Source organism: Mytilus galloprovincialis, chromosome 4, assembly GCF_965363235.1.
Source record: "Mytilus galloprovincialis chromosome 4, xbMytGall1.hap1.1, whole genome shotgun sequence".
Classification (NCBI taxonomy): Eukaryota; Metazoa; Mollusca; class Bivalvia; order Mytilida; family Mytilidae; genus Mytilus; species Mytilus galloprovincialis.
In genome coordinates, this window is record NC_134841.1 from 86,339,106 (window position 1) to 86,402,111 (window position 63,006).

At 31.8% G+C, this 63,006-nt stretch overlaps 1 protein-coding gene across 1 annotated transcript; it reads right to left on the reverse strand.

Moving 5' to 3' along the window:
- Positions 1-1,771: 1,771 nt before the first annotated feature.
- Positions 1,772-55,713, reverse strand: LOC143073252 (neuronal acetylcholine receptor subunit alpha-9-like). Its single transcript, XM_076248661.1, has 8 exons — positions 55,360-55,713; positions 32,850-33,004; positions 29,455-29,499; positions 19,363-19,472; positions 14,921-15,135; positions 13,861-14,187; positions 7,929-8,167; positions 1,772-5,256 (listed from the first exon to the last, which is right to left on the reverse strand). The coding sequence occupies exons 1-8, from the start codon at positions 55,412-55,414 to the stop codon at positions 4,951-4,953; spliced, it is 1,452 nt and encodes a 483-aa protein (XP_076104776.1). The 5' UTR covers positions 55,415-55,713; the 3' UTR covers positions 1,772-4,950.
- Between the last annotated feature and the right edge of the window lie 7,293 nt (positions 55,714-63,006).

Below are 63,006 nucleotides of genomic sequence, written 5' to 3' on the forward strand. Positions count from 1 at the left end.
AAATGCAAATTGCATCGCATAAAAATGTATAACTACCAATAACTCATTTCCATACTAAAAATATCCCCCAGGAATAATCGTGAAGAAAAAAGAAAATTTACAACAACGACAGAGAGCATCTTTTCTCTGTGGTGTTACTATAGAGGAAGTTATATTATTCCAAAACTTTTGTTTTACGAACGGTTCTAACGTGCATGAAGATGTGGGAAACGAGATACTAGTATCTATATCACGAATGCGTGATGGTCTTATTCGTTGAGAAACATTCCCGATTGAGTCATTCTCCCGCCAGACTATGATCTTACCAGGATAGTTTCCGTTTTGCAACAAGACATTCTTAATAACATGACGACATTACGAAACAGTAGACCTACAGTTTTTTTCGTTCAAATTGACAGCAATCACAAGAGATGATTTTCAAAATGACAATACCAAACTCGAAGAAATGATAACAGCCGAATTAAACTCTTCAAATGAAAACAAGTATCGTCACAAGGGAAATGTTTCTTCCAACGAATTAAATGAGCAGCTAAAGCTAAACGTGAAGCTCCAGAATTGAGTATCGAAAAAGAACAAACGAAAATAGTCGAATATATTGTCATAGCTCTTTCTACTGAAGGAATCCTCACCCTATATATATGTTTAAAGGTAGTTCATGTAATTGAGTATGTCGTTTATATTGTCGCTGAAGATTTGGATGATCACAAGAAAACGATGAATACATAATCTAGAGATGAAAGAAAGAACAAAGCAGACAAATAAAGAAAATTGAAGTAAAGGCAACAGTATTATTCCGCTGTTCAAAAGTCATAAATTGATAAAGAGAAAACAAAGCCGGATAACAAACCAAAACTGACGAAAACACAGCAACTATAAGAGGAAAACAACAGAAGAACAGAAATAGGGAAGTGCAACAAATACAAACGCTTATGCAACATACATAGAAACGAACTATTTTTGGTAACAACTGCCATATTCCTGACTTGAATTGGTACAGGACATTTTAAGAAAAATGGTGGGTTGAATTTGGTTTTATGCCTAGCAAAATTGAACCTCTTGTTTATATGAAAATGTTAAAATAATGTTAAAATGACAACAAACGTGACAGGAATACAGTAAAAATAAATACAATAACACTCGAGACAGAAAAATATATAAATATATAATATAATAGTCGAAAACCTGGTTATAACATGTAACAGGCACTCTGCGATAAAAAGTAATTTCAACGGCTTTGTCAAATTGTGATCTACTTATGAATTTGAATATCACTTTGGTTTCTTTTGTCTCGCTTTTACAGTTTTAATCTTGAGGGATAATGAAAAGAGCTCCTCACTTTTTACTGAACGGGATTGGAAAGCGAATATTATGTACATAAATTTGAAAACGCACCAGCCGAAAGTTCGACAGTAGGAATCATTTAACACAAGAGAACTACAGCACGACAAAAGTGAAAATCGTCAGTATCATATCGAACGTCGCTCTCCATTGCGCCATCCATTACAACATAATTTAAGATTACGCGTAATTAATTGGAACCGCATGTCGGTCCGCATGTTTATTCACTGGCAGCTCATCCAAAATAGATAACAAGATTTCCGTTTGGTTAATACCGTAAACCCGGTTACCTTATGGTCTTGTTGTCGATTGGCCATTCTAAATTGTGTTTGACACTATTCCTTTTGGTAAAGTGTCCATCCGTTTAAGCTATTGTTTGATTTGAACCTTGAACATTGTATGATATTTGTCAACAAAATATATCAATACAGACTGTCACAAAAAGATAACTTTAATATGAATAAGGCAATGCACAATTAAACTATGTAGAAATTAGAAAAATTGAAGTCAATTACATTTATATACAAGAACTTTAATTGCTGTAGTTTCACCTTTACTTGTGGTGAATGTTTAATGTATGTTTACACAATTTTGTCTGCAGGATGCCATGTATTGTCCCGTTAACCTATTTTGTCTGTTGAAGTTGCCAATCAACCCTATTTTGGCAATATAACAGAACTTTTAACAAAGGTCATACAAGTGGGAAAATAGCTAATTTTAGAACCAGGTTTAAGCCATCATTTTCTACGGAAACTGCCTGTACCAAGTCAAGAATATTGCAGTTGTTTTTAAGAAGTGTTCCGTTGATTACTGGAGTATGATTTTGTCAGTTTAAATGTAATTCTCGCTTTTTGACTTGGAGTTCCGTAATTTTTTTTACAAATCATTTGACATTTTGTTGCTACTTATACGCATAAAATTGATTTTCAACCTCAATCGGTATTAAAATTAATATGTATTAATAATATATATCAATTAAACACAAGAAACTAAAATTAAAAATCATACAAGACTAACAAAGGCCAGAGGCTCCTGACTTGGGATAGGCGCAAAATTGCGGCGGGGTTAAACATGTTTATGAGACCTCAACCCTCCCCCTATACCTCTAGCCAATGTAGAAAAGTAAACGCATATCAATACGCACATTAAAATTCAGTTCAAGAGAAGTCCTAGTCCGATGTCAGAAGATGTATTAAAAGAAAATAAACAAAATGACAATAATATATAAAAAAAACTGACTACTAGCAGTTAACTGAAATGCCAGCTCCAGACCTCAATTAAACTGATTGAAAGATTATGTCTTCATCATATGAATATAAGGCACAATTCCTCCCGTTAGGGGTTTAGTATCATACTATAATAAAATGTATGAGAAGAACATAACCCGTGTCATGCCTACAACTGTTTTTTTCAAAACAAATGTGTTTAGTTCCGATGCAAAGACCCTATAGGTGAATCAATATTAAAACCAACATATGCAATCTTTATAATGACATGACAACAGTATCGTAACTATTATTAATTCCTAATAAGTATGTTTAAAGGTTTTGTAAGCTTTTGAGGTGAATACTGACAAATTTTGTACTTTGTAAAGAATATTACCATAAAAGATTGGATGTGAAATATCTGAACGTATTTTATATTCATGGATTTCAAAAGTTTGCTTAAATTATGAAAAGCAAAATTTTAAAAATAAAACCAACAAATTGTAAGAAAATACCTAAACAATAACAGACAAATGTTACAAAAACTTAGTGGTGAAGAATATTTAAAACATATAAAACATATACTGCCTCGGTTAATGTGCATAAAACATCTTACACAAAGTACAATGTATGGTTATATTATCTTTTAAATGTATATACCGTGAAAGTAATTTTGTTCGTGGGTACTAATTTCCGTGGTTTGAGCAAAAGGAATATGTTCGTCGGTTCTTAAATTCATGGAATTTAGTTATCTTAAGAAAAAAAATCGGACAAAGAATTTAAAGGCATCAGAAATGATGTTCTTTAAAATATTTAACTATTGTTTTTTTATACTGATTTATGGGACATTGCAAAATAAGGTGTTTCTTTTCACTTACTTGTTCGTCTTTTATAAAGTTTACAATCAATATTAATTATGACAGCATTCAATAAATATTTAATAAAATCATTGTTTTCGGATATAAGCTATGCTTACAAATTGTCTCGGTTGAAGGATATTACAAAGTAAAATTTAGATGTTGCATACTTGAAGTCAGAAGTGATGACATTATTTAACCTTGATATCAACTGATCAACAATTATCAAAGGTGTTTATTGGAGCATAAACATGTCACTTAAAGAAAACGAGTTTTGAAAATAATAAACTATTGTTTTATATTGATTTGAGAGATATTGCAAAAACAGGACTTCCCTTTCACTTACATTTTCGTCTTTCATTAATGACCAAATTTCCTAACTATTTAATAAAATAATTGCTTTCGGATAAATCTATGCGTACAAATTGTCTCGAATGCATGGGACATTGCAAAGTAAACATTTTTATTGTTGCATACCTGAAAACAGAAGTGGTGACAATAACTAGCCTGAGATCAACAGAGGTTTTAATTGGGCCAAACTAAATGCCATAACACTTAAAGAAAACGGTTACATAAAAGAGTTCTACAAATATACTTTGAATTGTGGAATGTAATGCTTTAAATTTGAAATTGACAAAAGCCAACCCAACATGTTTTTTTTTCGTACGAGAATTTTAAGCATTTCAATATATTAGCCGGCATATCAACACCGGAAAACCGAATCTCATTGATTAAAACTTTAGTTTTGGACGGACTTTAATGGTACATAGTCGGACAATTCAGGTTTTAATCGGTAAATTCTGCGCTGAAGGTATAAATAAGATAGTGTTTTTGCTTGTATCCGATGTATTTTCTAGATTTAATTGAACAATGCCCGTATCGATGTAGTCAAACCTTCATTGGTATCTTTCAATCTATGTCTTGATTTATACAACAGTTGTACTATTTCAATTGACACTTAAATTCGTGGATAAAGCAATCCACGAAAAGCACGAAAATTTGTAACCCACGAAAAAAACGTACTATCACAGTAACATCAAATGTCGAAACTTAACTATGAAATTCCCATATATTTCACTTTTGCAATGAAAATTACTTAAAAACGATAACGTAATGTATCTGAATAACCATAATTATTTTAAGCTATAATAATACATTAATACATAATAAATAAAATTAAAGCATACACGTTTGATGTCCTTATACTTATCATGACACATATACATATGATTTTCAACAAAATTAAAAACTTTTGAAGTTTTTTGTCATCTGAAATGTATATTTAAACTGTATTGAATCCCCGTACAGCTCTAGAGTAACTCTCTTGAAAGTGATCGTTGATCATGAATACCCTTCATATAGCACTAACACACTTGAAGGAATAACTTTAAGCGTAAACATCAATTCCTTTATACTTTTGAGTTGTCATCACAACGCAATGAGATAAAAAGAACACATTATCCGCCTTAATGTTCGTTCGATAGCATTAGTTTAACGCCAACTTTAGTAAAACGCAGTATTTGGCAAATATTAAATTCCTCTCTACAGAATCACGCATCTTCTGTCATTTTCGCCAGAAAAATTATTGATGTCAACACTGTTGTAAAAATGTAGAAAATAAGAAAAAATCTATCCATAATGAAAGCGACTTCGTGCCATTCATCAATATTGTCCAGAAGATCTTGGTCTTTTTCTGCATGCTTTTCAAGTTTGGTCAAAACCGTTGACTGTTCTCGAAGGTAACCAGAAATTGGGTCTCTATTGTGCAATAATAAGTCTTTATTGGTCCTGTTTGAAACGAAGGTGATTTCATTATTATCACCATTTGGTATGTGACCATTTCCAGTTTTCCTCTCCTAGAAAAATAAACAAGACATAATAATTGAGAATGTTTTCCTTAAAAAAAGCGCGTCTAGTGTATTAAATTATAATCCTGGTTCCTTTCATAGATATTATGTTGTTAGTGTTGTGATATTAGGCGGTCTCTAACTAAATGTCTACGTACATTAATTTCTGTCAATATGTTGAGATCGGTAAAAAAAATATAAATTTATGGAAAATTATTCATTGGACTGAAAAGTGTAAACATATGCCGTAACTTCAGGATAACACCAACTAGAGGAACTAAATAGCCTGTGTCGCTCACCTTGGTCTATGTGAATATTAAACAATGGACACAGATGGATTCATGACAAAATTGTGTTTTGGTGATGGTGATGTGTTTGTAGATCTTACTTTACTAAACATTCTTGCTGCTTACAATTATCTCTATCTATAACAGTACTTTCTGTGGAAAATGTTATTGAAAATCTTCAAATTTTAAGAAAATTGTTAAAAATTGACTATGAAGGGCAATAACTCCTTAGGGGGTCAATTGACTATTTTGGTCATGCTGACTTATTTTTAGTTCTTACTTTGCTGTACATTATTGCTGTTTACAGTTTATCTCTATCTATAATAATATTCAAGATAATAACCAAAAACAGTAAAATTTCCTTAAAATTACCATTTCAGGGGCAGCAACCCAACAACAAAATGTCCGATTCATCTGAAAATTTCAGGGCAGATAGATCTTGACCTGATGAACAATATTACCCTGTCAGATTTGCTCTAAATGCTTTGGTTTTTTGAGTTATAAGCCAAAAACTGCATTTTACCCCTATGTTCTATTTTTAGCCATGGCGGCCATCTTGGTTGGTTGGCTGGGTCACCGGACACATTTTTTAAACTAGATACCCCAATGATGATTGTGGCCAAGTTTGGTTAAATTTGACCCAGTAGTTTCAGAGGAGAAGATTTTTGTAAAAGTTAACGCAGGACGACGACGACGACGACGGACGACGACGGACGCCGGACGCCGGACGCCAAGTGATGAGAAAAGCTCACTTGGTCTTTCGGCCAGGTGAGCTAAAAACGCATTTACATTTTTGTTTATTATAAACCACATTTATACAATAAATACTCTAAAACACATACTAAGTAATATACGAGGACTTGAATTTCTAGTCATTTAAAATTTGTATGGTTTGAATGATATGCACCAGAATTCTAATGGACACCGATTGACACGTTAAATACACATTATTAAAAGGCTTTTGAAGAAAGAAATCAAACTCTGCCACATGGATGATTTCTTATAAGAGTATATACATTTTTCCTGGGTTGATATTGATGAGTAAACTAAATACAATTCACTCATAAACTGTCATATATGTTAGCATCTAATTTTACCAAAGAGTTAGCTTGACCATTTTATCCACAAACGAATAAAAGTCCTTTATGCAATGTTTGTGAGTAAATGTAAAAAACATTCCGTTTTACACACCATTCAAATCCAGATAAATTGAGTTTAATTCATATGATTATTTTAATTACGTTTATTCAAGTACCGATGATTATAGTCGTAACATAAACCCCAGGTTTCATGCTGCTAATTTTATAGTAAAATTACAAAAAATATTGAATCCCGAGGCAAATTCAATATGGAAAGTCCCAACCCAAATGGTAAAATTAAAAGCTTAAACACATCAAACGAATAGATAACAACTGTTACATTTCTGATTTGGTACAGGCATTTTTTAAGTAGAAAATTGCGGATTAAACTTGGTTTTATAGCTAGCTAAACCATTTACTTGTATGATAGTGCTAATTGTAACAAATCAAATTAGGATTTATAACATAAGTCTTCTAAGAATTACTACTCTCAACTGCAATCTGTTTGATGAAACTATGCATGTAATATTGTATCTTATCTGACGCTCTGATCTTGGAATTATAATATCACTGCAACATCCGAATGTGCTTCGAAACATACTTGAACACAAAAAGACGTTTCATGACGACAAATGTGATCACCTCAATTTACTGTTGTGAATAGTACTCATATTTACTCCGGTGACAGATATTACAGTCTTATTTATGTACCAAGCTCAGGATTATGACAGTTGTTATCCATTTATTTAATGTGTTTGAGCATTTGATTTTTTCACTTAAGGGCTTTCCGTTTTGAATTTTCCTTGGAGTTCGGTATTTTTGTTTATTTTTTTTCATGATCTTCCGAACGACGTTCTTATACAAGGTCAGGATGACCTTCATATATTTTATCACTGATAAAATGATATGGTTTCGATCAATAATTGTAAACCATAATAAAGTGTATGGTATATTTATTTCTGATAACTAATTTGTGTAACTAGTATAATAGGTAATAGGTAATGAAAAAAAAAAAAAAACAATTGACAAAGGTCATACCGACGGCTGGTGCATGTAAAACAGATTATGCATTTACATCATTCATACTCTTTTTGGTGATGTTTTTTTTGTTAGTTTGAATATGCATGCGTCGTCTTATTTGCTATGTTATCTGTTTTCCTTTCCAAGCTTGTTCTATTTATTATTTCATAGTATAGATTACATTTCTTATATGTTTCCGTCGATTTTCTACTTTTCTAGCTAAAATCTCTTCAACCCATTTCTTTATGACAAATAAATTTTGATGACGTATGTTATATTATTGTTACAAATATACCTCTTTAATGTTTTCTGGTGACACCTGTGCTGAATTGTTGCTGGTATGTCTGTGTGATTTATAAAATCTATGAGTATTTTTCTTACTACACATAAGAACACCTAGTCTATTTATAATAAGTTTCCGAACCCAAGATGGAACCTTTCGGCCATTTTCACCTCGGTAATGTAGATTTAATACCATAACTGTCATAAAACATGACAATGCTACTAGAGTCATTGATGAGGCAAAATACATCCCTGAAAAACACAAGATTACTATCAAACATATGCTATTAGTGGACGAAAAAAATGTTTTTGGTTTCAACAAAAAATTAGCATGTATGTAATATTAAACAATAATTGTTCAAACATATATAAGAAAGTATAAAACAAAACCATATGCATGTTTTGTTAAAAGTTTTGAAATGTTAAATCCGGTTCATATATGAGAGTGAGTAAACACAATAGTTGTTATTATAGAATTGTCTATTTAAGGCAGTGAAGACGGGTTTTATTTGATTAACTAAGACAAGAGGGATTAAATGATGCCATGTTAGTATTGTTTGAAAGAGGCAAACTTATAGAATGGATTTCATTTTGAATTTTCCTTTAAGTTCAATATTTTTGTAATTTCACTTTTTTCATAATCATTCATAATCTTATTTTATCAACCAGTATCGTTTAAAATACTAGACACAGCAAACAAACATGTTCCATGTTGATACAGGAGCTAATGGGAGGATTCTACGTTGAAAATAGTAATGGAATTTTCATATAATATAACAGGCATTCAAGTGAGAACAGAATATACTTCATCTTAATGGCTATCCATAAACACTTTTTGGTAATATGTAAAGGTGAAAGACGGACTTTCAAAAGAAATCTTGAAGGTAGAAACAAAATAGAAATTCAACATTAATATAAAGTAATGAACATTTATATATCAAAATTCCATGTTTGTTAATAAAAGGGATCTACAGGAACACTGTACAGTTTTGTTGAAAGTGGGAAATTTACCAAACTTGTGTCTTAATGATGACGAGAAAGATGATGATAATGATAATTATCTTTTAAATCAAGATATCCGAATGACTCCCATGCTTTTAAACGGAGGTGTTCAGCTCGTCCTATCCACTATCGTGTCCTCTTTGCCTAGATATTGACATCTTGAAAATAATACGGCCTTTCACCGATTGTGTACCATGGGAACACCGACGGGTGTCATTAAGGGAGAGTGAATGCTTATTATTCTGAACTACAGGAGTTTAATGGTAGTTATGGTAGGGTTCATGTTTTGAGTCTTTATTCGATTTTTCTTTCTTTTTTTTTAATTTCCACTCGTTATCTTCCCCCTTTCCAAAAATTGTTTAATTGTTTTGTTGATGCTTAAAGATTTGTGGAAATACATTAAATAATATTTCATTGTGCCCCCTATTTAACAATAACATGATCCGTATGTAGGTACGCATTCGGGATCATGGCCTCGTTTAAGTAGCCAGTACTTCGGTACTGGCATGCAAATACGGATTTTAGGTACGCATTCGGGATCATGGCCTCGTTTAAGTAGCCAGTACTTCGGTACTGGCATGAAAATACGGATTTTTTGTGTTATTAAAATTTGCTGTTACAAAATGATAGAAATTATTATAAATTAAGGAATGTATCTTCCTCATGCAAAGCTCTGATTCCTTTCACGGATTTGGCTATACTTTTTGGACCTTTTGGATTATAGCTCTTCGTCTTTTATATAAGCTTTGGATTTCAAATATTTTGGCCACGAGCATCACTGAAGAGACATGTATTGTCGAAATGCGCATCTGGTGCAAGAAAATTGGTACCGTTAATTTTATTAATGTATATTCTATTCAAATGCCCTTCGAAACAGTTATGGATTTTTTATTATGTTATAATGTTATCATCAGAACTTAATCAAAATATTTTGCTCCTAGTATATTTCTTTTGTTTCGTCTTAGTTTCTACGCAAAAGAAACAATATGGTTCGAATACCCGAAGCAGTATGCCTGCATTGTATTTGCAGGGAGTTCCCGCAGGCAAGATGGACTGTCCTTAAACATACAAAAGTTTGAAATCCTTGAGTATATATATCTAGATGGAAACCATTTACTTAGTACTACGAAGGATATGTCTATACCAAGTCATGAATATGACAGTTTTTTTTCCATTCGTTTGATGAGCTTGAGCTTTTGATTCAACCATTTCGTAAGGGACGTTTTGAATTTTCCGTGGATATCAGTACTTTTGTTATTCTAATTTTTACTGCGTTAAACTGTGTATCATATTTACGGATCGAATAGCGCCTGCTGACTTGCAACTATCTGGCAGAAAAGTATTCGCTGATAAAGACAATTGTTGCTAAGTGTGTAGTGAATGCAACTACTGTGAAGGTTTTCTACAAAACCAGGATCGAAAAAAAAAATTGTGCAGGGTAACTATTTAAAATCTAATATTATAGCGCTAGTTATAAGGTAAAATGAAAGTTTTTTCCCTAAAATGAGATGTTAGTTTTAACGTCAGGGGGGTCTAAGCCCTGGTAACTACGAACACACGACACATCTATACAGCTCCACGACATGAAATTTGGTCAAATCGCGGGTCATCTGTGATCGTCGTACGAGCATCGTGGCGCTGTCGTATGTCGTGGGACGAAAATTGGACATGCACCTTTTTGCTCTATGATTTTTTGTCGTATCACTGTCTTGTGGCTGTCGTGAGAGTGTCCTACCACAGTCGTGAGGCTGTTGTGCGATAAACACATTGTCGTATAACATAAACCATTTAAATAAGACAATAGTCGCAGGACTGTGTACGACAATCTCACGACTATCGCAAGACGCTCGTGGTACAGTTGCACGATTGTCTCACGAATACCAAATTTCGTACGATGCTCGCACAGCATTGATTGTCTGTCGTACGACATCGGTACGTTCGTCGTGCAGCATATTTACGTTTTATTTAGAAGAATACAATTCGGCGGGGATGAATGTTTGAAAAACATACCGTTTAAAGAGGATGGCTTTCTCACAAGAACGATTTTGTTTGGCCCTGTTGAATAGGCGCCTTGCCGGACTCCAACAAGAGCAAAATAAAGTCCGTTGATTTGAGCCCGTGAACAGTATAGGAACGCCCGACGTTGGTTGGGTACTTTTAGGCATTTGGGATCTCAATGCTCTTCAACTTCGTATTTTATTTTTTTTTTAAAACTTTTTTGGATTTGAGCGTCACTAATGAGTCTTTTGTAGACGAAACGCGCGTCTGGCGTATATATAAAATTTTGTCCTGGTATCTATGATGAGTTTATTTACAACCACTGGGTGGATGCCACTGCTGGAGGAGATTTATTTCCCCGAGGGTATCACAAGCCCAGTAGTCAGCACTTTTTGTGCTGACATGCATTATCATTTATATTGTTATATTCATAAATTAACTGTTTACAAAATTTTGAATTGTTTGAAATACTAAGGCTTTTCTACCTCAGGCATAGATTACCTTAGCTGTATTTGGCAACACATTTAGGAAATTGGGATCTCAATGCTCTTCAACTTCGTACTTTCGTGGCTTTTTTTTTTTTTTTTTTTTTTTTTTTTTTTATAACTTTTTTTTTTTTTAACTTTTTTGGATTCGAGCGTCACTGATGAGTCTTTTGTAGATGAAACGCGCGTCTGGCGTATATATAAAATTTAGTCCTGGTATCTATGATGAGTTTATTTAAGCCATTGATCGAACGGCGCCTGATGTTTGGGCAGTAAAGTACACTGATGAAAGAGTTGGAACGGGAATCTGCCGTTGATTTCGTTGGATTCATGCGGATGGAGCTTTGCATATTTCAAGAGCTTTTGCTGAGAGTCGCCACTCGTATCACAGTTGCACAACAGTGGTACGACAATGTTTCGACGGTAATACGACAGTCACACGCGCATCCCAAGACATGAAAACCTGAAAAAAAATAGCCACAAACAACTCACGATTGTCGTACGATTGTCGCACGACCGACTTGCGACAAGCACACGACAGTACAATTACATATTTTTTTCTATCTTGTACCCATCGTGGAACTATCGTGAGCATGTCGTAGCTGATGTAACCACTCGAAATATTATTTTGACATTTTGCACGACAGTGCCACGACAACTATTCTATAGATCTTCCACGACAAAAAATCGTACGATCTGCTGTGACCGGGGCTTTATCCTACATCACCACTTACATATATATTTGCTTAATTATTATTTGTGAAAGTTAAAAAGCAAGCTAGTTATAAAACATGCATTTCCACATTAACAGCATCCTTTACAGTAATTCATGTATTAGAAACAACCCGTTAAAGAAGGAAATACAATTTTGAAGGATTTCTCTGTCGTTTTTCACGCATCAACCTGCTAGTTAATAAAATATTCGTTATAGTTTTACTGTTTTACTGCCATTGTTACATTATAGTTCGTTTCTGTGTGTGTTACATTTCGGTGTCTCTGTTGTGTCGTAGTTCTCTTATATTTGATACGTTTCCCTCAGTTTTAGTTTGTAACCCGGATTTGTCTTTTCTCTATCGATTTGTGAATTTTGAACAGCGGTATACTACTGTTGTCTTTATTTACTGGAGGTTCCATTATCATATATGCACGAACAATATAGTGTACAATAACAGCAAATTATTGAAAATGATAATCAGCCAATTAAAAAACGGTTTCTTAAAAAAAAAATATTGTGTAATGCAGTAATGGATATTTGCATGCTGACTAATGTTTTTTTAATATTTGATGATATTGTCTGTGCTATATTCAAATATGCTTAAATGAATTAGTGGTTCGACCACTGAAATCAATAAAACCTTAATAAATTATGTGTAAAGACTGCTGATATTCATAATTAATCATATTGAATATTTCTAACAACAGATAAAGTGAGATGAGAGTATAGATGATTATTAGATGAATAATTAGAACTCACCGCATACTAAATGGAAATAATGTTTGCGTTAATAAAATTCATAATCAGATTACAATTCATAATCCATTGCGATATATTAAAATGTTTAATTTAACTTTAAGTGCCAATGTATATAGCATATCTAATTGACAAAATAAACTAATTCAGATTGAATTGTTAAAATTATTTTCAAGACATGTGTAAACGATAAGCGGAAAATACCAGAAGGATAATCAAACTCACAAGTCGATTACAGACTTACATGACATAAAATGATTAACAGACAAATAGTAGTATATACTAAACATCATAACATTGAAAATTAAATTGGCAATACGAATCCCACCCATAACCAGCGATGATCTAGGGTAAGCAGATCCTGCTCAACATGTTGCTCCTGTGTAATCTGATAATAAGTCTTATCAATTTACCCGAATCATACCCAATTCTTAAAAAAAAACAACATATAAGTATTAATAAAGAATTTCATTACGTTAAAGGTATGGAAATAAAATTAGTGCTTTTTTAGCTAATTCAAAACAGATGTATTAGTGGTAACAATTTTCTGTTGTAACGATAGTATACCGATATTCAAAGCTCGTCAATCATGTAAAAAGTAAAATCACAAAAACACTGAACTCCGAGGAAAGTCCCTAATCACATGGCAAAATCAAATTACAAAACACATTAAACGAATGGGCATCAAGTGTTGTAATATATAGATTAAGACAAAAATAAAGGAATCGTATGAACATCAATTGACCAAGACCGGGTGCGTCGAAGGCTTAGTATGCGTGCAATACACGTCACGTGAAGTGAATTACTTTAGAGTCAAACAGTTTCAAGAAGGAATGATTTAGACGATTTTTCTAATATGTAATAATCTAAAGATCTAGGAAACAAGTCGTTTGTGAGTGAGACATATACAGACAAATCCTATCAGTCAACCAATTCGTGATGATAACTGTAAGTAAGACGAAACTATAAAACAAACTACAAATTCTTACCTATATATGGGTAGGTATCTGAAGATGCCGGTAACTGTTCGGAAACCATCAACAGGAATACAGCTAGAGATAATAGTACAGTCACACCAAGTGACACTTTTTCTCCTGATTCGGGAGGTAAGATAAATGTTAACGCTGCAACTGAAGCAGTTAGAATACAAGGAAACAGAACTGTCAAAACATAAAATTGCGATTTTCTCTTGAGCGTAAGATAAAAAGTAACATCTGGATATGGTTCAGGACAACAGTTGTAGTGAAGAACATGGCGGATAACAGGGAAAGCTGCAATATCCCATTCATTATGTTCAATGTACGTAGCGAGATCACCTGCAATTAAAATTATAGATACACATAGTAATTTTATATCAACATATTAAAGTAATTCTTACTCACTGTAAACTGTTTATGTAATGGTTATTGTGCATTTAGAATTTCAATGTTAAATTTTGTAAACTTATATTATTTTTTGTGCAACTTTGTATATTTTTTCGCCTTTAACTATGACCGACAATATTGACATTTAATTTATATCATTTCCTCGGTGGGATTTCAATTAAAATCGTTGATTAATAGTAACAGTGCACGTACTGTGTCGATAACGTAGACAACTCATTTAACTGCTTTCCTGGTGACACCTTTCTTCATGTATGCTTTATGTGTTATTGTAACATAGCACACACATGCTGTATAGTGACTTGAATATGGTTCACATGAATTTACAGCAACACATCCTAATGAATGATATAGCTTCTTGTATAACAATGCAAAACAAGACGGAGAAAAGACAACCAACATTCTACAAAGCACAATAGGAACATGAACATAAAACCTAGTGGTAAACCCTCGCTAAGGGCATTAAATTTCAAAACGAAATTCAACATGTATTTTTTTAAAATAAAAATTCTTTTGTTTGTACAGGAAACGGATGTCATTAGAAAATGTCAATAAATGTCAATAAAAACTGATAATGTTTGTTCATTGCCAAGATTACGTAGCTATGCGCATTTTACCGACCAAAGCATTGCTTTTAAATGCACTAATATGAAATGTAAAAATATACCTTCAGTTGCCGAGTTCACGACATCCATTTCATAACCATTATGGGACCACGACCCGAACGTCAGCCTACAGACTTGTGTGTCAAAGGGGAAGTAAGTTACATCGATCCGACAAACACTTTTTAAAACTGTGGGAAAATTATATGAAACAGATCCATCAGAATTAATTGTAGCTCTGTAATTTTCTCTCCCTGGCATCATTACTTCGTCGGCCGCACTATAAAATTAGACATGAATATGAGTAGAATATGTTTTTATATGAGATTTAACAATAAATGTAAAACAACGTACTTTCATAATTATGCTACTATTTTTAAACGACATGACAAGTAGAAGAAAGATAAAACAGATTTTAAATGAAATATTTCAGCTTGTATTCTTCAAAGTCCATAAAATATATTAGAATTTTATCAACAAATAAAAAAGGAGCAATGTTGTTTAATATTAGATAATAAACTTATCATAGGTATTAGGCTTAATATAAAATATATTACACCAGACGCTACAAAACCCTGGCCATTGACACTCTGATAAAAAAAATCAAAGGCCCAAATAAAGAACCAAATGGAAGAGCATTTGGCCTAGATTCGGAAAAGTTTTGTAAAATACAGTAAGGTAATATATTTCTGTGGTGAAGAATCCTTAGTACTATTTTGACGGATTCAAAGTTTTGTAAATAGTTTATTCATGGTAGTGACCATATCAATGATTATTCGTGTCAACACAGATGTGCTGACTATTGGACTGGGGATAAAAGTGTGTAGCATTTATTCGACAAATTTCATGTGAAAATTTGTAATTCAAATAATTTTCTCGATGAATAGTGGGAAAACTAGTAATCAAAGAATTAAGAAATAATTGATGCAAGCTAAACTTTATTGTAGTTTTACCATGGGTAGGCATTACATATGTGATTATTTTTCCCGAGCGATAGTGAGGGCTAAAATAACACGAATATAATGCCTACACATGTTAAAACTACAATAAAGTATAGCTGGCATAAATTGTTCAAATTCAGATGAGGATAATTAAGGTAATTTCTATTTCCGATGTGTATAAGTGTAGAGTGTTTGTATAGGCTTTTCCACGAATCTCCCTTTTTTGTTTGTAAACAAGCAAACGACAGGCAATGTGATTTTTTAGATTTGATTTTGTTCAACGTAATCAGTACAATGTTTTACTTACGTTTGAAGTTAGATTCAAAACAAACCGGACATTGCTATATAATACAGTTAATTGCTACCTTAGTTTGCTATTAATAAGTATTGAAATGTGCATTGTTATTAAATGCAATATCAGTATTTAGTTCAAATATAATCTTAAATCAATCCTAACTCTATCTTATTCATTCAAATGTGACGTCATTTTTCATTTTTTGATGATCTGTTTTACTAATTCAAATGTGACGTCATATTTTTGTCATTTTTTACAATTTCTAATATGACGTCACTTGGCGTTGAGGCTTAAACTTATTAGGATGTGTTGCATTTTGTCGGGTTATGTAATGTATTTCGGTTGTTTCATGTAATTAGCTAATACTTCAGTTTTATCATTTACATCTTTTGTATAGGCATTTTATAAAATTTACTGTTTGCAAAAGTATAAATTGTTCTAAATAATGGGGATGTTCTGGTACCTAACAGAAAACCCTGGCCGTTTTTGGCACGGCTTTTTTTTTAACTTTTGGTCCTCGATGCTGTTCAACTTTGTACTTGTTTCGGCTTTCAAACTTTTGTATCTGGGCGTCACTGGTGAGTTTTGTGTGGACAAAATGCACTTCTGGCGTATTAAATTTTTTTAAACTTGTTGCCTTTTGTTAGCTATTATTCGTGTGTTTCTTTGTCAATTGTGTTCTATTTATTTATATTGTATTCCTGTAATGTTGTGTTGTCATTTTAATGTTATATTTCACATGGCCATAAAAGAGGGAGGTTTGGCATGCCACAAAACCAGGTTCAACCCACCATTTTTTCCTTTAAAAATGTCCTGTACCAAGTCAGGAATATGGCCATTGTTATATTATAGTTCGTTTCTGTGTGTGTTACATTTTAACGTTGTGTTTCCGTTGTGTCGTTTGTTTTCTCTTATTTTTTAGTGTGAATTCACATTACTATAACTATAAGACGTGTCACGGTACTTTCCATCCCAAATTCATGTATTTGGTTTTGATGTTATATTTGTTATTAAAGGATTTTGTCTAATGCTTAGTCTGTTTCTGTGTGTGTGTGTTACATTTAAATGTTGTGTCGTTTCTCTCTTATATTTAATGCGTTTCCCTCAGTTTTAGTTTGTTACCCCTATTTTGTTATTTGTCCATGGATTTATGAGTTTTGAACAGCAGGATACTACTGTTGCCTTTATTTGAACAGCCAATACGGTTGTCGTATCTAGGTCAAATATGTCAATTTCTAATTGCAACATATTACAATCACGATAAATGAATTAGTAACAATATGTGCATAGTTTAAGGCTTTGGAAGTGTTTTAAGTTAATGAAATATATTAAATGCATGCCAATTTGCTAAAATTTATTATTCTGCAGTAGTCTATACGCATGTGCAAACGAATTTTATTGGATTTAGAGCATGGGTTTATTCACAAAGCGAAGGAAGCACGTCATATTAGAATCAAAATTAATCAAAGAGACAGTGAAATGTTATGGGAAATAATTTCAATTTGCTTATTCCATTGAAATATTTCGATGTATTTAGTTTATACTGATACTTTGTCTATAATTAATTTTGTAAAACATGAAAAATACGTCCAAATTTGTGTGTAATATATCAGCATTGTCGACCTAAAGAAATTTCTGTACCAAATTATCAATATGACAGTTGTTTTCAATTCGTCTAATGTGTTTGAGCTTTTGATTTTGCGATTTGAATTTTCCTTGAAGTTCAGTATTTTCGTTATTTTACTTTTTAGAATGAAATTCAAAACAGTGTAGCTGTGGCCATTGATTGACACATTAAAATCATCCATTGACTGGGACAATTTAGGTGAACGTTTGTATGTAACGACCAATGCTCACTATGTACTTTTTAAAGACACTTAAACTATGGGGTCACCAAAGGTTCTCAACACCTAAATAAAGTAATTCGAAAAATTAATCAGAAAAAACACGATATTTTGATTTATATCAATTATATAAATCAAAACACAAAGGTTATTCCTGATTAATTTTTCGAATTATTTTATAATTAAAGGCGTTAAGAAACCTTTGGTGACCCAACAGTTTAAATGTCTATCGTAGGTACGTCGTGAACAGTGGTCGTTACAGACAAACGTTCACGTAAATTGTCCCAGTCAATGGATGATTTTAATGTGTCAATCAATGGCCACAGCTACACTGTTTTGAATTTCATTCTATTAGATATTTTCGATTGGAGGTTGTGTGTAATCACAATGTTTCAACAGCTTTTTGTCAAATTCTATTTGGTTTGTCTTTGTCTACAGTTTAAATATGCAAAACCACATTAGAAAGTATACATATGAACATATTGTACACTATTGACCTACGACTGCAAAAAATTTCTTTTATAGTGGGAAGATGTACAATAACAAGAACCTGTATTGTTACCTTATTGACAAAAAACTTACATCCAGCAAAATTACAACATTCAAGATCAGATCTTAATAACGTTATTAAAAACCTTAGAGAGAAAAAAACTTTTGAAATTTTTTGGTCGTAATGGATTATTTCATAAAAATTGATGAATATTGTTTGGAGCTAAATAATACATGGACTTCCAATTGTAATGGCTTTTCTACAAGAGACAATATTCACTTGTACTCGTGCATTAGCACAACTGTTGTTATGTTCAGACATTTTTCATTGCGTGCAAAACAGGGAGTGTTGCATGCTTATGCTTTTAATTACTTTCAAGGGAATTTTACATTGATTTACAATAAATACATATTTTTCAGTTTTATGTACATAGAAACGTGTATAACTTTCGTCACTATCAAAGAAATGCATTCAACAGTAACTGTATTTCTCTCTTCTTTAAATCCTTAATGAAAAAAATATTTGGGTGTATACATGTAAATGAGACAATGATCCGGAAAAAAAGTGAAAAGAAATCTAGAGGTAAACTGTCTTAAATATTACAGGAATTGTCCATGCGTCTAGCTGTAACTCACACAGTCTAGATAAATTTTGAATAAGTTTAACAGTAACTATCAAAAGTCTACCATAAATTCCCTAAATGACGGTAACAAAAACCAACGTCTGACGATGTTCCTGGCCTTGGACACACAAATGAACATGTGTTAAAATTATACTACTTTATTCGCCTATTCACGCAACCATTAAGATTGGCACCTTGTGACAATCATACCACAGGACCTTATTTTGATATACAATATATGACAAGCATATGTTCTATTTTTCATGCATGCTACACTTTATCTTTATCAAGGTATTGTATATGGTTATATTGTACCTGTCGTATAATGTTATATCTGGCACCCAAACTGAGGCATACGGAACATTAAAACTCGTCATTCCATTGAAGTCTGATGCATTCCATTGAAATCGACAGTCATTCCATTTCTAAAACAATATGAAAAAATAGAGTTTATAGTGGTGAGTGAATCACGTATGTGCATATATAGAATGTTAACATAAATATGAATAAATAAATGAAAGAAAGGTATAAATGGTAACACATTGAAAATTAAATTCCTATACATTTTTAATATGATTGGTTAAAAACGTCAGCGTGGAGACTGTGTATATTTCATATTAGGTTAGTTGGGAGGCGGGGCTTATTTCATCGTTAGTAGTGGTGTTCCGTCCCTTTATAAAAAAAAAAACAAAACGGTACTGAGAAAAAATCTTAATGGTTTCAACAGACGAAGAATTTGATGATTAAGATTGAAATAAATTCATAAACACATTTAAACCTAACAAATTGATATTGTTGGCATCTGTTTTTGTAGGATCAATGGAAGTGGTTTATTAATGCTACCAGCATTGAAGACTTGCTCTTTTTGATAGGTCACGAGTCTAAATATCACACGTTAAGATAGTCGGTACGATAAATTCGTTACAAAGTGTGCTAGTGACGTAATACGGTATATATGGGGTTAGTAAATTCCATATGGGGATTCGAGCTCGCTCCCACCACATATTGAATTTACTAACCCCATATATACCGTATTAGGCCACTAGCACACTATGTAACTAATAGTATATGTAATTCGTGTAAGTGATCGTCATATAGGCCATTATGTTGCATTAACACGACACATAAGTAGGCTTTATTCCTCTGTATATGTTTCAATAGCAGAGTAATAATCAGAATACTGGCATACTAACTACACTGTAAATATTACGGAGACTACCTGATATCATACTTAAATAATTTCTAACCTGATCATTTCTATTTTATACCATAATCATATATCTTTGAATTCTTATTGGAATGTCTAGTGGTGTCTTATTTAGTGTGTGCGTGAACCTCTTTAGTTTAAATGAATGTGACCAACCGAATTAGACTATTTACCGCATTTGTTATCACATAAGCAACACGACGTGTGCCACATGTGGAGCAGGATCAGCTTACCCTTCTGGAGCACCTGAGATCATCCCTAGCTTTTGGTGGGGTTCGTGTTGCTTATTCTTTAGTTTTCTATGTTGTGTCATGTGTACTATTGTTTGTCTGTTTATCTTTTTCTTTTTTAGCCAAGGCGTTGTCAGTTTATTTTCGATTTATGAGTTTGACTGTCCCTCTGGTATCTTTCGTCCCTCTTTTAGCTTCCGGTTCATATATAGTGCGGACAACTATGAATGGGGTGTTTAAACTAACGTCACTAGAACACACCCGCGAAATCACGGGCATTCAGAGTGTGGTTGAAAGTATGTAAAGTGTTGTAGGATTAATTTTTGTAAAAGATTTAATGACTGGATAATTTCAGGAAAGTCATAGGTACTTGGGGACATGACAATTGTTTTTCTACCCTCCTCCTTTTTCCCCCAAAAATTCCTTTTCGTTCTTTCAATTTCAATATGAACATACATTTAGTATATTATGAACACTTGAGAATACTATGTATATAGTGTGTTTTCTTTTTACTATCAATTTTTAGTTTACTAATCAATCCACGGCGGTCATTGATATATTATATAGACCCTCTCCATCTAATATACTTAGTGACCCGATGAATTTTTGTAAAAAAATTCGGACTGGAGAATTTCAGAAAATGTCTGAAAAGTCATAGGTACTTTGGAACAGGACAATTGTTTTTTCTTTCCCGAATACTCCCTTTTTTTCCAAAATATCCATTTTTTTGTTTTCTATTAATTTCAATAATATTAGCGTTTAACACTATATAATATATAGCGTTTATCTGTATATTATGAACATTCATTACTATAAATAAAGTGTATTAGCTTTTTGCTGTCAATTATCAGTTTAGTAATCGATCCACGGCGGTCATTCAATTTGACATATTATATAGACCCTCTCTATAAAGTTAATAAACTATGTGACCGCCGTGGATAGTAAACTTGAAAATAATAGCAGATAGCAATACACTTAATTCATAGTATATGTATGTTCATAGACTTCAAAGTATACAGAAAACAAAAACCGGAAGTCTAGTCTGACTTAAAATTTTGTCCAATGACAGAAATAATGTCCAGACACCTTTTTTTTTCGTTTTCCTCCCAAAATAACCCATACGGAATAATCATAAGAATGGATGACAAACAGGACTATGCAGGGTACATATAGGACACAAATGCATGACGATTAATTTATTGTGGAAGGACGAGAAGCGACACACAAAATGAAATCTTCTCGTTTAATAGTCTAGATTTGTTTATAAATTTATTTTAACCTATTTTTAACTTTTCGTTGAAAAAATAATAACTAACGTTATCATTTTTGGGTGACAATTCTTAACAGTTTAAGGGTCCAATACTACTGTTCTACCTTATATACCCTTAACACTTTCAAAACGTGTGAATTAATTTTACCGAACAAAAGGACGAAAGAAAACTTTGGGTTTATATTTCGATAGATTTAAAAGAATCTAAATTGAAAATGAAATAAGTTTTTAGTAGATTAAAACGTTATAAGTTCATATTTAATTTATCCAATTTTTTTCAAATTTGTTCAAACTGAAGGTAAAAACATTAACGGTACCAATTTTCCTGCACCAGATGCGCATTTCGACAATACATGTCTCTTCAGGGATGCTCGTGGCCTAAATATTTGAAATCCAAAGCTTATATAAATGTTTTTCATTATATAATGCACTGTTTTTGGTTCATTAAAAAAGGAGGTTCAATAAACAATGTATGGCACTACAAACTGTGAAGCCTTTGATAAAAGAGGGGCGAAAGATATCAGAGGGGCATTCATATCATAGATCCAAAACAAACTGACAACGCCATGGATAAAAATGAAAAAAGACAAACAGACAAAAATTCTTAACAAGACACAACATAGACAGATAAAGACTAAGCAACACGAACTCAACCAAAAACTGGGGTGATCTCAGATGCTTCGTAAGGGTAAACAGACTAGTTGCACCCGTCGTGTTGCTCATGTTATTACAAACGCGGTAAGTAGTCTCATTCGGTAGGTCATATTCGTGAAACGGGAAAGGATTGTTGTTACGACAAAAGGAACATATCCGATATCATCTGTGAAACGGTTATTCCATAACGGTCAACCGGATATTCCGTAACGGTAACGATAAGAAGTTAATTCGTCATCAGCGGTTTGAAATGTATAAAAACTGGTGTTTTATGGACACTGGTACACTTTATTTATCAATCACATGGCATTATACGCACTTAGGTGTTGCTTTCAGTACTTTTATACATTTTAATTATCAATGGTTCTTGGGTATACTTGATGAAATGGCATCGAATCACAAAACAGGAAGGAACCTGATGTTCAGTGGTTGTCGTTTGTTTGCCATTTTTGGGCCCTGTATAGCTTGCTGTTCAGTGTGAGCCAATGCTCTGTGTTAAAGACCTTACTTTGACCTATGATGGTTTGCTTTTACAAATTGTGACTTGGGTAAAGAGTTGTCTCATTGGCATATATCTTTATATTATTAATCCAAAATTATTTAGAATATATTTTTACCTTTGAATATGCGGAAATTCGGGAGATCAATTTGGTAAGGTTAACCTTAGATTTTACAACATTCTTTAATTTGAGGAATTGCAACAAATTTGTGTATATATCCCGACAAGCCAGAAACAATGTTATTGGTCGTCTTATATTAGAATGAAATTCAAAACAGTGTGGCTGTGGCCATTGATTGACATATTAAATTCATCCATTGACTGGTACAATTTAGGTGAACGTTTGTATGTAACGACCACTGCTCACTATGTACTTTTTAAAGAAACTTAAACTATGAGGACACTAAAGGTTCTCAACAGCTTAATAAAGTAATTCGAAAAATTAATCAGAAATAACACGATGTTTTGATTTATATCAATTATATAAATCAAAACATAAAGGTTATTCCTGATTAATTTTTCGAATTATTTTATAATTAAAGGCGTTGAGAAACCTTTGGTGACCCCACAGTTTAAATGTCTATAGTTGGTACGTCGTGAACAGTGGTCGTTACAGACAAACGTTCACGTAAATTGTCCCAGTCAATGGATGAATTTAATGTGTCAATCAATGACCACAGCCACACTGTTTTGAATTTCATTCTATATCTGATTGTCGCTTTTTTGTTTTGTTTATGACAATAAGTACTGACGGAAGATCTTTGATAGTCTTTGTTACATGTATCCACAACTTTTCTGGACTAGAAGGAAGACATTAGTTGAAACCCGTATTTTGACTCCAAATTGTATAGAATCGGGTGTGTCTTTGGATTGCTGTAAAATTTTCGTAAACCAAACAAGACTGTTCTTTTATTCATTTAATATAAGGCATGTTATTCAACCCTACGATCAAGTGTGATTTTAATATTCCTATCTGAAACCATAAATAAATAAGATCAGTTAAAATTTCATATCAGTGCAATTTACCCTACAGCACAAAATAAGTGACGGAACATTTGTGATTGGAAAGGATAAATCCTTTCAGTTTCTTTTATAACATACCTAATTAAATTCAAATAAAATTTTATAGAACGAACATTTTAATTCGGTTGAACCCATTAAATCAAGCAAACGTTTAAAAATAAATACAAAATTTCAATACACATCTAAAGGATATCTAGAGGCACATAATTCTATTTAAATAAATGTGCCAAATCCAATAACATCCATATTTATAGTTATGCATCTTCTTGTTAAAGTTAATGGTGATTATTTTTTCAACTTTTGTACAAACATTAACAAAAATTGTCAATGATAATGTTAAAATAAGTTTCAAAATTGCAAAACTCGAAGCACAATTAGTGCAAACCAGAGTAGCGATCTTAAAGGATATTTAAAATTGGGGATTTCTTTCTGTGACGGATACTGGTGAATTTGGTCTTGCTGTTGTATACTTTAACGGGTGCTGACAATACAGTTAGTTATGGTTTAAAAGAGGGACGAAAGATACCAAAGGGACAGTCAAACTCATAAATCGAAATAAACTGACAACGCCATGGCTAAAAATGAAAAAGACAAACAGACAAACAATAGTACACATGACACAACATAGAAAACTAAAGAATAAACAACACGAACCCCACCAAAAACTAGGGGTTCTCGTGTGCTCCGGAAGGGTGAGCAGATCCTGCTTCACATGTGGCACCCGTCGTGTTGCTTATGTGATAACAAATCCGGTAATTAGTCTAATTCGGTAGGTCGCATTCATGAAAGGGAAGAGGATTGTAGTTACAACGTAAGGAACAAATCCGATATCATTCGTGAAACGGTTATTCCATAACGGTCAACCAACTCGTGATGGCGTCCGTAAAATTTACTAAGGGATGATTTCAACTTCACCATTTGGAACTCTTGGTTTAATAGCTTCCTTGTAAGCAGCAACCCTCTATCAAGAAAATCATGATAGGAAATGCAAGCACGGGAATATCGTATCAATTGGGAGATATATACCCCGTATGCAGGTGCTGCTGGAATGTTGCTACTTAGAAATGGAAAGTTTAACTTAGTTCTGACATTAATGTTGGGATTTAAGACCAATGATCGTTTCAATCAAGTTAAGGTTAATGGATTATAAAAGATATCGCCTGAAAATGAAACTGCTCTTATACTTCAATGTGATCTAAATCTTTGACTTAACACATAAAACATTGTTCAAATGTTCTTAGCAAGTCATCATTCATAAAAGAGGAGCGAAAGATACCAGAGGAATAGTCAAACTCAAAGATATATATACTGGACTTGGTCTATTCAAGGAGGTTGTATGATTATGAGAAACTTCTCATATAACCTCCTTAGTTTATTGCATGTATTGGTTCAAGGAGGGGCGAAATATATAAAAGGGACAGTCAAACTCGTAGCTCGAAAATAAACCGGCAACGCCATGGCTAACAAAACAAATAGACAAACAGACAAATAATAGTACACAAGAGACAACTAAAGACTAAGCAACACGAACCCCACCAAAAACTGGGGTTGATCTCATAAATTAAACACTTTTAGTTCAAACGTAAAACCCGGCATATATAGAATTTGGTTGCTGTAAAGGATGTCGGTTTCCCTGTAAGGATTATAAACACGTAGTCTCGTTCGGTAGTAATTGGGTCGGTAAATCATTAAAACTACATCTAGTGAAATGATCCTCGCGATTATTTTGTAAGGGGTCCTTACAATGCCTGTTGCAAGGCAAAATTGATGTCCCTATCTAATATGCTCTCATTTTGCAATGAAAAACATTTGTTATATTCCTGACTTGTAGCCATACCAACTTTAAATAAAAGTCATACTATTAGTAGCCATTCTATCTTTAAATAAAAGGTAAATATTTGTGTCACAAACAGTTGAAGATTATTAAGAAATATATATACATTTTATGTGATTTATTGTTCTAGTATCCAAACGCAATCGCATCAAATAACATATCGTCTCGGGGGGAAGTCAATATATGTACTATATGTATGTAGATATAGCCTTATGCACAAATTGCTTTTGTATTTATAATTTGTCTCTTGGGCAGCTGTTTTTAAAAGTGACCTTCCTATAATGTTTTATTTTACCTTTATTTTACTTTACGCCAGTTTGATTTTATATAATTTGTTCAACTGAAACGATACCATCACAATATGTTTACATTGCTGTTTACTTGTGACAAAGTCAGATTAGTAATTGAAATTAAGAGTTTTAAGTATTTGAAGAAGTATGTCCACATGGCAACGGATAAATTATTCAACATTTCATAACAGTTAAAACAGAGACATATATATTGTATCATATGTCTCTGGTTAAAATAGACCATTCCAATTTTATAAATCGTAACCGATAAATTATTTAGCGTTTCAGTATTTCTGATTGAAAGGAGCATGTAACATTTTTATGAAACGTAATATTTTTATGTGCCTACGGTATAAATTGCTGAATAAATCGAAATAGGAATAACACGGCTGCACTGATATTTCATTTGTGTGATCTTTGTTATTGTTATTTAATATAATTTGTACTTTAATAACTATCACTTATGTTTACTTTTTTTAAATTGTTATTTGGATGGAGAGTTGTCTCATTGGCACTCACACCACATCTTCCTATATCTAATTATGATATTGTACTGTGTATGTTTATTTTCAAAATACTGTTTGTACATGAATAACTGTCACTTATGCTATTGTGTTTAAATATGATTTTTTTGTGTATTGCTAATGCATACATTCCTTAGTGTCACCCTTACAAGTGTTACTATGACCCAACTGTCTGTAGATTAAAAACAATTACATGTTTAGTGGATTATAACGCAAGAAAGTCTGAATACATAGAATCATATTCAAAACAGTGTAGCTGTGGCCATTGATTGACAACCTTAAAGTATCCCATTGACTGGGGCAGATTAGGTGAACGTGTGTCTGCAACGACAACTGCTCACTACTTACTTATTATAGAATTTAAACTGTGGGGTCACCAAAGGTTCTTAACGCCTTTAATATTAAAATAGTTCGAAAAATTAATCAGAAATAACTTTATGTTTTGATTTATATTATTGATATAAATCAAAACATCGTGTTATTCCTGATTAGTTTTTCTAATTTCTTTATTTAGGTGTTGAGAACCTTTTGTGACCCCACAGTTTAAGTGCCTTTAACAAGTACATAGTGAGCAGCGGTTGTTACAGACAAACGTTCACATAATCTGCCCCAGTCAATGGGATAATTTAAGGTTGTCAATCAATGGCCACAGCTACACTGTTTTGAATATGATTCTATTTTAAGAAATTATTTTATTCTTTAGACATTAATCATAATTACACCTATATTAGAATAAAGCTAAGATATAAGGAAAATAATAAAGATAGTTCATATGAACTAGATATTGTCTTAAGGCAACTATTGTGTATTTTATTTACAATGTTATATACATATTTGAATCCTAAAATAAAATATTTTCTCTAAATATGTAACAAATAGCTAAACTTCATTATTTAAATGCCCATTTAAAAAAAAATATAAAACATCTCAGACAGACTAAAACACGTTTTTCATATGAAGGGAACTTATTTTAATCGTTGATTTGCGTTCTTACGTACTAGATATTATAGACAATATCTAAACGTTATAATGTTTTGGTATGTAGACAAAGCATGAAAAGATAAACAAATTTAAAATAGAATTAGATCTATTTCAATCAAAAATTGAGTTAAGACCTTAGTTGCCAATGTTGTTTTATTTTTTCACTCTAAGATATAGAAGAGCTTCCCAAATGCGTTGTATATAAGAACGCTTCCTAGTTACTTAAAAAGTAGACCGCTACATGTGAGATCTAGAGTGAAAACAACGACCATCATATCAACTCAAAACGAAGTTAACTCATTTCAAGACGTTTCATGATTAAGTGTCATATTATATTTTTTTCAAAGGTAAACAGACAAAAGACGAGGAAAATATGTAATTTATACAGAAACCAAGCAGCCCAAATAATTAAAAGACTGTCGCATCTAGAGGATAGTCTCAAAAAAAAATAAATAGACCATTGTCTATACAAGGTACAATAAACTAAATCGTCTCAAGTCTACAAAATGTGAATAAATCAAAAATAAACAATCAAATAATTTAAGATCTCAAAACCCATACAGCAATAGAATATGATACTACTCAACGTAACATTTTATAAATACTAAGCTATGCTAATTGCGTCTTGAATCCTAAGATAAATAGCTTAACAGCAAAAGCTAGACTTATTATTTATGTAGGTGATCAAATAATAACGGTTTAAACTGTACGATGGATTATTTTGATTCATGGTTTCGAGTGTACTTATTTGGACGCTCTTTGATAGAGATCGAGCAGTATACTCACTAAATTTATTTGACTAAAAATATTCCTTTAATATAAATAAAAATTATATTACGTTAAGAAATCCCTATGAACACTTATCTGTATCAAACACTTAAAGCTAGAACGATTTTGTATTGTTACATGTGTACAAGTGTGTCAAAGTAACACTGGCAAACTCTTCTGTTACTTCTTTAAGAAGTTAAACAAATACCATTTTATATGAACTCTTCACTAGAGAAATCTAGTTTTTATAAAGGGCCTTTTAAATGTACAAAAGTTTAACTAGACATCCGTGAAGGACTATGGCAAATTACTTACTGATCCATCGTCCTTGGTAAAAAAATGCCATTTTACAACATCTTGAGAATGTTTTAACAGATGAAGCGCACTAATCCTCAATTTTTAATGCAAACTCATAGACAAGTAAATTTTGGTTAAAAATGGTCTGAATATATTTCTCTTTCACCAAAAGTTTCATTTCTGCAAAATGTGTTTAAGTAAACTGTGAAACCAAAAGGACTTTGTTGTGTCAGAGAAGGGCTTCTTTTACGTTCTAAAATGGAGGGAATGAATGTTTGATCTGACATCTTAAATTAAGGTTATTTCCGGACTTTTATTATCATCTGTTGTTAGGGTTCGGATTTTTATATAAGTTAAGATAAAATTGTAGAACTACTAGACAAACATATTCTTTGACTTTTTTTAATAAAGTGAGTTGAGTAATGATAAACTCTCCCTCTTTTATAGACTTACAGAAGTAAACGTTAAAGGTAGCTTTAAATATACCAAATAATGGTATTAACAAGACAGGTACATGTAGCATGAGCTGAAAAGGAACTGGTTTTCTCATTTTTCCGTTTCCTGTTAACTTGCTTTTGACTTTTTGTCTATGATAATTCTTTGGCCTTCGTATTGCGTGTGCTTTTTCGACTCAAGATTTAGATTGTACTTTGGTACGCCATTATTTTCTTGCCTATTACATGTATGTGCCTGAACAAGTTATTTAACGTAACAGACAACTATTTGTTTAACTTTATAGTAGTTTTTTTCTTTATTAAGGTTTGAAGGATTATGTTTGAATCACGTGTTTGTGTTAAATAAATTAATAAATAGTTTTGTGCCAGACTTACCATTCGGAACCATATATTTACTGTTACAATCTGTTCTCTTTCATTCTGTAACAAATGATAATTAAAGGTGTTAAATCATATTTAAAAGAAAAACTGAGGCTTTCAAGGTAAAATATGTAGCTTTTTACGTTTTCAATGTAGTGAAGTTGAGAAGATAAAAACTACGTTCTTTATTCTAACATTATATTTATTTGTGCTTATTAAAACAAAGCATTGGCATTTCTCGCTAATAAAACTACAATAGCTTATGTCCCATCATTTATACTTTACGTTATTTTTATTTATCTTTTCTATCTGGAAATAAAAACCCATTAGTAATTGTAGGTATCAACGACTAAATTTTCCGTTTATCAGTAGGAAAATATATCTTATATCCCTGCTTTTTCCGAAATAATACCCTAGTAATTTTAAAAAAGAAAACAACTATTTGAACGATAAAACAAACAAAAAATATGTTTACAAATCAAATTCATATCAACACATGTTGTATGATACATTACCATAAAATGCACTATTTATATACCTTATTTTTATGCTGCATTGATTCTGAATATAGAGAGATGGGGATAACATCTATGCGCTATCACTAATGTATAATGTAATTTCTACATCCTTGTTTCCGACAGAGTTAAGATATAATCATAGATCATACTGCTGATATGTTACCTACACTGCCGCAAATATGTATCACATTAAATTGCGTTATATGTCTAGGAATACAGGTCCATTTATCCTATACATAAATGTACTTTAACCTTTTAAATTTATCTATTGGGAACAGTGCATTATGGCCACGGTAACGTTTTACTACCATGAATTAACGATCTGAAATTTGTTGATATCGGAGGGGAGGAATTATGATATACATACAAACAAAAAGGTATACGACAACTATCCAACAGAAACTAAATGAAGATGTAAACAACTACAGGTCAACACGGTAGTCCTTCAAAAATCAGCAAAGTCCATATCGTTTACTCAGTCATTTTAAAAGACTACAACATGACAAACTGTAAAGCATTGCAACTGGTATAACCAACTATGCATGTACAATAAACACGAAAACAAAATGACAGACCAACCAACGACACTCACTGAACTCCGGAACATTATTGACCTAGACATTGTAATATATATAAAACATGTTTTGTTCTATTCAAAGCATTTACAATCTTTTTTTACTGTTAATGTTTCCTTATGGTTTTGTTTGTTAAATATATTTTGTGTCTGTTTATACTATTTGTCACAAACTTATGGTTCAGGGCTCATATATATGACAATAAATATTTGAATTAAATTGAATTTATAAATGAAGAGGTAACTATTTAATTTATACATTATGTACGATTACAAGACTACTACAATCTCATAAGAGACATGTTCTCACAAAAGATAAATATAAAACTGCAAAACTTCAAACGTGTAGGAATCAAATAAATCAATTATTTTACAGATCAACTACATTTTTTCGAAGAATAATAATCACTAGAATTGCTTACTCCTGAACTTATTTTTCCTACCCCGAAGGAGTATTGTTGTCAATGATATTACTGATACTCTCTGTTCTAAACGTTAGCCATGTCACAGCAGTATGCTCCAAGATTTTATTTCCTAAATATAGTAACAAAGCTTTATTTTGTATAATGTCAATTTCATCATGGAACAATCAGTGGTCCATTGCGACAGAAATTTTCTTGTGGACTTATTTTTGAAATCGTTTGGTGCAGAACCTCTTAAATTCTAAGAACAGAAATATTAAGATTGCGTAGTTCTTTAATTTCACATTTGAATAAATCGATGATGTCTAATCATTCAACAATGATCGACATTTCCAGTTTGTTTTTCAGTCGTTCTGTTTGTAAAGCGGAGCTTGGGAATTTTGTCAGTTTTTAACGATTCCTCTTTTTTATAATTTATATAGCTTTGTATTTTCGTTATTCAATTTTGATTCAGTGTCAAGTTGCATCGCAATTTTCCAAAGATCTTAACACCGCAGCATTTTGTATGTGCATGTCGCAAGTCAGAAGTGCCTAAATAATAATGCATACTAGTTCAGCGAAATGGAGACATACTTAACTCCGAAACATACAAATAAATTAAAGTTAAAGAAAATACCACCACACACATAACTTAAAAAAACTAGAGGTCCCTGACTTGGGACTGGTACAAGAATGCGGTGGGGTTAAACATATTTTGTGGGATTTCAACCCTCCACTATACCTAAAGACAATGTGGACGAAAAACAGGAATACGCACAGTTAAACGCAGTTCACAAGAGTCCGATATAAGAATAGGAAACAGAAAAAACTAACCAAAAGGAGAATGATAAACAGAAATTAACAAAGGACTTTCGGCAGTTACTGGCATGCCAGCTCCAGACTTCATTTAAACTGATTGAAAGATTTTGTCTTCTTCAAATGCAAATCAACCACAAATACATATAAAAATAAGAAGATGCGGTATGATTGCCAATGAGACAACTATCCACAAGATATCAAATGACACAGACATTAACAGCCAGAGGACATACATGTAGTAAGGCCTTCAACAATGAGTGAAACATAAACCACATATATATAGTCTGCTATAAAAGTCCTGGAAATGATAAATGTAAAACAAATCAAATGAGAAAACTAACGGCCTAATGTATGTTCAAAATAATAAATGAAAACAAATTGATATATAGTAACAAATTACAACCACTGAATTACAGGCTCCTGATTTGGGACGGGCATGTACATAATGTGGCGGGGTTTAACCAGTTTTAAATGTGCTACCATCCTTCAATATAGAACAGTGGTGTAACAGTACAACATGAAAACAAAGTATAGAAAAAATCCGTTGAAAAAGACTCAACTCGCACACCATAAGAAAAACTATAAAAAAAAACTTATCAGATTGTACAAAGTAGATAATATCTCTAACAAAAATACAGATTGGACGTGGCAGGGTACTTAAACATCCCCAGAGCAAAAAATAATTCGAATGGCATTTTATTAGCACGTTGAAAACAAAGGTTGTTCAAGAAATACAATTGAATGCGATGTTTTGACACTCTTGAAATGAGAGTAAATGCCTGAAAAATTCCAGCAGAATATTTATGTCTTTAATGAGTTCTTCACAGACAAACCTTATGCTTAAATACAAATAACATTTATTATCGCTATTTTACGAAATTTTCCTTTGTTCTTTCTGACTGATAATTTCTTTCTTCAGCAAAGTAGAGTGATATGAAAAACTATCGCTAGAAACGCGGGGCACACGTTCCGTTATCAATGAAATTAACTTCGTCATAGGTAAAATAGCAATAAACAGATTATCATTAGTTATCTTAACACGAATTTTTTCTCACTATACAATTTTCTACTATGGTATATAATGAACTTGTTACTTACCACATCCATAACTTGTCTGAGTGCCGTCTGCAGCTTAACTGTAACATTCCCACCATTTTGACAAACTGGTAACAAATCTATCGTATAGTTCGTATTCATAAATAGATGTTGATACAACTCTGTTGTGAGTAGCTGTGATTGTGCCAAGTACATCCCTACAAAACAGGTTTGGATTATGCACAATATGACACATAGAGTAGATGTATACATTGCGAAAGTATCACTGCTGTTAACTTATAATGTTATACATTTTTCCAAGTTTATATTCTTCCTCACGACACCTGATAAAACTACAATGATAAATTATCCATTTACACATGGTGGATCATCGTTTGTGTTGATATCTGAATCAGCATTCTGTTATTTCTCATCGTTTGCTAGTATTAATTCCAAACTATAATATAATGCAAGCAATATGAACGATATTCATAATCAATATTTATTAATTATTTATTTAACTAGAAACTTTCATTTATTAATTTACTACGGATTTAAAACAATCGTTCAAAACTCCAAATCAGTATTAAAACACAGGTTTTTTTTTCAAATTTCCAAGCCCATTTGTTTCTCCAATTCAACATTATTTGAGTGTCGACCAATTAAAGCGAACAGCATAACTGATGAATTTCCACAACTATAATGATAGATTTTTCTATTATTAATTTAGCAACTACAAGTATAGATATTCTAACTGTTATTAATAATAGACGTTTTAATGAGGTGATTATACGAATAGAACTCAATGTCATTTAATTAAGTAAATGTTCCCTGACATGATAATTTCATTTAGAGCATGGTTGACGAAGAAACATACTGATTATTCACTGTCACAAGTTAAGACCTGATTTACACATATTTTACGGATTACCCCTTTTTTAATATATTTTCAAGTTCCGGGTATTTGTTGCAACATTGACTACACAGTTAAATATTTAGAAAATTTTTCTGAATAGTGTGTATGATACACACTATTCAGAAAAATCCTTTCACTTGTGTTCATCTTGACAGATAGATTTGTTTTTATTTCATTTGAAAGATGTTTTCAATAAAGATAATTATGTAGGTTTCATCACTGATAGTATGCTTTTTGATCACTGAAATTTTGACACACAAAACCTGATAGTTTACCGCACAAGTAAAGGATTTTGTAATTCGCAATGAAAATTATTTAAAATGTCGGCTGAGGCATTATAAACCCTCACCTGGGGATGTCATACTATACATCCCGCCTGAGACCTGAATACCATATGATATTCTGATTATGACATAACAATGATAAAAATCCTTTGAATATCGAAGTGCTATCTATGTTTAATTTCAATATATGAATCTTTAAATTTTTTTCTCATATAATAGAGAATAGCGTTTACTAAAAGGTCATTATTGATTAAATTCGTGAATCATAAATATATTTCACATATATAACAGTGTAAACATGAAAGACAAGTAGAACTTTTTGAACCAGAAATTATGTATTTCCGTAACTTGAAGTCAATTACTAGGATCCGAGAAAAGGACTTTTGGTCTAACACATATGTAGAACACAATTTTGAATCTATTACAAAATACAATTCCTAATGGTAAATTATTATACAACAGTTGAACCTAATTAGAACAAGGAGCAAGTGAAAATTCAAAAGTTGGAAAGACGTTGAGACAATCATATATGTATTAAGCTCGTTCGCCACTGCTTCAGCACCGCCATGATCTAATCATAACATTTCTAAATAAAGAAAGTAAACGAATTCTAAACAAAGTAAATTTTTGTATGTATGACAATTGTCATTTAGAGTCTTTCACTAAGTTGCTGTTTATAAGTGCTAAATATTCTGAAGGAGGTTATTCTTAATCCTTTATATATTAAATCTTTCATTCGGATACACTTCACCAACTTTCTAATATAAAAAAGAAGATGTGGTATGATTGCCAATTTCTAAGGCTGCTTTATAGACTGACCTTCAACTAGAAACTGACTTTAAAAACAAGTTAGTCAAAGTTCAACTGTTACCCTTAATGTTAAGAAACAAAAATAATACTTTGAATATTGGTGAATAAAATATAGTAGTATTCATTAAAATATAGTTGTATTAATTATTTTATGAAGTCTTATCGTATAGAAATAGTTAAAATCTAAACGAGAGAATAGATGGTCCAATATCCTTAATGCACCTCAAAACACGTTCCAATTATAATATAATGCAAATTAAAAAACTACATGCAATTGTTATTGGTCATGATTCTATTTTAAATAATTGACGGATCTTATCCATTTTGGTGTATTTGAAGAGTAAATGTAAAAACATTGGAATTGTGAAATGTTTTTAAAAATTGAATTTATTTGTGTGATAAATATTTTATACTACAGTAGTAGAGAAACAGCATCATATATAGGGCCTTTCGGTTTTTCTAAATTATGAAAAAATGTAATCACACTTGGTATCCCGAAAATAAAACAACATCTATGAAAATATATCAGCTTCAAAACGAGGCACAATTCATACTTAGTATCCAAGTTTACGAAAATATAAAAAAGAAGATGTGGTATGATTGCAAATGAGACAACTGTCCATGGGAGACCAAAATGACACAGACATTAACAAGGCTACTATATATTATCACCTACATGAAAATAATTATAAAAAAGAAGATGTGGTATGATTGCTAATGAAACAACTCTCCACAAGAGACCAAAACGACACAGAAATTGACAACTATAGGTCATCGCATGGCCTTCAACAATAAGCAAAGCCCATACCGCATAGTCAGCTATAATTTTGCACATATTGACCCAATGCAAATTTGTAATTATTGTGATATTTTTTAGATATTTATATCTGACTAGTTAACAGGTTTGCGAGTTGTTAATGATGTTGCATGACATGTTTTGCAATGACACTATCGTATATGCAAGGAATGCTCGAGATACTAAAAAGAACGTTCCTTTGTTAATCATTTAACTTATAAAGAACACTTGAAGTTCGGAAATAACTTGTACACATAGCTCACTTCTCCAACACCCACATCCCCACGCTCATCGTTATCATTAGCTTTTTCTTTTATCCCCATACCATATTGTACAATGTTAACGCTATTAGAAACCACTTCACATATTTCAAATATCATAGTAAATAATCTTGAATACTAGTACATTTTATTTGGACCAATCATCAAGGTAACTTTTGAAAAATATTAGGGTTATTCCATAACGGAATCCTGTCCACTTTGAAAAGAATTTTATTAATTTACTCTACTGTACATTTTTTTTTATTTTGTCGAATAACGATGCTTATATTCTTTAAAAGGTAAATTTTTCACGAATGGAGATAATATTCCTGACATAGATTGATCACTTGGTTGTTTGTGGAAAGGGTCAAATTACCATGCGACGCTTACGGTTTTATAGTTTAAACATATTTTATTTGCTGAATTAAAGCACAATGGATTAGACACAAGTAAATCATACTTATGAAGTCTTCTCCATAATACAATATAAAGTTACAATAATAGTATATTAATATAATGGACATGCATATGAAACAAACAGTTTATACAATATAATACTAGCTTTCATAGGTGAACAAAGAGGAGAGAAAGTAAAAAGAGAAAGAGAAAGTTTGAAAAGTTGTATAATTCTGTGACGATGACTTGTGAATTGATGACAACGATGACGTTCCGTGTCAGTAATAATAACGCTCTATCAAGGCATAAGAAATCTGTTTGTCCTTTTTATGAAATTTTGAACATGTTTGAAAATTTGAATATTTTGTTCGTTCAAAAGTTCCAAGTGTCCGCAAATTAATAGTTTTATATCTAGAACAAAGTTTTCAGATAGCCAGTTAAGGTTATGGAATAAGGTTTTTCTACCTAATGTGTATTTTGGGCAAACGAAGAAGTAATGGTAGACATCCTCAATATCGGACCCACAATGGCAAGAATGGTCATTTTTTGGACCTTTTGAATTATAGCTCCTCATCTTTTATATAAGCTTTGGATTTCAAATATTTTGGCCACGAGCATCACTGAAGAGACATGTTTTGTCGAAATGCGCATCTGGTGCAAGAAAATTGGTACCGTTAATTTTATTATAATATTAGCTCTAAATAGGTCATTATTTAAGAATGAAGCGGAACATCGCAATTGCGTTAAGATAATATTTAATTTCCTTGGGCCGTATAAATAAAACGTTTCAATTTTACATAACAGACTATCGTTTTTTAATTCTTTCTTAAATTTAGAAATAGAGTCGACACTGCGAATCTTTGGATCAAGTTTATTCCATTCACGTATAGTAGAGGGAATAAACGATTCACTAGTAAGGGAAAGTCTACAAAATGGAACAATAATATCATGAGAACAATAATATCACGTTTTTAAAAATGTCAATAAAAAAAGCAAACAATGCCCTGGGATAAAAATCAAAATGAATGCCTATCAAACTATGAAAATATTAAACTGATTTCAATAGTTCCATCAAATTCAAACATGTAAATATTACAGTGTCAATCAAACATTAACTTCATAGTTCAAAAGAAAGAACAGCGCAAAAAAATGAAAAAAAAAAAAAAATGGCATATTTTTGTATTTATATTGATTCACTCATAGGGTCTTTGCATCGGAAATAAACATATTAATTATAAAACCAGTCGTTGACATACTACTGGTTATGTTCTTCTCATTTATTTCATGAGGGTATGATACTACACCCCTAACGAGAGGGATTGTGCTTGGTTTTCATTAGATGAAGCCATCATCTTTCAATCAGTTTAATTAAGGTCTGGAGTTGGCATGTAGGTAGCTGCTTTAGTATCCCTTTGTTAATTTATGTATTATTGTCATTTTACTTAAATTCTTTTGTTTCCTATTTTGAAATCGGACTCGGGCTTCTTTTAAACTGAGTTTAACTGTGTGTTGCGGTGTGTTTCTTTATTCTACATTGGCTAGAGGTTTGGGGTAGGGTTGAGATCTCACAAAACATGTTTAAACCCGCCGTATTTTTGTGCCTGTCATAAGTGCTGTGTGTTTCTTTATTCTACATTGGCTAGAGGTATAGGGGGTTGAGATCTCACAAAACATGTTTAACCCCGCCGCATTTTTGCGCCTGTCTAAAGTCAGGAGCGTCTAGCCTTTGCGAGTTTTGTATTTTTTTTTCATTTCAGTTTATTTTATGTATTCGGAGTTTAGTATGATGTCCATTTACACTGAACTAGTACATACTTTTATTTTGGGGCCTGTTGCGTTGAAAACCAATGGTGGCCTTCGGCTGTTATCGGGTTGTTGTCTCTTTGAAATATTCCTTATTTCAATTTTCCATTTTATACATAACATGATGCAGTTGATATAAGATATAATCAATGGGGAAGGAAGGAGAATGAGTTCTTCATTGTTTTGTTTATTTTTACTTTTTATACCACATTAACACAAACTTCGTAATCGTTTCAGGTGGTACATAAAACTACAGGGAGATAACTATGTAAAAACCTGCTGAACGTAAAAAAATCACATATGATTGTTAAGGATAAATTATATCAAGCTTCTAAAAGATCAAAATTAGTGTTTGTCAAACTGCTAAATAAAAAAAAAAAAAAAAAAAAAAAAAATCCGATGAATGTGCGGTTCAATTTTGTTTTTAATTTTCATATTTTTGTCAAAGGGTCAAAGTAAATATATTGTCAAAATTTTATGAAAATTAAAAGAGCCACATTAATGGAATTCAGTCAAAGTGTTTGGTACCACTTTTAGTCGAAACATGACTGAACTATATAGTAATACAAAACGTACATTGTATAATAAAAATGTTTTTGCCATTTTTCTTTATATTTGATAGAAAGTAAACTGGCAAATAACACGTACTATGACTTCAAAGTTGTTTATTATTTACTTTGGCATATTAAAATCTATTGTTTTAATATAAAGATTTTAAATGAACTCTTACTTTTAAATCGATTTAGTTTCGTTTTTTTATAATTCTTTTATATGGCCTGAATACAAAGAAATAGTAATTTCAGAATTTTTAAAATGTGTAACTTTAATTATTATAAGTAAACTGTATTTTAATCAAGCAGAAAATGTAATGTTAAAATGATTCGCAACACGAAAGTTGGTATTCTTGATGATTGTAAGATAAAGAATTTTAATGATTTATCGCTTGATTTTTTAATTGGTACGATTTCTCCTAAATATGGTTAATATGTTCAGTGAAAATCAAATGTACATTGTAACAAATAAATGAACATGGAGGTTTTGAATAGGAAAATATATCATATCACAAGTTGACAACAATCTGATTGACAATGAACTTGTATTTTAATCAGATTGTTCACAACCACTAGAAAATAGAGGTATATAAATTAATATAGGGTAAGGTGCTCTAATACGGATAACTAACGATGTGTTAACAAACTAATTCCACGACATGCTATATGTTACACATTTTTCTATTTTTTTTTTAAAAGTTGAAATGAAATGCTACAGACGTAGGAAAAGGAATACATGGAAAGGAAGTCTTAAAAATTTATTCAAACTTGATTATAAATAATGGTTGTCATTTGCATTTAACTGACTTCGTTTAACTATAATAATGAAAACTGACACTTTAATTTTGCAATTTTTACTCACATGTGCATACACGTTTTCGTATTTCACTATACTGCCACACTGTAAAACATTATACATTGTAATTTATTATTTTTAATTGCGTATTTTAAACTTAACGATAATGTCTCAATAGTTTAATATTACACTTCCCTTATCAAGCCAAGTCTTGTATTAAACAATGTTTTTATAAATTTTATTTATGAATAATTAAACTACAAATGTATTGACATGTATATCAGCAATAAGGTCCGGGTTCATCATAAAGATCTATCACTGCCAATGTATAATGATTTAATGTTCAGAAAACCGATCTGATCCGTATTTCTATGCCGACAGTAACGAAGTTGTAGCTACTGCCGGGCTGACACCGTTGTTAATCATCCTCGGGGACGATCAGTGTTACATGTATATATTAATAATATTAAACGGCACCAATTTATCGTTGCTGGACTATTTATCTAGAGGTATTTAAAACACTTGAATGCAAATTTGTCCGCCATTACATAAAATCACACAGGTTCCCGTAAACTTTGACATCATAATTCAAAACATTTGACGTCACAAATTAAAAGTGATTGTTACTTGACGTCATATACCTTATAGATAATATTTTGAAAATTTGACTATCAAGATATTTGAAACTTTAAGGTAGACAACTTTTGAGATTAAGCTGAAGGCTTCACAATTTTGAACAAAGACAAGCAATGGGTGAATTAACACAGTAAGATGATATTCCATACACAATGAACCGAAGACACATACTAACTGAAGTGCAACCGATGAAATATGAAAAAAAACAGGGGGTCACATATTGGTAAAAAATATCACCTCTAACTTATATAATTTAAAATATAAATAAAAAATATTTTCAAATAAAATATAAACACACAAATGAAGATGGGGGACCCACTCCCCCAACGCCGGTGTTTTCGCCTACATGATTGAAATTTTCTCAATTGGCTATATACAACTATAAACTATATAATACATAAGATGAAGATAATCGCTAACGAGACAAATATCCACAAGGGACCAAATGACACAGAAATAATCAGCCTATAGTCAACAATATGTCCTTCAACAAAGAGCAAATTCTATACCGCATGCATAGTCAGCTATTATAGGGCCCGAAATGACAAATGAAAAACAATTCAATCGAGAAACCTAACAGCCTAATTAATGTACAAAAAGTGAACAAAAACAATTTGCAAAACAGCCACAAACGATAACCACTGAATTACAGGCTTCTAACTTGGGTTAGGGGGTGTTTCCGCTTACATGTTTAACCCCGCCACATATGTATACATTCTAGAGGTATATTAGATAGGGTAAGGTGCTCTTTATACGGATCACTAACGATGTGTTAACAAACAAATTCCATGACATGCTTTCTTATACATATTTCTATTTCTTATATAAGTTAAAATGCCACAGACGTAGAATATTTATCCATTTGTTTACATGCACAAATTTGTTCGCGGATACCTTGTTGTATATAAGTTGGTCCAAGGAGTGACATACAGTGGCGATCACTTCTAACCTCTCATTAGAACTGTCAGAATAATCTTTCATAGGAACTGTTCTAAACTGTCAAAGAACAGTACAATGTCTACCATAAAACTGTTCTAAGTAGAACTGTCAGAATCAGTTCTAGGTAGCACTGACAAAATCAGTTCTAGTCTTAGAACTGTCAGCAGAACAGATCAAATCAGTTCTAACCGTAGAACTGTCAGCAGAACTGACCAAACCTGTCAGGATTGTAGAATAGTTCTAAATGACGTCATTGCAGTTAGGGCATCTCATTGGTCACCATTTAGTGTAATCATTATCGTTTTTTTAAATATTTTATATTATTTTGACTTATTCATATTTAAGACAAAGAGTTCTTAAAACTGTTCTATGGATAGTTCTAATCGTAGAACTGTTCTAGCTAGCTTTGAAGGTTGTGTTGGCTGGTAAAAATACTATGGCTAGCTTTTCCGTTTGGAAAGGGGGCGTAAAATCCGATTTAGTGTGAAGAAAAAAACATCGATTCTTCACTTTAAACCACCATTGCGATAAATCAGATGGCATATTTTGTAGCAAAATACTACATGTTTTGTACATGTATCAATATCCAGTGGTAGTCCAAATTCCGGCCTGTAAACCTTAGTCGACTCAATTTGCAGAGTATATCTTCTGATGTGATACATTCTGTATTTGTGGATTAATTGTTCTTGTCCTTAATATGCATGAAACATAATAGACGATAAGCAAATCATTTTTTCCTCAAATTTTCATTAAAGGACACTTAGATCTACTGTTTCAATATTACCACTAGACCTGCTACAATTCCTTTTCGTTTTTTTCTTACTAGTTTCTATGTTTACTGAAAACTGCCAGTATACTGATCGCCCTCTGTAGGTGTCATTATAATGGAAATCTAGATAAATAGCAGTAAAATTTAATACAAAAAAAAAAAAAAAAAAAAAGATCAGGAAGGGACATGTAGCAAGTCTATATTTATTTTCAGGATACTGTCAAACTTTGTACAAGTATGAGTTGTAATTTAATACTTTTAATTACGTATTTTAAACTTACAGATAAAGTTTCAACAGTGTAATATTATAATTACCTTATCAAGTCAAATCTTGTATTAGACAATGTTTTTTTTTTTATAAATTTCATATATAAATAATTTAACTTTTTATATCAACAATTAGGTCTGGGTTCATCATACAGTTCCATCACTGCCAATGTAATGATCTTGTTTATAAAACTGATACCGGTGTTATCCATTCCCGAGGACCATCAGTGTTATGAATATATTCATATGTTTAAAAGGCACCAACTAATCGTTGCTGGACTATTTGGCTAATATCCGGGCTTCTTCTATTACATTGTAACTATAAAAACGGGTTTCTTTTTTGTTGCTGTTTTCCTCTCTGTTTCCCCAATTTTCAATATAAAAGGTAATTTTTAAAAGGTTTGACTATTAAGATATATATAAAACTGAAAGGTAGACAACTTCTGAGATTAAGCTGAAGCCTTCACAATTTAAACAAAGACATCCCATGAGTGAATTAACAATTGACACAGGAAGATGATATTCCATACAAATTGTGTCAAAGACCCAAACGAAAATTCAGGGGTCATAACAGACACAAATTTTAATTCAAGTAGACACAACATGCATTTTTCATATTTCAACTTATATTAACTTATTCAAGGTGTTCAAAATCTTTTCGATGCAATATAACAACATTGGTAAAAAAAAAGTTTAAATATTAAAAAATGTTTTCACAAAATGTATAAACACTCAAATAAAAAAGGAGTGGTCCACTCCAATAATGCCTTTGTTTTTGCCTGCATGCTTGATAATTTCTAAATTGCCTTCAAAAAAGATTATAAAACAAAACTATATATAAATATATATGATGAAGATGATTGCCAATCTAACAACTTTCCACAAATAACCAAATGACCAAACGGCCTTCGAAAATGAGCAAAGCCCATACCAAATAGTCAGCTATTAAAGGCCCAGAAATGACAAATGTAAAACAACCCAATCGAGAAAACTAACAGCCTTATAAATGTACAAAAAGTGAATGAAATAAAATATTGTAAAGCAGCAACAAACGACAACCACTGAATTACAGGCTCCTGACTTTGGACAGGCACATACATACATACATACCGGTAATGTTAGCGGGATTATAAACCCTCCCCTAACCTTAGACAGTGGTGTAACAGTACCACATAAGAACGAACTATAAAATTCAGTTGAAAAAGGCTTAACTCGTCAGATGGATACAAATAGAAATACATATAACAAAAACATAGAGTAGACGTGGCCGGGTACTTGTAGATCCCAACAACAAAAAGACATTCAGAACAGATCTGAGAGTACTCGCAGTTACTGACAGCTTGTTCAAAGCCCAAATCAACTTATACAGAAATCATGAATCTAAGACTAACCTATAGTATCATACATTTTTGAGAGTCTTCTTGTATTTTCAAATTGTAAGCCCTTTTCCTTTATTCTTAACTTTATTTGTCAATTATTCTCTATTCCATAAACCTCATCAATCCCCCTCGTATATGGGATAAACTTTATACAGCAATTAATTTATCTCGTATGAAATAGCTCTTCACCCCTTTTATGCTTAGAATGATGGTCTGGATGATTGAAATATGATGCAAAGCTTTTAAGCTGAACTGATGAAATACTCTCGACAATGATATCAATAAAGAGCTTGATAAAGAATAGAATTTTATGAAAAACAAATATTTATTGTGTGTATTTTTAATAAAGCTCTAGAAACTTTTGATAGTAATTAGAATGTCAAAGTACAATGTATCTAAAGTACAAGCCACATGCATCACCGAAGTACATAATAAAATAAATCATATATAAGCTAAAAAGTATAAAATATTTAAACCGCGTTTGCCATCAATACTTTTATATCCACTGAATCACAAGTTTAACCTATAGAGACAGTGCTCGACTAAGATTTGAAATATAATGCATGCGTTGCAATTAATTATCATTATGATACTGGAACACATCCACGACATCGTGGGTTCGTGACTGAATTACAGTATATACCTATGTATAAGCACTATTTTTAGTCTGTATTTTTAGTTTTGGTATTTCCATATATTTATATTTTATTTCATGATGAGACCTTTAGCAAAAAAACGGTTAAAATTAATGAAAATCTTTTAAAAATTGGCATGTGGAACATAGAGGGTCTCTCAAGTGAGAAAGCAAATGACCCGCATTTTCAAGACGAGGTTTCTAAATTTAGTATTGCTAGTTTTGTAGAAACCTGGATAGGTAATGAATCTGTCCAGGACATTTCCATTCCTAATTTTGAATTAGTCCATTCTAGTAGCAGGGAAAAGCATAAGAAAGCAAGAAGATATTCTGGAGGAATTAATATTTTTGCGGGAAGTTCAATTTCCAAAAGGGTGAAATCTTTGACAAACAGTCATCCTGATAAACTCTGGATAACACTATACCATATGTTTTTTTAGTATTAGTAGAGATGTTTTTGTAGCTGTAGTTTATATATCTCCTGAGTATTCAAGTTATAATAGAATGAAATTCAAAACAGTGTAGCTGTGGCCATTGATTGACACATTAAAATCATCCATTGACTGGGACAATTTACGTGAACGTTTGTCTGTAACGACCACTGTTCACGACGTACCTACGATAGACATTTAAACTGTGGGGTCACCAAAGGTTTCTTAACGCCTTTAATTATAAAATAATTCGAAAAATTAATCAGGAATAACCTTTGTGTTTTGATTTATATAATTGATATAAATCAAAATATCGTGTTATTTCTGATTAATTTTTCGAATTACTTTATTCAGGTGTTGAGAACCTTTGGTGACCCCATAGTTTAAGTGTCTTTAAAAAGTACATACTGAGCATTGGTCGTTACATGCAAACGTTCACTTAAATTGTCCCAGTCAATGGATGATTTTAATGTGTCAATCAATGGCCACAGCTACACTGTTTTGAATTTCATTCTAATAATAATAATGCTATAGAATCAATATACTCTATTCTGCTCAGTGATGTAGAAAAATATAGTAAATATAGTGACATCATTATACAAGCTGACTTTAACGCCTATACGAACACCCAACTTGATTTTATTGAATTTGATAATGTAACTTAACTTGTAAACTTAGATGATTCAGAATATCATCCTGATAGGGTATTGCCAGGGAATACTCTTGACCACAAACACACTAACAATAGTGTCAAATTATTATTAAATATGTGCAAAATGTCTAAATTTTAAATGGCCGAACAACTGGTGATTTAAATGGTCAACCAACCTGTATAGCATACTACGGTTTTAGCATTGTAGATTCCACACTTATTTCAGAAGAATTAATTGATTCAATAGGATAGTTTGTAGTCCATGATTTTACTTCCTTTCTAACCATCGCCCGATTAGTTGTGCATTGTATGTTAATTTTTCTTCCGTGCCTTGTGATTCACACAAACTAGACTCTTTGCCGGGTAAATTTCTTTGGACTGATGAAGCAATTGCTTCATACACAGAAAATATGCAAAGTCAAATGTTTAAAGATAAATTTGCAAATTTTATGGCCAAAAGCTTCAATGACAGTGACTCGATTACCGAGTCATTTAATTCAATTGTACTAGACTGTGCTAAACAATCAGCTAAATTTATTAATAAAAAAACCCATACAAAAACAGAGAAAATCAACCAGGAAACCATGGTTTTCACATTATTGTACTGACTTAAGAAATACGGTTAAAAGTCATGAGAAACTAGTTAATAAAAATCCACTAAATGGACAATATAGAAAATTATATTATACATATAGATCAAAATTCAGAAGACTTTGTAAACATGAACAAAAAATGTATAAACAAAAACATTGTTATGATATAAATGATAATATTGAAAAGAATCCAAAATCATTTTGGGCAATGTTAAATAAGTTAGATAAAATGCATGCCAATTCTGACTCCCTTCAGGACATACCTCCTGACAATTTTGTTCAATTCTTTAAAAAGTTAAACAAAAGTGATGATAGTAGTTTCCATAAAACCATAATGGAACATTTCCAGCAATTAAAAGATAATTTAGATAATGACCCATCTAATAACATTTTAGACGTAGATATCACTACAGATGAAATAATTAAGGCTATCAAAGCTCTTTAAAATGGGAAAAGTACTGCAATGGATTTGGTATCAAATGAAATGCTTAAATATGGAGGACAGGCTATATTAAATCCTCTCACAAAGCTGTTTAATTTTATTTTAAATATTGGCCAATTCCCATCTAAATGGAATGATAGTTTCCTAGTGCTTTACACAAATCTGATAGCAAAATGGACCCGAGCAATTATAGGGGCATTTCTATCACTTCTAACTTGGAAAAACTTTTTAATAGAGTCATTCATTTAAGATTACTGAAATTTGTTAATAACATATCTCTTATCAGTCAATATCAAATAGGATTTAAACAAAATTGTAGAACTGCAGATCACGTATTTTCTTTAAAACCATTATTGATCACTATAAAAGTAAAAAAAAGAAAGTATTTGCCGCTTTCATAGACCTACATATGTACGTAAAGCCTTTGATACCATATGGAGAGTAGGCTTATGTCATAAACTTTTAAAATCAGGTTTACCTAAAAAGCTTTTTAATACTTTTCTGCTATGTATGCAAATATTACCACTAGAATTAAATTTTAAATGGTCTTAGTACTGCATTTACTTCAGAGCGAGGTGTTAAACAAGGGGATGTTTTTATTGATGATGTCGTAAACGATTTATTCAATGGTAGCTGTGAACTGTCTGTAAATTGTTTATTATATGCTGATATTGTATTACTATCAGAAAGCAAAACTGGTTTACAAACCAGTCTCAATATTCTTGGTATATATGGCTCAAATTGGAAGCTACATGTAAATGTTCAAAAATCAAAGGTTTTAGTATTTAATTCTAATGGTAAAACATATCTAAATGAGTTTTTCTATAATGATGCCATACAAACCGTCTCCAAATATTGTTACTTGGGAATAATGTTAAAGTGTAATGGCAATTTTAACTTAGCTGTATCCTTATTAACGGAAAAAGTTAGGAAAGCATGTTTTAAGATTAAGAAAACAATTTGATTGGATAATCCTTGTAAAATTTTAGAAAAATTATTTGATTCATTAGTAAGCCCTATATTGCTGTATTGTAGTGAGATTTTGGGTGTTTTTGATTATTCAGGATACAATTCCATTTTGGAAAAATTCCATATGAAATTCATAAAAGAAATTCTAGGTGTTCATTGTACAGCAATTAATGCTGCTTGTAGAGCTGAACTTTGCAGGCTACCGTTGTGGTCAAAAATATCATTTTCTTCTATAAGGTTTGTTTTATCATATTTTATGGTCTGAAAACACACTTGTATCCAAAGTTTTTCTAGCAACTGAAAAAAGAACCCCTAGACAAAGAAACTTTATTCTATTTTAAACAATCTAGGATTTTCAAACCTAGCTGGGGGAACTTTTCTATTAAACAATATCTACCAAGTATTGAACAACGAGTGATTGATCAGTGCACACAGGATCAATCATCAAAAATTCATGATTCATCAAAACTAAAATTTTACCAACAATTTCATAATCCAAATCAGTGTAGTCCTTATGTTGATGTTCTAAGTAATAGATTAGAAAGGTCATCTCTGTGTAAAATAAGATTGAGTGCACACAATCTTGCTATTGAAAAGGGCGATATTTAGGTTTACCCACCGATGAACGAGTTTGTAATGTATGTAAATAATGTATGTAAATCAGGTGAGGTAGAAGATGAAAATCACTTTTTACTGAAATGTGAAATTTTTTCCAACTACAGAATTAACTTTAAAAATATTATATTAAATATACTTCCTTCATGTTGTAGTGAAAATCAGCTAAATATTAATAATTACATTAATAGTAATTCTTTAAAAGTCCTGAAAGTGACTAGTTCTTATATATAGATAAGATAAGATAAGATAAGATAAATTTATTTTATTAAAGTGTCACGTATTGATCTTACACAATAGTAAAATATTTACACAAGTACAATCACATAAAAAAAAAGATCAACACCCAGCCTAAAAAGACTTATGAGACACTGTTATATACATATAAAACAGCTCAATCACACAATGTAAAAAATAGAAATAATATAAAAAAAAAAAACACCTTGCAAACCTGATAAATTAAACGGACTAATAAAAATTAGATTTTAAAGAAATGTAAGAATGTTAAATACACCTAGTTTAAAAATTGCGTCTAAAGACTAAAACAAAATTATGTGTAAAACTGCGATAAGAATAAAATATTTCTATATATTATTATTTAAAATTAATAAAAGTGATAGAAAAAAGAGAAAGTAAGTTGAATCATCAGTACATTTAAACCACTTTCAACAATTTTCAAAAAATATATTTAAAATGTTCTATCGACATATTACATGAAACTATTACAATACATATACTTTCATTATTTATGTACCAAAAGTTATTTCCCTTAATTAATATATATTTTCTTTAAATTATATTTTTACCCTGATAAAAAGAATAGGCTTTATGGACAATTATATGTTATAAAAAACGTTTTCGCCTGACATAAAATTTGTGAATAGAGTAGGACAGTGTTATTTGAATGTCATTACATGTCATTAAAGCATTGAACTTGAGCTCTGTACTCATGTTTTCAAAATTTTCAATAAATTGACGTGCCTTTTGAAACAATTCAAAAAATGTCTGGTGTATAGAAACGAAATTTTAGCTTCTTAATTATAACATTTTTAACTACTAGTAAGCTGTATTCATTATTGTAATGCACTGTAATATGGGCCTTTGCCAATTATTGTAATTGTGTTTGTGCCAATAAAATATTTGTATTTATGATTAATGAAAAAAGAGAAAATATTTAGGCTTATAAATACAGTGCAATATAGTATATTATTGTTTTTATTGTGTAGCTATGTTATTTAGCTGATATGATGCAGTCAGTTTTCTCGTTTGAATTGTTTTGCATTGATCATTTCGTGCATTCAAAGCTTGTTTCTTGTCGCGGCCTCACCGGGAACTCTGGAGGTCAGAACAAATAGACAAGCAACAAATCACAAGATATGATATAAAAAACTAAAATCAAGCACACCCCTTCTCCCTCCCCCCAAAGCAAAAGGGAAAAAAAGTCAATGACAAAAGTGTGGAACTCATATTATTCAGAAGTACCTCTTACAAGCTCATGTAAATCAGAATTATCCCTTTTATTGTTCCTTACCTATAAGAAACAATGCACTAACAAAGATCAGACATTGCTCAATAATAAAAAAAAACAAGCAGAAAACTTGATCGTATTATACATTTTATAAGTTCATATTGACATGGAATGAAAGGATCACCCTGCTTTAGACACACAACATCTTTCTCATTAGGAATACTTCAGTAGTTTATGGTCATATATATCAATGAAAGTGTTTAGAAATTTTAAGATAAATATCCGCTTGCCGTGAATTCGAAGTACTGTTTCAATGATTTAACACCATGTGCGCTTTGTGTAAAACGTTATATATATACACATGAGTAGATAAACATGCACCCGGGATACTAACCTATTTTAAAAGAAGTTGTTGATAACCAAATACAAAAACATGTCATGTAGCGACCTTTTTTTTTTATCTGGGTCATGGTCTTGTAGCGTCAAGGGTCGTATTATTTAGACAATTATAAGACATATCTCTTCTGCATACATCTACATACAGAGTTAAACCGATAATTCATTTTAGCTCACATGACCAAAAGGGCCAAGTTAGCTTTTCTCATCACTTCACGTCCGTCGTCGTAGTCCGTTTACTTTTACAAAGATCTTCTCCTCTGAAACTACTGGGCCAAATTAAACAATACTTGGCCTAAATAATCCTTAGAATATCAAGTTTTAAAAATGTATCCGATGACCCTGTCCAATAACCAATAATGGCTTAAAATAGAACATTGAGTAAAAAGCTTGTTTGGCTTATATCTCTGAAACTAAAGCATAAGAGAAAATCTGACACAGGACACATTCTATCTGTCCTGGAATTTTCAGACGCATAAGACAACCCGTTGTTGAGTTGCTGCCTCTGGATTGGTAAATTTATAATGAAATTTTGCAGTTTTTGGTAAGTAAGGATGACCAAAATTGTCAATTGACCCGATAAAAAATACAAAAACAGAGAATTTTGTCATGAATTCTATTTTTGTCTTTGATAGTATAGAGTGTCCTTTGTTTAATATTCACTGCAGCACATAGACCAAGGTGAGCTCTCTTGAGAGCCTCTAGTTGTAGACCCTAATGTGCAAACTATTATAGGAGGTTATATAATTCTGTAACGAAATTTGTACTTTCCACTGACTCTATAGATGTGGGTGTGATAATTTGGTTTTAATGAAAGTTTGTTGGGATTTCAAAAATGTATGCATTAAGTAAGTAAACGGTTGACTGCTTCTATACACAAAAGATTTGATATATATCAATTCTTTTTCGTTTTTACCTTTGTAAAATATTATTCATGGTTAACTCTCCAGCGGAGACATGTTATTGTATATACGATTTTTAAAAACCCTTGTAAAAAATTGATGACAACTTTATATATATAATATATAAATATCTTTGAAATACCTCATTGAAAGTTCAAATGTTTCAGTCCAATTAGTTTAATGACTTCATGCATCTTTTCAGCTAATTAACATCGCATGACATACATGTAGCAATAAATGACAATTTACAATGAAGTTTATCCATTGTCATCTTAAATGACCACTTCCATTCATTGAAATATTAATTATTATTTAATAAGTTTGTGAGTCAAATAAAGAGACACAATGTATAAAATTACGAATTTTCTGACACCTATCTTAATATCACCAATACCATGAATGTTACGGTGATTTAAAGTCATATGAAACTTCAAATTAAAACTAAGTTAAATATATATTTTATATATTTGAATGGCTAAGTTTTACTACAAAACAAGTGTTTATATATACATGAAATTTTTGTCAAGAAAATCCGTAATATTGTCTGGAAGGTAAATAGTAAAAACTGTATTTTTAAGAACAGATTAAAAACACAAAATTATTAAACAAGTTTAATGAACAAAAGGGAATGAATGCAAAATACAAAAATAATCATGGCTTTATAAATTAACTTATTTTTACGTACTCCACGTGAACTTCCACAACAATCTCGAAAGTTAATTCGCTTGCGATCAACGATCACTGAATGAACTGTTATTTTTCTATAACATGTACACATAACAGATGCGTAATAAATGTAAAAACATAAATACAGGACTGGTAGTTTATGGTATATGCATGTATCGGTTCAGGGAGGGGTGAAAGATACCAAAGGGACAGTCAAACTTATAGATCGAAAATAAACTGATAACGCCATGGCTAAAAAAGAAAAAGACAAACAGACAAATAATTATAGTACACAAAACAGAACAAAGAAAACTAAAGACTATAGCAACACGAACCCCACCAAAAACTGGTGTTGATATCAGGTGCTCCGGAAGAATAGGCAGATCCTACTCCGTATGTGAAACTCGTCGTGTTTCTCATGTTATTACAAATCCGGTAAATATTCCAATTCGGTGGGTCACATTCGTCAAAAGGGAATGGGATTGTAGTTACGACATGGCATAACCGATATCATCTATTGAACAGTTATTCCATAACGGTCAGCCAACTCGTAATGGCTTCCTTAAAATTTATAAAGAGATGATTTCAACTTCACCCTTTGGAACTCTTGGTTTAATAGCTTCCTTCTGAGCAGCAACCCTTTATCGAGAAAATCATGATAGGAAATACAAGCCCGGGAATATCGGAGCAATTGGGAGATATATACTCCGTATGCAGGAGCTGCATGAATGCTGCTACATAGAAATGGAAAGTTCACAATTGGGAAGCTGAAATCATAATTCAATAATTTCGATAATAAGAGCAAGAAGAAATTCGCTTCATATGACTTTAAAGTTTAACATCAAAATTTTATTTTTCTATACGAACTGGTTTCATTGACTGACATTTGAAACTCTTTAAACAGTTGAACTGGTTGTATAATTATATCTGGTTTGATCATCGTTATGAAGAAAAAGTCAAAAACAAATATTTGCGTATGATATTACTGAGAATAGATTAAAATTGATTCTATAAAGTTGTGAGAACGATTAATTGAACATAACAATATTAACTACAGATTAAAAAGTACATAATAATTCGTGATTATGTAATAAATCATCATAATAATTGCCGAGATAATATAAAGATATCAAAAACTATTATAATACGTTATATATTGAGAGGTTAGGCAAACTTAATGGACAATAGTCCTGTATACGACGATTTCAATGAAATAGGGGATAGTTTATTTAAGCGAAATTAAGTTGAGTGAAAAAACTATATGAATTCAGTTTGTTTTTTTTATCCTATCTTGAACCTTTTATGACGTCCCTCATTCGTTCCCATCTATGTTTGAAACAAAACAGACGTATGTTATTAGTCTTTTTATAACTTAAACTTTCAATTGAAGTTGGAATGTGTTTTTAAATTTCCGCGATACATAATATCTACACGATCGCTCTAGACGACAAAATCTCAAGCATAGGATCAGAGCTTTTATTCCTATTTTAATTTTTGGAAATCAAAGACATAAAGCACCCCTTTTTTTCTGAAAATATTTTTCTAAAGTAGTATGTCCCACTGCTATGATAAAGAACATACAGATATACTTTTTTTCGGATTATGAAGATTGAATACGATACAAAAGGCACACTAGGCATGAAATATGACAAACCATACGCCCGTTTTTGTTTTTATCATAAGACTTAATAGTGGCGATCGAATCAAATACAAAATTGAAGAGCAATGAAAACGATAATTAACGAAAGTTGTCAAAAACACGACAAAGTATATATGTGCCTAGGGGTTATATATCCTAAGTGCTTCTATAAAAGAGGAGATAAATGTTAGATGGTCGATAAAGGACATGTGGGGGTCAGTGATTAATTTATAACGTGTCTCGAACATAGATTAACGAATTCAAAATAGCGACTCGGTGGATTCTTTAGTGGTTGTCATTAGTATTTTCTTCGTAAAATAGCATTGTCAGAGAGCTTTACTCCGTTACTGAAACAATCTTAAAGAGAACATAAACAGCAAAAACAATTTGAATTGTTATGAAATATAATGGCAGGTATGCAATTAACTCTTCTCTAGGTTTCACTAGTAAGGCGCTAATCTTTTAGATTAAACGCAGAAACCTTACAAATTCGGAATCACTTCAGTTTAAAAAGATGCGCTAAGTGTTCAATTTCTTTATGTAAATACAAATACACAACCTTGTGTTAATGCAAACATATAATGATATCTCAAGTGTAGAAAACATATTAAGGTCCACTGTTTGAAGAAGAGGTTTATTATTTATATAAAAAGTACTTAGAATAAAGTACATACACAACAACGTTCATAACTACATACATGTATACGTCCTTTTCTTTTAGGACCGACGTAAATTTCGTATTTATACAATGAAATACTTTACATTGATATTTTGAATCGTATCTGACCATTGGCAGATATTTTAAGTGTAACTGCATATTAATGAGGCTCTTACATATGTTGTCAAAATGAGGAGGAAAATGAAAGATCTTGCCAAAATTTCAATCTTACTAGCCTCTGAATACTAACCAGTAGGCAAGGACATTGTCAGGTCACTTTTCTTCATAAAAAAATGAAACATTTGCTACAAAAGCAAACGTACGGAAACCAATGAAACATAGATTTATTTAAAACGAACATTTAAAAACCAAACCTCTAGCCAATATGAACTGCCGTTAAAACCATATAGTATGAAATTCAAAACAGTGTAGCTGTGGCCATTGATTGACACATTAAAATCATTCATTGACTGGGACAATTTAGGTGAACGTTTGTATGTAACGACCAATGCTCACTATGTACTTTTAAAGACACTTAAACTATGGGGTCACCAAAGGTTCTCAACACCTAATTAAGTAATTCGAAAAATTAATCAGAAATAACACGATATTTTGATTTATATCAATTATATAAATCAAAACACAAAGGTTATTCCTGATTAATTTTTCGAATTATTTTATAATTAAAGGCGTTAAGAAACCTTTGGTGACCCCACAGTTTAAATGTCTATCGTAGGTACGTCATGAACAGTGGTTGTTACAGACAAACGTTCACGTAAATTGTCCCAGTCAATGGATGATTTTGATGGGTCAATCAATGGCCACAGCTACACTGTTTTGAATTTCATACTATATCCGATAACTATATCGTACATGTTGAACGATAAAAAAAATTAAGATGTGGTATGCGATAGATTTGTTAATATTTATTCTTTTCAATTGAGATCCGGAAATTCTCAAACACAATAAGATCATCATTCTTGGAAAACTTTTCTATCTTTATAAAGAGATTTGTCTCAAAGGAAATTTGACATCGTAGCGTGGTGAACTTGACAGTAATATAATGCAGAGATATTTATACCTTTCTATTTCCCAATATTTCCGAGAAATTGTTTTTAGTTCTTAAAACTGTTGCACTTTAATAAATAATTAACATGTTTTCTACATTAGGTTAATTAATGCATGACCAATATCCTGCATATTTAAATAGAAATGATGCAAACACTTTTCACCCACTTTATATTTTCGTCCAATTTTATATGACAATGAATTTAAATTTCAGTGCTACTTTGTGAACGAATTTTATTTATTGATAAGTACAGTTATCTTTTTTGTCAATATTTCGGTTTCAGTGTAAACTAACAAAATCTGTTTTCTTTAAATCTATTTTAAATTAATATTAACTTTCCATATTAGGATTTCATTTAACGGATCACAAGCGGTTTCTTTTATAAATTCTTTTTTTTTTTTGACCATGTGCAGCATTTTATGCTGTATACCATTTCATGACTTCGTTTCATTGTGTTCGCTAGTTCCATTTAATGCATACAATTATTCTATAATTTTTGTCAAATGAATACTTTCTTTCGTGATTATCATATTGAGAATGTCGTTTCACAGAGGCGGATTTAGGAGGGGGGGGGGCTTTTTTCAGAAAAAATTTGGTTGGTTATATAGGGAATCACTGAAGCGTGACGGAATCGGACCCCCTCTTATGAAAAATTCTAGATCCGCCAATGTTTCATGTGTAAATTTGATAATATAGGATTAAAATTATGTTTGAATTGCGTTAACGTAAAGTTCGACTTGACTGAAACGCTATACAAAACCAATGTACCAAAAATATTTAATCTGAAACAAATTGTGAAAAATATTAACATATAAAAGAGACATGAGTCTAACCTACCTTGAAAACTGATAAGTAAAACAACATAATTCCACATCTCGATGAAAATATTCATTTATCTATACACTTGAATTTGATCACAAAATAAAACCGGACATGTAAAATGAATTTCCCTCAAAGTTACATATTATCAAGTTAAATATACATCTCCTTTCCATTTCATGTTAAAATACCGCAATTCAAATTGTAACTGATAATTGTTTGGCGCATTGGACCATAAACAACGAATGTACCCATTTAACATATCCAAAACAATCTATATAGTATCTACATTACAATGTATGTAAACAATTTCATTGTTTATACTATGGATAACTTTCCAATTTTAAATAAATCTCCGCTCCGTTTCATTTACAAGTCAAGAATATAATTTTACTTCTTAATCATTATAATCAATAAAAAAGTTATCTGTTTAATGAATTACTTTCATCGTTTATCACGTAGAGCCAATATCCCAAGGTAATTTAAATAAATTTTCCTGAATTATTAATGATTTTAATTATGATTAAACGTCATTTCGTAACCAACTGATTTCGCCTAATTTGATTTTATTTTATAATCCTTTCGGATACATACTAGGATCAAATAATGTGATTTTTTTTTAAAGAAATTGTGCAATAATATTTATAATCATTAGGCACATTAACCAGGATCCACGTATTTGTAAACATATTTTATGAACTTACATAATCTGTTTTAATCTGAATGTATGCATGTACATAAGTCTTAACTACACTTTTATTACCAACAAACAAAATGAGTGTGTATAGATGAGCTGACTGATCTGACGTTTGTTATATTAAATAGGATGAATACATATAGAAATGAGATGTGGTAAATATTGCTAATGAGACAGCAGTAACTATTCACCAGGGGCCGTGTCATCGAAAGTATCCTAAGTTCTGTCTAACGATATATCATAGTACATATTATTTAAACATTAATTTTTAATAATATTGATATGTACTTATATTACTTTAACTGTATCGATAGTTTTTTTTTCTGGTGGTACCCGTTTGACGTGGCTCTGTACTTGTACATCCCGTCATTGTTCAATAGTAGTTTTTGTAATCTTGTCTTTCGTTTTAGCTTCTGTACTTTGTTTATATGTCTTTCAATGTTTCTTTGCTGCAAATACCGTGGCTCTGTACTTATACATTCCGTCATCCCGTTATTGTGCTCATTGTATTTTTTTGTATTCGTGTCTCTCACTTTTCCTTATGTGCTTTGTCTATATGCATTTGTATGCTTCTTGTTAAATATTTGTTCGTTTTGATAGTGATAAAGATAACAACACAATGTTTACTGCTCTACCTCTATTTTTGACATAAAACCTAATAGTATTCTGTCTGTTTGATTTACACAGCGTTGTCAAGATAATGAAACTTGATGCGGCTGACATATAAATTAGAGGTTTAGCTAATTATCAAACCAGGTTTCTCCACTATTTTCTACACAAGAAAAAGCCTGTACCGAGTCAAGAATATGACAGCTGTTATCCATTCGTTTTATGTGGTTGAGCTTTAGATTTCGCCATTTGATTTGACTTGGGACTTTCCGTTTTGAATTTTCCTTGGAGTTCAGTATTTTTGGGATTTTACTTTTAATGATATATCTCAGACTGAACATCGTAGTTATCCTAAGATAATCTGTGCAAATATGACCTATCGTAGTCCTTACCACCGACTTTCAATAGTAAAAATGACTATCCTTGTCAATTAAGATTAGAGTCGAGTGCACCCAGGCGAGCGGGGTTCGAACCCACAACTTCAGTGTTGACTGACTAGTGATTACAGTAGTAACTACTTCGAAACATATTGAACATCTGCACTACTAGCTGAAAGCTCGCTGTTGCATAAAAACTTAACTATCACTTGCAGCGATACAGGAAAAGCACGGGATATCATTGTTGGTCTATACAGATAATTTATCAATGAACAGGAAAAACGATACTTGTGTGCCGTATAATGTCAAAGTCATCCAAATAACCTAAAGGGTTGTTATAGTTTCTGATGATTCTATTCTTTCGAATATTTTGTCGCCTTCGCAAGTGCATGATGACGACAGCCATGTTTGTTTATGGGCTAGGACATCATAAAAGTGAAAATGGTCTTAAGACTATCCTAAGCCAGTTTATGAGTAGGCCTAAAAGAGGGACGAAAAATACCAGTGGGACAGTCAAACTCAAAAATCGGAAATAAACTGACGAATAACGCCATGGTAAAAAATGAAAAAAGACAAACAATAGAACACATGACACAACATAGAAAATTATAAGCAACACGAACCCCACCAAAAACTTAGGGTGATCTCATGTGCTCCGGAAGAATGAGCAGATCCTGCTCCACATGTGGCACCTGTCGTGTTGCACATGTCATAACAAATCCGGTAAATAGTCTAATTCGGTAGGTCACATTCATGAAAGGGAAGGGGATGGTAGTTACGACGTAAGGAACATATCCGATATAATCTGTGAAACGGTTATTTAGTCTTAGATGCATGATTTTTTTATTAGTTGTTAGTGGCTTTGAACTAGCTGTCAGATAACTGCGAGTACTCTCAGATCTGTTCATTGTGTCTTTTTGTGTCTGAATGTATAAGTACCCGGCCACGTCCACTTATATTTTTGTCCATCTGATGAGTTAAGTCTTTTTCAACTGATTATTATAGTTCGTTCTTATGTTGTACTGTTATACCACTGTCCCAGGTTAGGGGGAGGGTTGGGATCCCGCTAACATGTTTAACCCCGCCACATTATTTATGTATGTGACTGTCCCAAGTCAGGAGCCTGTATATTCAGTGGTTGTCCTTTGTTTATGTGTTACATATTTGTTTTTTGTTCATTTTTTTTACATAAATAAGGCCGTTAGTTTTCTCGTTTGAATTGTTTTACATTGTCTTATCGGGGTCTTATAGCTGACTATGCGGTATGGGCTTTGCTCATTGTTGAAGGCCGTACGGTGACCTATAGTTGTTAATGTCTGTGTCATTTAGGTCTTTTTTGGATAGTTGTCTCATTGGCAATCATACCACATCTTTTTTATATTCCATAACGGTCAACTAACCTAAAGTTGGGACCAAAATTTAATCATCTCCTAGATCAAATCTTTTCGATAACACGGCATAGAGCAAAACAAATCTCTTACGATTATCTTAGGACATATCTTTGTCCGAAGACATCTTCGATGACACGGCCCCAGAGTTATTTTAAATGAAGGACAACATATGGCCTTTAGTTTTGGATGCATGATTTCTTTTATTAGTAGTTATTCGCTTTGAATTAGCTGTCGGTAACTGCGAGTATTCTCAGATTTGTTTTTTGTTGTTGAGATGTACAAGTACCTGGCAACGTCCACTCTGAGTTTTTGTTAGATTTGTTTTTTTCTATTTGTATCCATCTGATGAGTTTAAGTTAAGACTTTTATAGTTTGTTCTTATATTTAACTGTTTCACCACTATCCTACGTAAGGGGAGGATTGGGTGTCCGCTAACATGTTGGACCCCGCCACATTATGAATAGCCTGTACCAAGTCAGGATGATGTACAGGTATATAAGTAGTTATTGTGTGTTACTGTTGGTCATATGATTTGTTTGTTTATATTTTTTTCAGCTCTTGTATTATTCTGTTGAGACACTGTCCCAGGTTTTTGTCCAATATTTTGAACGTAAATTAGGTCGTTAGTTTTCTCGTTTGAATTGTTGTACATTTCACCTGTTAAGGCCCTTTATAGCTGACTATGCTATATGACTTTTTTCGGTGTTGGAGGCTATTGTTACCTGTACTGTAAATATTAATTTATGTCATTTGGTCATTTGAACTCTTGTGAATAGTTGTCTCATTGGCAATCATACCACATCTTTATTTTTATATATTAAACAGTCAAAGAAATGTTTACCGTACAGTAGGCTATTAAAGCTCTCCTCTATAAAGATACTAGTTTACCAGTATTTCCGTCTACGACGCAAACTCGCAGCTCAGAGAGCAAGAAAAAAATCAATAAAAGTTTATATGGAAACGTAACAAGACACCTGCCAGACAAGTCTTTTGATACCGATGCCGAATATAATCAAATACATGTAGCAATGTCAAACTTATCAAATATTAAAGTTGAAGTTAGTTGTTGACAGTAATTACAGCTAAAATAGTTTTCAAGCACGAGAATGGGAGAACCTGCAAGAGATTGTTCTGTGCTGGTGTTGAAGCTTTTGGTTATTACCTTAAAAACTATCAAAGTTACAGAGAAACCGTTGATACAAAAGATTACCAAACAAGTAAGATGTAAGATTTCAGAATAAGGCAAATCGCCATTATTGTCTGTTGACTCCTTGTTGGATTCCATTTCATTATATGCTGTTATCGACATAACCTTGATTTTACCTTGCCAGTGATAGAACGTACGATCTCTGTACTCAAGGCGAGCGCAACCTGAGATAAATGAGGAGATGAAATATAAATAAATCTATAAAATTACAAGCTTTTTAAAATTACGCATCATCAATTTGGTGTTTTCAAATAATATAAAAAAAAAGTTGCAATGCCAATGACTCCATACATAAATTTGAGTTACTTTTCTTTGTACATACGCAAGACCATTCAATATTTCAAAATATGTTTTCATTCAACTATATTTAGAGTTTTGATTTAGTATATACAAAGTTTCTAACATTCTTATTCTAATGTTGGAGCTATTTTTTTTAAATCTGCTTTTTTCCAGGGGTGTACTTTTTAAAATAATAGCGAGACAGAAAAAAAAAAATGCATTCATATCTGACGGTGTGTTTTATTATATCGGACATACGAACTTTCTATATTTGATGCCTAAAACGTCTTGCACTTTCTTTTATTTCATTTTACTTTTAATTCACTACCTGTTTCAAAAACATGTGAAAAATGCATCATGAAAAATTACGCAAGCTAGTTCATTTCTTCCTTGCCATTTCAAATGACAAAAACTGGAATTTTAAAATCAGAGACAAATTGAAAAAGTGGTAATTTAGAACGATATTATAGAGACAAGTTGAAAACAGGTTTAGGACATAAAAGAAAATTATCTGTCATTCTGTGGTAAATGACTATTATATTACCAAATAAAACTAAAACTTGATTAAAATTTACAGACAGTTTAAAAACTCATTCAGACTAAATCATGACACGAGTTGAACATGCCAACGTCATACAGAAACTGTACGCCAAGTTTAGTTGTGGGATGAACCCAATCAGTATCGATAATGGAAGAAACTAACATTAACGAGTATAAAAAAGAACTTGTTTTTGTTGTCCGAATTTCGTAATAATTAATTAGAACGAAGAGCATGTACTTATTTAGGCTAAGCCCTATGTATCTTATATTAGAGTCAGATTTAATATGTTATCAAAGTCTCACCACTTGCATTAATAATTCAAATTTTGATGGTTATAATAATTTTTCTAGTCAATATAAGCTATCCGTGATTCTTGGGAGAGTAATCAACATGCGTTTGCGTGCAAAATCTGCAGAGACTTTTAGAAAAGACGTCGTAGATTTTATATACATGTAGATATTTTTCGCTCTTTTCCATTCATCTTTTTAAATGTCTTTCATAACTTGTTTCATATATATGTGTAGATTATAGTCTTGTAATTATATATAAATGGCTTGTGTAAATTTGCAATTTATTTCAATTAATGTATTATACATTTGTTTGTTGAAGGTGAGACTTTAATAACATATTATATTGTATTACTGTAATCCGTTTAGTTTTTATCGAAGAGTGATAATCTTTTAATATTTGATTTTATCAATTCTTGTCCCGGACATGTATAATTTCAAAAACCTTAATCCGTTTTCCAATCGATGTCTATTGTTACGGTTAAATTGCTGTTGTATGTTATAAAAACTTTCTCAATTTCATTATTACATGTACGTACACTCAACTTTGTTTGGCATTGTCTTTCTGTATAGTTTGTTGACTGAGATCCTTTCTGATACCATCCGTTATTTGAAAGTGAAAATAACATCTCATACAGAAATTCGGTGTTTAATTGTTATCACTCCACTAGTCTGTGAGTTGGTTCTGACAGTGGATTTGTATTCTATAAGCAGACAAGCAATCATTTTCGGTAACTGCCTTGTTTTTCAGATCTTTGTTTTTTTTTTCGAAACAAAACCTACGACAATTCGTTTCATTCCTAAACCACCAACGTTGTATCAATGGCACGAAGAGAGAGCAATATCTCTTGCACGTTAAAGACACCCTTGTAGATTTCGAAAAAGAGCAGGCTAATGCCGCTACAAGGCTGCACTCGCATCCTCAAAGTGGAAAGGGATTAATATAAGTTGCAAAACTTGTTTCCCAATCCACTATAAATAAATATGTTTAAACTAAACAAACTGCCCGACTGCCTAACTTTTTTGCGTTGGCAATCATACCAGTTCTCCTTGTATTTTGATTGATAAACACGAGTCCATGTAAATTGAGAAACATACATGCCATTTATTTTCACTAAAAGTGTTTTTTTTTATATATAAATTTCTGACTACCGAATTCATATAGACCAACATATTTCACATTAGAATTCTATAGTTCATAAGAGAAATTTCAAATCCCCTAAATTTCGGATGTGGATTAAATGATTTAATGAAGTAAGTAATAAGTTCCAATTAATAATTTTTTTCTTTCATTAGATCATAAAGAAATAAAAAAAGGAACACTGTTTTAAAGAAATTTAATCCTAAATAAAACAAATTACACTGTACAACAAACGGTTATAGCGTACAATTTTCCTATTGTTAAGTATTATATACTCAGTACGTTCGCTCATTGAAGGCTGATATATGAAATAATAAATCAAAAAATAAATAAAAACAGAATAAACAAAAAAGGTATCTTTTGGCTATGCTGGAATTGCTTACCACTATTTGTCAGTGTGATTTGAGTAACTGAAGTTGAAGTTTTCTGTGCAAAGTGTTGTTGGCTATTGTGTTGTATTTTTTCTTGGGCCCTAGTTTGTCCCCTTCGATTATGGTTAAGATTGCCCCTTGGTATCATCTACCTTTATTGTGGTGACGAAAAAAACAAAACCTTTTTCACTTGCCATGGTTCACCTTGTACAACCTTCAGTTTTCTGTGTAATGTTTTTATAACAATGGTTACTGTTAAGGAGCACATTACTGCCGACCTAATTATATAAATTTGTGCAAAATTGTTAATACATGTTGCCTTTCTTGTGAAAAGGGAGATATGGTATGATTGCCAATGCCATAATTTCTTAATACATATGGTAAATGTTTTAAACTCTGCTCCTCGAAGTAGCCTCAATCAAGGACATCGTCAGTATACATCACATATTCTTCAGTGTATTTTTAGCGTAACAAAGACCTGATCTGTTTTAAATTTTTCTTTTGACAACAAGGTTTGATGTCAATGACATGGGGGCAATATTCTTCATCTTATAATACAAAAATATCTCACCACTATAAAGCAGGTTACAATTTTCTTTTATTGGTACAACACATATAGCGACTAACATGTACTGCAAACCGTTGCAGGGTTTCGATATTGAAAGCTTCAAGTCTGATTCGATATTGAAAGCTTCAAGTCTAGACTTTCTGATTGATTTTTTGCAAGTTCCCCATTCATAAATGATCTGATTGGCAATAATAAAA

Bases quoted from the DNA above. Each gene is read 5' to 3' on its own strand.
- LOC143073252 (XM_076248661.1), bottom strand. From the start codon at position 55,414: ATGAATATTTTCATCGAGATGTGGAATTATGTTGTTTTACTTATCAGT. The intron at 33,005-55,359 runs GTAGGTTAGACT...CCTGTTTTGTAG, and splicing joins TTTACTTATCAGTTTTCAAG to GGATGTACTTGGCACAATCA. The intron at 14,188-14,920 runs GTATATTTTTAC...TTTTAATTGCAG, and splicing joins CGTGAACTCGGCAACTGAAG to GTGATCTCGCTACGTACATT.